The sequence below is a fragment of the Aulonocara stuartgranti genome, assembly GCF_965226115.1.
Source record: "Aulonocara stuartgranti genome assembly, chromosome: 9".
NCBI classification, from domain to species: domain Eukaryota; kingdom Metazoa; phylum Chordata; class Actinopteri; order Cichliformes; family Cichlidae; genus Aulonocara; species Aulonocara stuartgranti.
Window position 1 is genome coordinate 31,006,437 of NC_138960.1, and position 72,089 is coordinate 31,078,525.

The 72,089-nt window shown below is 40.6% G+C and overlaps 3 protein-coding genes and 2 long non-coding RNA genes across 7 annotated transcripts; 3 read left to right on the forward strand and 2 right to left on the reverse strand.

Annotated features, from left to right (window-relative positions):
- The first annotated feature begins 5,031 nt into the window (after positions 1-5,031).
- Positions 5,032-30,349, forward strand: LOC309713708 (uncharacterized protein). Of its 2 annotated transcripts, none has more exons than XM_082545519.1 (4): positions 5,032-5,287; positions 6,706-6,808; positions 8,650-9,246; positions 29,434-30,349. In XM_082545519.1, the coding sequence occupies exons 2-4, from the start codon at positions 6,791-6,793 to the stop codon at positions 30,121-30,123; spliced, it is 1,305 nt and encodes a 434-aa protein (XP_082401645.1). In that variant the 5' UTR covers positions 5,032-5,287; positions 6,706-6,790; the 3' UTR covers positions 30,124-30,349. The 2 variants fall into 2 exon arrangements, with proteins under 2 accessions (XP_082401645.1, XP_082401644.1); XM_082545518.1 differs by having other exon boundaries at positions 5,032-5,276.
- On the reverse strand, positions 15,273-19,295 carry LOC309714254 (uncharacterized protein). Its single transcript, XM_082546553.1, has 2 exons — positions 18,243-19,295; positions 15,273-18,208 (listed from the first exon to the last, which is right to left on the reverse strand). The coding sequence occupies exon 2, from the start codon at positions 17,921-17,923 to the stop codon at positions 17,135-17,137; it is 789 nt and encodes a 262-aa protein (XP_082402679.1). The 5' UTR covers positions 17,924-18,208; positions 18,243-19,295; the 3' UTR covers positions 15,273-17,134.
- Positions 25,141-28,106, forward strand: LOC309714322 (E3 SUMO-protein ligase ZBED1-like). The gene is made up of 2 exons (XM_082546655.1): positions 25,141-27,296; positions 27,495-28,106. Exons 1-2 carry the CDS (start codon positions 26,655-26,657, stop codon positions 27,582-27,584), a joined length of 732 nt encoding a protein of 243 aa, XP_082402781.1. The 5' UTR covers positions 25,141-26,654; the 3' UTR covers positions 27,585-28,106.
- An 11,571-nt stretch (positions 30,350-41,920) lies between the features above and the next one.
- On the reverse strand, positions 41,921-43,907 carry LOC309714802. Of its 2 annotated transcripts, none has more exons than XR_014279031.1 (4): positions 43,518-43,907; positions 42,548-42,682; positions 42,284-42,350; positions 41,921-42,006 (listed from the first exon to the last, which is right to left on the reverse strand). It is a non-coding gene; the product is annotated as an uncharacterized lncRNA (long non-coding RNA). The 2 variants fall into 2 exon arrangements; XR_014279032.1 differs by having other exon boundaries at positions 42,284-42,432.
- Positions 43,908-67,074: 23,167 nt separating this feature from the next.
- On the forward strand, positions 67,075-70,245 carry LOC309713823. Its single transcript, XR_014278696.1, has 3 exons — positions 67,075-67,485; positions 67,638-70,010; positions 70,115-70,245. It is a non-coding gene; the product is annotated as an uncharacterized lncRNA (long non-coding RNA).
- Positions 70,246-72,089: the final 1,844 nt, after the last annotated feature.

Here is a 72,089-nt window from a genome sequence, read left to right on the forward strand (position 1 = left end):
TTGAATATGTCGCCCCCTTAAAAAAAATCCATTATCCACCCGTACATCCTCCCCCTAACCCCCAATTTACAGAGTTGAATTAGTAGGCCATCTCTCCACATTATATCATAAGCCTTTTCTATATCAAAAAACACCGCAACTACACTCTCACTGTTTGTTTGTGCTTTCCAAACTTTATGTTCCAAACATAAAACTGGATCCATAGTATTCCTCCCTCTTCTAAACCCACTTTGAAATTTAGAGATAAATCCTCTAGTTTCCAAATAGTACGTCAATCTTTCAGTTATCATACGCTCCATCACTTTTCAAACGTGCGATTTTAACGCTATAGGTCTAAAATTTCCTGGATTTGTTACATCCTTTCCAGGTTTCCGTATGGGTACCACCCCAGCTTCGCGGCAGTTTCCCACCCTCCCAAACTCTGTTATACAACCCTAACAAAAGTTCTTTAGCTGACTCACTGAGTTGGTTCAACATGGTATAGCATACCTGATCATTTCCTGGCGCTGACAATTTAGACTTCCGCAGAACTCCAACTGACACTGCATGAACAGGTGCCTAAAATAAGCAATCAATACCGCCCAAATCACATGACCCACCATAAACTATCACAAAATACTTTCAATACAAACCTCTTAAACATAACCATCAGAAATCACACAGTTAACAACAGCATGCAATCTGTATATTAAGTTCAGACAGGCCTCTTACAATCATGATCTACAATATTTGGTGGGATTGTTAAAAAGTGAGTGAATCTTTCCGAAATCTTGCTGCCATGTTCTTCTTCTTTGGGTTTGGCAGGCTAGATGCATCACTGGTGTGTTACTGCCATCTACTGTTCATTATTTCCCAAGTCGGTCTTCTTCTGATTAAACAGGCTGGACTCCAGCTAGAAGCACAAAGTCAGCCTCAGATCCCTAAACTGTCTTATATAGACTAGCACTGTGTAGATATTGTAACTGTGTATTTGTTTTAGTGCAGCAGTGCAGGTTCAGAAGTGTGTGCATGTTGAACACAGTTTCTGTGTACCATCTTCTGATGAATGCTCCAAGAAGGATAAGTCATGTCACAAAGCTTTGACCATCTGGAGCTGGTTTCTTCAATAACACAATGACTTCACTGCACTCAAATACAACGGTGCAGCTTTAGGATGTGGTGTAACAGAAGTTTCACATGATTGATGTGCAGCCAAATAATTTGTCGCAACTGTGTCATGTTGTCATGTCAACAAGGACCAAAATGTCTGAGGAGTGTTTTCAGCTTGTTGTTGAATCATGATGACTCAAAGAAGATCTGAAGGCAAAAGAAGATCCAACCTGGTGCTACCAAAGTGTGACTAATAAAGTTGAAAGACCATGTTCTGTATAAAAGTTATTTTCTTAAAAATGTGACATCATCAGCAGAAAGTTTGGCTGTAATTTCTTCAGAGGTTGACGGCTCTGTAGTCGAACACACCAAGTTTATTTGTAACATTTAGATGATAAACTCAAAGTATTTGAGCAGGCGTGAATGACTTCGTGCCTGTCATAGTTTCAGATATACAGTGTTAGATTGGGTTGGGCACCTCTGGTGTTATCATCATCTAATAGCTGAATGTACAATATCAATCCACGTTCATTCAGTTAATGATTTATTCATTAATCTGTATTCACTTTGAATTTCTTTGCTCACATTCAGGACATTGAAAAACACCTTATGTCATAATGCTTTTCAGAAACTCTCAAAGACAACATTACATGGATTATTAGACTCAGTGCTGCTCATTTATTAACTTGATGTTTCATTCCTGCAGCTCCTCTGTTCGGACAGCTCCACTCAGGCTCTGCTGGACACCACCGTGCTCCTGCTGCAAGGCACCCGGTTGCTGGTACGCTTCCCAGTCATGATCATCGGTGGCATTGTGAGCAAAAACCTGGCAACCTCCAGCCACCATCCATCCGTAACATCCCCTGACAGATCCCAACACAGCCCTGATACAAACATAAACATAAAATACATTATATATAATAGTGAATGACACAATCGTATTATAGGTTGGGAGTATGCTTCTGCTGTGAGGCTGCTTCCCCACGTGCTTATTTAATTCACCAATGGACCAGTTACAACCCAGTATACAAAATACACTTTATATGTTATGATATATTCCTCATGTATATTTTAGAGACTGAATTACTTATAATATAGTGAAAATTTGTATGAACTGTTGACATGTGAACAAAGCATATGAAGTTATTCTATTTTATTTGGGAATAGGCAGAACATCCTCTCTTCATTTCTCCCAGCATCTTCAGTTTCTTGTATTTTGGTATTTATCTGTATTATGGTTTATGTTCTGGTTCTTTAGTTATCCTGTTTTGAATTTTAGAATCCTGTGTTTCAGTTTATGGTTTTGTTCTCAGGTTTTGTGTCTTGTGCCCTTGTGTTTAGTGTAGGTTTATTTCAATGTTCAATGTACCTTCCCCACCTCACCCCAGATGTTTGGCTGGTCGATGCCACCAGGCAACGGACATTATGAATTCAACCCTGTTGTTTTAAACACTGGTATGAATGTAAACAACTCCAAAGTTGACAATACAAGTTTTGAAGGAGCAAATTAGAGCCTTGCCAGCAGCTAATGCTCCTTTAATTACAAATGTTTTAATGTATATCAGCTTTTTTGTATTAGGTTTTAATCTTCTTGTCTTCATGTAGCTCAACATATCAGAGTCTCAGATTTGATCTCTTCCAGTAAATAAAAGGAACTGGGTGAATTTTTGGTCCTTTATTTTTAACCCATTGATTTTAGAAATATTTGAATTCAGTCGACTCTGGCTATTGTAAATACAGTTTGTTCGATCCAAAATACTTACTGGGAGACAGAACACCATCGACGTTTTCTATATAATAAGAGATGAATTCATGAAATTGTGTTTTGTTTGATTTTGTTATATCTTCCAGTATTTGTAAAAATAATGTCCATGAAGAATATTATCTGCCTTGTGTATGAGAAACTAAATAAAATATTTGTTTCACCAATTCAAAACTGAACTTTCTACATGTCTCCAAACCTTCTTCAGAGACTGAACATCCGAAAGTTTTAGAGACCTTAGACGTCTATCTTTCCATGTTAACTTGATCTACAATCCTCTATATTCACAATCACAGTATGAGACCCCGTGTCAAGCTCATGTTGTCACAGTCTACGTCTCACTACGTCTGCTGATTTATTTATTTTTTTTTACAAAGAACTGCTGCACATGAAGATAAATCCACAGATACATAAACCAGCAATCATCTTGTGGTGTGTCTGTTGGAGAGAGAGAGTATGTGTGTTTCTTTGTCACTATTGTACTTGATGAGGGTGGGAAGCTGCAATAATGGCCCCCAGGAGCCAGCGGCAGACACAGATGGATCCAGAAGAACCGGGCCATCCAGCACCTCCAACAGTAACAAAGACCTGAGGCTGTGGATGAACACATCAGTGGAATTCAATTGTTAATTAATCAATTGATTATATTCATATCTGTGATTCCCAAAGAGAATAAGGACATAACAGGATGTGGGGAATATAGACCAACGTGAAATTGAAAACTATTGTGCTGATGAAAAGAAGCCTTACATTTGGTTAGTTTGGGGTCAAAACAAATGAAAGAAAAATAATTTTCTTCCAAAAGTTTGTTGGAGAATTCTTATTGTAAAAAGTGACAGTTATATAATCTGTAAAGGAGAATTAATTGGATGAGATTTTTGGAAAGTTCTTATCAAATCAATTAGTTGCCTCCACAAAGCAGGTGCAGACTTATTGTTAAAGAGTTGAATGTGGTTCAAATGGCACCTGACCAAGAAATATGTAAGATCTAATGTTCATAGAGTTTATATAACACCACATGGGCTCGTCCGGGAGTTGAACCCGGGACCTCTCACACCTGAAGTGAGAATCATTCCCGTAGCGCAAAATGCAACACGGGAGAAGAATGTATGAAAGATTGTGTTGAAAGCTGACTGAATGTCCTGCAGCTGTATGAGACGCATTCAGGGAACACTGCTCATTTAGAAATCTGTTTCAAAAGTGTTACAAATGCACACAGTATGATCCACAAGTGCAAACTAAGATTTTAAAAAGTATTCATCTTCAGTGAATGTTGTGTAACTTCTGAGGACTCACAAGCGTGCGCTTCAATCCGAACACAAAAACAAAACAATGTGACCACATGTAAAACTGTTTGACAAATTCCATAAAACATTCACGCTCCAGTGGATGCATCAGAAAGCAACTCGGAATTAGTATCTTGGCCAAGGATATGTGGCTTGCAGACTGGAGCAGCCAGGGATCAAATCACAAAGCTTCTGATCAGAAGGTGACTTGTGCTAAATGTTGAGCAACAGCCACACTGGGATGAGCCATTTTAGACATCCAAGATAAAATGTCACATTGGTTAATTACAGAGTTAGGGATTGTTACATGGAAGACAAAAGAAATGTTCCTGTCTCGTGTGTCTTTGTTATTCAGAGATTTCATGGCTTCATGGTGCTGATGAATGACTTTTTGCACCAACCAGGCCGAGTTTATCTGCAAAGCAACACAAGTTATTGTGAGGTTCATCAATCAACCAGTTAAAGATCTAACCTTATTCAGTGGGAACAAGTATCAATCTATACTTCTCCTATGAAAAACCTTCTAAAGCTGTCTATAATTTTACCTCCAAAGTTCATCAGCAAACAGTTTGAATGCCTGTAATTATCAGGCTGTACTCAAACCCATTAATTAAACCTGAAAACTGTGCTGTGACTCCAAACCCAAGTACCCTCCTGGGAAATTAAGGCTAATCTCACACTTGGATCTGATGATAGAGAAGTGAGTCAGTGTAACCTTTATTAAATCAGGAAAAACAACATGTATGCTGTGGCGGCCTGCAGAAAGCAAAACCTCTTAAAGAAATGGAGCTAATGGTAAGCTGAAGACATCTGATGTTTATGTTAATGAATAAAACACACTGAAACATTTTGTCCTAGTTTTTATTGTTTATTAAAATACTTTTAAATCTCTAGTTTTAGCTCACAAAGAGTGACACTCAATTAGTTTTTTTCTTTCATGAGAAACAATTTAAGCCATAAAAAAGGAATGATGACATTTAGGATATTAACCATCTAGTCCAGCAGGTGGCGGTAATGCACCTTAAAGCTTTAACCGCCAAAGAAAAACCCAAAAGAAGAAGAAGAAGCCACACAGTTCCCGCTTGATTGCGTTTGTGTTTTAGTTTATTGTTCTGGCTCATCTAAAGAGAAGCACTAAGGTAACTTTGATGTGAGTTCAGTCAATCTTGAGTTTAGCTCCTGAGTGAAGTTTTCTGTTGCTCTCCTTGGTCTCTGTTGTCAGTTATTTGTGAACCCTGTGAAAGAAAAAGCCTCTACATCAAGTCAAGCTGCTATAAACTAATTTACAAGAAAATATCAACAAATGCTAATGAAACACAGAGAAGAAAACAGTGGTAATATTAGAAAAAATCTTTAAAATGAGCTAAGCTTCTATTATTTTTTGGTTTGTTACTAAGCGCTAGTTAGCATCTCTGTGGCACCTGCACAGTTTTTGAATGCAGCTAGCTAACCAAGCTAGCTAGCGCCACCCTTCATCCATTTAAGGTAACATAAATTCCAAAAATTCTGACATGTTGGCATTAAAAGCGCTATAATAAAATACATTTATGAGAAATATAAAAATAAATGTATTCCAGGCTAAAACACAGCTGCCTTTTTCTTATCAGGGCAAAGTTGTGTCGGCCCACAGGGCATGTGATTGTAAAAACTGGCCTCATTGTGAGAGGCCTGTTATTAGAATCATTTCAAAGATTATTTGATATATACTGATCAGTATTCAGTGAGTGAGTCTGCTTAACTGTTAGCAAAATAATAATGATAGGCCAGAGATACCAGAGATGCATTTTTAAAACAAATACAGCCTCTGCCCCTAAGAGGGGATCTGTGCTCTAATTTTATCACATTTAGAAGTACTGCTGATTTTTTAAGCTCCATAATTTTTTGGAGGGTGAGATAATTTTCATGTTTGCAAACAAAACTGAAATGGAGGAACAAAGATAAATAGAATAGAATACAATAGAATAGTTTTTGTTATTTTCATTGTACATATTTAACTAAATTGTGGGTGCTCCATACCAACTGTGCTTGGAAAACATTATAAATAGTAAGACAGCTAGAATAAATGACATAGAGGAGGAGTAAATACAAAGAGGAGGAAGGCACACATTAGAGGACAGGTTTCAGAATACTTGAAAGTAGTGCAGTGGACTTGATCCATGTATAGAATCCAAGTGTGAGTGGACTGAGTGATGAGGGTTATTCAGATCATGGCTCAGATTTCTACACCCACTCAGACAGGATAATCTTGTACGGCACACCTGATCATTTCTCACGGCACACGTATGTGCCCCACGGCACAGTGGTTTGGAAACACTGTACTAGTTTTTGCAGCTCCATTGATTGTTTTGTGTTTGTTTTTGGCCAGGACATTCTTTAAACAGGAATTGCTCTCCTGGTACTGGTGTGCCATACTACTAAATTTGGTATCGGTGCTCAAACCTTTTGTGTTTATTTCAACCAAGTTGCCCACCCAGGGAAGCTAAATATTTGTTCTTTGTGTTCTCAAATGAACATATGAGACACTTCAGTGCAGTGTGGAGTCTAACAAAGATCTGTTTTGTGTCCCAGCTGATCAGCAGGAGGAGAAGAGTCTGACGGAGCAGCAAAGGAACAACAGCTACTTGGACTCAGCTCAGCCACTGCAGAGAAAACAATGAGCTCAACACAGAAGGTGACAGAAACTAGTGTTACGAAATACTCCATTAAAAGCTGAAGTACCGATATATGTTTTATGCTAAACTAACTGAACCTTGTGCTAGGGCTGCACGATTTTTTGGCTTAGAATTGAGATCACGATTCTCTCACGATTCTCTTTTCCAGTATAAATATTTATTGCGCTTATTAACTGCACATCAACTTCGTAACAGTTGAGACTGAACATAAAAACAATAAATAAACATAAAAACAACAAATGTCTCACATTTTGTCGTTGCCACAAAATGTTGTACTGCTTGAAATTCCATCTCCACCGTTGCTCGACACTGCGTGTATAGAGCAGGCAGTGCAACAATAGAAAAATTGTTGCGGGACGGCACTGTATAGCGTTTGTCTAGGGTGTTGATCATTTTCCTAAATCCCTCGTTTTGCACAGTGTTGATGGGAGCCATATCTTTGGTCAGGTGATAAGTAATAGCCTCCGTAATTTCTTTGTGCCTGCGGAAGTTCGACGTGTATAGGGAAGCGCTGTATAAGGTTCCCGTTATTGATGTTTGGGTGGTTGACCGGGACGGATTTTCTCCTGTCACTTTCTCGTCATCCCTGACGTGCTCTCCGCTGTTTTTTCCCTGCTAATTTTAGCATCACACGGCACAGCTTCTGTATCACGTGGTATAAGGCTCCGCCCTTGTCATTTGTTGAGCAGGAAGAGTGAGCGCTTGTTTTCATGCAGATTACGTCCCGGATCAAAATGCGGTACAATCGTCGTCGTCGTCTTTTTTTTTTTTTTAAATCGTTGTCATTTGGAAATGAGATCGCACATAAGTATGAATCGAGATCGCGATTTTCTAACGATTAATCGTGCAGCCCTACCTTGTGCTATATTAATGTAATGTAATAATAATGTAATAATACAATGCAGTAAACAGTAAACTTACCTGCTTATCCTGCACTAACCTGCAGAGGATTTTTACAGCAGTCTTTAAATCACACTGAGACAAAATGCACATAAAGAGTTTTGTGTTTGCTGATATTTGTTGAGCTGATAGAAACGCTGCCACATAAAAAATATTTTCTTTGTTGTCTTTGTATTGCTAGATGTTGAAATACCGCGACTGCACCTTATCAGCACCTGCAGTCGTTCAGGTTTTGTGCCAAAAAACAAACACCGGCCCAATTTAACCCCTGACTAAAGCACACAGTTTTGCCTCTTTCATCTCTCATGATTAGTACATGATCATGATTGGATTTCACATGTTACTGTTTAGGTTCAAATCAATTTGATCTTTGATACCTGCAGTGATGAAATAACTCCCCTCAAATGCCTTAAACCAGAAGTAACAAGCCTATTTTGAAAAAGTAAGGAGTAGAAAATACAGATATAATTTTTTTAATGTAGAGAGTAAAAGTAAAAAAAAAAACCCTCAGGTTACAATCAGACTCTGACATCATCCTGCACTGAACCAAGCTAGTAACTGTTACATTTGATTCATTATCATTGAATAAATTAGACAATTACAGAATTATATAATAAGAATCAGCAACAGGAAATATAAAAAAGTACAGACCTGGTAAACATTTATTACTATTCTGAGTGTGTTAGCATTAATATTTGTGTACAAGCAGGAGGGATGGGCATGATTTTAGAGTGTTTACAGTCATTAATTATCTTTAAGACCAGGTTGGATGTAATGTGTTACTACTACCAGTAGGTGGGGATAAGAGACCTTTAAGGTGTTTGGTGCCACATTCCACCTTCAGGATTAAAACTAGTGTTAATGGAGGGAGTTTGAAGCTTCAGTTTGTTTAATGACTGCATTTCACTCACTGCCTCTGTTTGTATCTCTGTCACTGCAGGACCAACGTGGACCGAGAAGTCAGCGCTCTCAGGAGGCCGACAAACCTCACAGAAGAAAGAGAGAGAAAAAATACACCTGTAACGAGTGTGGGAATGGTTTTACTTTGAAGTTTAAACTAAAACAACATCAGCTCATCCACACTGGAGAGAGACCGTTCAGCTGTGACTTGTGTGGAAAGTCGTTTTCCTGGAAGAAAGCCCTAAAAACACACCAAATCGTCCACAGTGGAGTTAAAGCGTACAGCTGTGATCAGTGCGGCAAAGCTTTTACTCAAAAGATCAGCTTACAGAGACATCTAGTTACCCACTCTGGAGTTAAGGCATACAGCTGTGACTTCTGTGGAAAAACCTTCAGCCAGCTACGGAGCCGAAATATACACCTACGCATTCACTCCGGAGAAGATGTGTACTGGTGTGATCAGTGTGGCAAATACTTTACAACAGACACACACTTACAAAGCCACATGTTTACCCACACTGAGGAGAGACCTTATCAATGTGACCTGTGTGAGAAGACTTTTAAAACTCCACAGTACCTGAGAAAACACCAACAGATCCACACCAGAAAGAGACTCTACAAGTGCAGTTACTGTGAGGTATGTATTTTTATTTTATTCTTGTAAGTTCAGTCTGACTGTTTGGAACAAGCCTGCTCATTAAATTGTGTTAGCATGTTAGCACTGCTACTGCACCGAAGAGTAGCTCTGAGCCATTATTCAGAGTTTCATTTCACTTATGATTTTTGTTTACACGATCATGAAAAACTAAAAATGCTGAAAATTGATATGTTGCTGTTATTTAATCTTCAGGCAGCTTCGTGGTATATCATGGTGTTATTTCTGTATAAATGGCCTTTGGTTTACAGCAGCTCATTCCTCTGTCAGGTGTAAATGGAATAAAATAAAACATAAATTAAGTACAAAACCAAACCATTCAGTAATCTTCTGATATGGTTAACAAAGTTGTATCGTTACGTAATGTTTCGTAGTATTGTAGCTGTAGTATTATTGCTTTCATATAGCTTTAGTACTTTTAGTGTTAAAATAGCCATTTAATGTTATAATTGCAGTGTCATTGGGGGTAATAGTGTTTTTTTGTGTCCCAGTCAGCTGAGTGTTATAACTGCACAATTACAGTGTTTTTAATGCAGTATTAAATTAGTATTATTGCAGTGTTACAGTAGTTTAGCACTATGTTCCATCTTGGGACCCCCTCTGTTTAACATTTACATGCTCCCACTGGCACAGATTATAAAGAACAACAAAATAAACTACCACAGCTATGCAGATGACACACAAATATATATCACAATGTCACCAGGAGACTGAGGCCCTGTACAGGCTCTTGGTAAATGCATTGAGGAAATTAATGACTGGTTGTGCCACAATTTTCTCCAACTAAACAAAAACAAAATTGAAGTAATAGTCTTTGGCGCCAAAGAAAAACGATTACAGGTCACCAGAGAACTTCAATCTATACATCTAAAAACCACAAACCAGGCGAGAAATTTGGGTGTAGTGATGGATGCAGACCTAAACTTAGAAAAACACATTAAGACAATAACAAAATCAGCTTACTATCACCTCAAGAATATTTCAAGGATAAAAGATCTGATGTCTCAACAGGACCTGGAAAAACTAGTCCATGCATTCATCTTTAGTAGGCTTAATTACTGTAACAGCATCTTTACAGATCTATCTAAAAAATCAGTCAGACAACTACAGCTCATTCAGAACTCTGCTGCTCGAGTCCTCACTAAGACCAAAAAAGTGGACCACATCAGTCCAGCTCTGAGGTCTTTACACTGGCTGCCTGTCCGTCAGAGGATAGACTTTAAAGTTCTGATGCTGGCCTATAAAGCTCTGAATGGTTTAGGACCAAAATACATCAATGACCTCCTAACCCAGTATGAACCTTCCAGATCCCTCAGGTCATCTGGATCCGGTCTTTTATCAGTTCCCAGAGTCAGAACCAGACACGGAGAAGCTGCATTCAGCTTTTATGCTCCTTATATCTGGAACAAACTCCCAGAAAGCCTCAGATCAGCTGAGACACTCAGTTTATTTAAATCCAGGTTGAAGACTCACCTATTCTCAGCTGCATTTGAATAAAGCACCAAATCCACACTTTTAAGCTTAAATTTCAAAACTTACACTAACTACTGATCTTATCTATTTCTGATTTTATCTGTTTTGATTTTATATACTGTTTTGTTTGTTTTTTAATTAGTTAAGCTTAAATTTTAAAACTTACATTAACTACTGATTTTATCTACTGTTCTGATTTTATCTGTTTTGATTTTATATACTGTTTTGTTTGTTTGTTTGTTTGTTAAGTGGGATTAGAGCTCTGGGTAGCTCCCCAGCTGGGTCTAGACTGGGTCTAGAGAGTATTTTAAATTCAGGGAATTTAAAATAGAAAGTAGCTCGTCCACAGAAGGACTGGTAGCTCCCCTTACGATAAGTGTCGAACAGGTCGCGCGAACAGGTGTGAAATGTGTGTGTTTAGTTAGTTTGTTTGTTTGCTTGTTTTAATCAATTTTAAATCATGCTTTTTATTTGTTTTTGTTTCTAATGTCTCTGTAAAGCACTTTGAATCACCTTGTTGTTGAATTGTGCTATACAAATAAATTTGCCTTGCCTATGTGGGTACTAGGGGTGGGGAAAAAAAATCGATACTGCGTAGTATCACGATATTTTGTTTGCTAATAATGTTCGGAGCCGGTAGCTGGCGCAAAAAGATATTTCTTGGCCAGGAGGCTCAGTGCTGGAAAAGCAACTTCATGTTCCCACCATTTGAGAGGGTCAGCATCACTCTCTACACAAACTGACAACAGGTAGCTAGAAAATTCGATTGCTTCCCTTTTTGTGAAACCAGTGTTGGTGGCTGTGCTGTGCTGGAAGAAGCTTGCCAGTGATCTCTTTTTTTAGCTGTGTGTCCTACTGCTGCTTCTTCTCGGTCTGCAGACTCAGGCACGGCTGGATCAGTCAGCTCAGACAAACACGTACCCTGATAGCTGAGCAGAGACTCTGCCTCCAAGATGAGTTTATGTTTTAGTGCATTAATCTTCTCACTAGGGATGTATTTCGCCCTGAACCGTGGATCCACAAAAGAAGCCATGTCCAACAGGTCACTGGTGGATGGATCTGCATATTTATTGTTGAGGTAATCCACAATGCGGGTCTTGATGGATTTACACAGCTCACTATCCTCCTCTCCAGGTGCCAGGAGACTAGTGTTAAACAGGTGTAGCACAGGTCTGACATAGGACAAGGTCACATACTTCTCTCCTGAAAGTGCATCAGTGAAGTCCTGACAGGGTTTGAGAGCTTTCTGAACTGCATCCAGGACCTCTATGCCCTGCCAAGTAGGGACTAGAGGTCTGGTTTTCATGTCGACAGAGAGGACTTTAGAAAGTGCTCTTTGCTGCTCCAGAACTCTCTCTATCATGAGAAGCCTTGATCCCCAGCGAGTTGTTGCCTCTGTGAGTAGCTGGTGACTTGGAAGACCCACCTGTATTTGCACTTCAGCCAGCTCTCTTCTCTTCCTCCAGCTGTAGGAGAAGCTGCTGACGACTTTCTTACACAGAGAAATAGCCCGGGTAATGTGAGCATCATCCATAGCATGTCCTGTGACACACAAAATACAAACTTTTAAAATCACTTTAATTGTTATGTTAAGATGCAAATCACTCAAAGGCAAATTAACATCCATCTCAGTTGTATAAAATGTGATGCATAAGACTTAACAATATTTGCAAAATGTGTCGTGTATTGTATAACCTAGAAATGGTTCTAGTTAAACTATCTTGGTAAAATCACCAGATCACCAAATGATTAGAACATGTATTTTTTTTTTTTTTTTTTTAAACACCTTTTAATCTCACTATGTATTTAAAAATGTATCCCTGTCTTGTCTCAGCTGTGGTCCTCATTTAGTGTCACAACTCAATCTAATACAAAGACAAATACACCCCAATACGTTTATTGGATTTAATAGGGATAGTTTATTTATTTATTCAACTAACTTTCGATTTCTAAGTGATAGATGTATATGCTGGCTATGACTTATAAAAATATTTGTCTTGTGGTCCATAGGCATGTTTAGCTCTACAAGAGACTCTATACACTTTTCATTTATTAGCGTTTTTTTTTTTCAAATCAACAAATTCAGTATTGCACTTACCAATGGCCAGATGAAGCCTGTGACCAAAACACTGGATCCTCGGCCACTTGTTCAGTTGAACCGCCTTGACAATATTAGCCCCGTTGTCAGCTGTTATAGCAACCAGTCCTGTCGGGTTGAGCTTCCAGGTTTTGAGCACATCCTGCAGGGCTTCAGCTATATGCTCTCCGGTGTGGTCTTGAGGAAAGTAGCTGGTCTGGAGACAGGCAGTTTTCAGTTCCCAGTCTTCCATGAAATCTATAGTCACACTCATATATGGCTCGCACGTCCTGCTGGACCACATGTCGGTTGTCAGTGCGAAGTGAGACACTTTGGTGAGCTGGGCAGCGAGACTCTGTCTAACTTCAGTATACATTTTTGGCAGTGCTTCTCTGGTGAAGTATTTCCGGCTAGGTAACTGGTATCTTCGGTCAAGAGTTTTTAGCAGCTGTATAAAGCCCTCTTGTTCCACATTTGAGATGGGGACCATGTCTTTAGCAATATGATAGGCCACTGCTTTAGTAATTTCCCCCCACAGCACGAGTATATGAGTGTTGTAAGGTGGTCTGTTTCACGGCAGGAACCTCGGAAGACGAAAGGTTTTTAAGCAAATCTGAGACCAGAAGTTTAGGTCTAAGTTAACTGATAAATCCGCTTCCCATTTTGCAATAGGAAGTGATATTGATTCATCTGTTTTAGAAAGCATTCAGTATATTTTGGATAGTAATTTGGGGGGTTTAAGAGTAAGAAATTGAACCACACTTGGTGGTGTTTGTAGTTCAACTTGACCCGGTTTAAATTTCTTTTTTACTATGGATTTAATTTGTTGATATTCTAAAAATCTTTTCTTGTTGATCCCATATTGTGTAACTAGTCCGTCAAATGAAATAAATTCTGTTCCTTCTAGTATATGTTCTAAATATTTGATTCCTTTATCACTCCAATCTGAAAAGTTTATCATATTATTGTTTTGTAATATGTCAGGGTTGTTCCAGATAGGTGTACGTTTGCATGGGATTAATGAAGACGCCGTCAATTTTAGAAACTCCCACCATGCTGTCAGAGAAGAGCTGATGTTGATGCTTTTAAAGCATTCATGTCGTTGGATGTTTGAGCTGATAAATGGTAGGTCTGAGATCTCTAGATTATTGCAGAGTGCTTGTTCTACATCTAGCCAAGGTTCATCTAAGAGGGTGTGTTTTAGCCATCCTGAGATAAACTGAAGCCTGTTGGCTAAGAAGTAGTGCTGAAAGTTAGGCAGTTCTAGTCCTCCTTTATCCTTGGTCTTTTGTAGTGTTTTTAAGCTTATACGTGGGGGTTTATTTTTCCAAAGGAATTTGGACATACATGAATCTAAAGATCTGAACCAATCTTGTGGCGGTTTAGTTGGGATCATTGAGAATAAATAATTTATTTTTGGTAAGACCATCATTTTTATAGCGGCAACCCTTCCCATGAGTGATATGGGTAGACATTTCCATCTAGCCAGATCATCTTCTACCTTCTTTAAAAGTGGGATATGGTTTAATTTAGTTAGATCTGCAAGCTTGGGAGAAACATTAATACCTAAATATTTTATATTTCCCGATTGCAGTGGTGTAGAAGAGGAATTATGGAAGGAGCAATTAATCGGTAGGACTGTAGATTTTGACCAGTTAATTGAGTAATCTGATATTCTTGCAAAAGAGTTTATCAATTCAATCACCCCAGAGATATTGGTTTGTGAATTTTGGAGAAAGAGTAACACATCATCCGCATAAAGGCTGATTTTATGTTCCACGTTCTTGCATTTTATGCCCTTAATTACTGAATTCTGTCTAATTGCTGCTGCTAGTGGTTCAATAAAAATTGCAAATAGTGAAGGGGAGAGTGGGCATCCCTGCCTGGTGCCCCTCAAGAGACAGAAGCTGGAGGATGTCTGGTCATTTGTTCTAACACAAGCTGTTGGGGAATTATATAATATTTTTAACCAGTTTATGAAAGAGGATCCAAAACCAAATTTGTGTAAAGTTGCAAATAGAAATTTCCAGTTAACTCTGTCAAATGCTTTTTCTGCGTCTAAAGAGAATATTGTAGTTTCTAGGTTTTTACTGTATGAGTAGTCTATCAAATTAAGTAATCTACGTGTATTTGTTGATGAGTGCCTACCTTTTATGAAACCAGTTTGGTCAGGATGAATTAAGAGGGGGGTTATTTTCTCCAGTCTCTTTGAGAGAGCTTTGCAGATTATTTTAAGGTCTACATTTATAAGGGATATTGGACGATAGCTTGAGGGATATACAGGGTCTTTGCCTGGTTTTAGCAGGAGATTAATGTTTGCAGAATTCATATTTGATGGAAGTCTGCCCTTTTCTTTAATTTCCAACAACGTTCTGTAGAAAACTGGTGCTAGAATCGACCAGAATTCTTTGTAGAATTCTGCAGGAAAGCCATCTGGTGAATCCAGTGCCATTGCTTGAGTGTCCAATAATTTTGGAAGAGTTATGTTGTCCAAAAACTGATCAATTTCTTTTTTAGATGGGTTTATTTGTGGTGAATACAACGTTTTATAGAAATCCCTGAAAATGTTGTTTATTTGTATCGGATCATATATTGTGTTCCCAGATGAATCTTGAACAGCACATATAGTTGTTTTTTCTTTATTTATTTTTAGCTGGTTTGCTAGAAATTGAAGTTTTTTTTATCAATTATCTCATTTAATTCTAGTTTTGTTTTGCGTATTTTGTTCAATGTTTCCTGATCTTGGTGGGACGCGTAGGCTTCTTCTAGTGATTTGATGTTTTTTTCTAATTCCTGAATATTTTTGTTTTCTTTTTTCTTTTTATGTGATGAGAAAGAAATTATTTTACCTCTCATCACAGCTTTCCCTGCTTCCCATAGAACAGAAGCTGATGTTTCGGGAGTGTCATTATAGTTCAAATATGAAGTCCACTCTTTTTTAAAATATTTAATAAAGTCTTCATCTTTAAGTAGTGATATATTAAATCTCCAGTTTTTTCTTGGCGTAGTATTATTCTTGTGCATTAGTGTTAAAGATACAGGACCATGATCGCTGACAGATATAGGATGAATCTCAGTGTCTGAAATGTCGTTCAGCAGTGAGCTGCTGACCAAAAAATAATCCAGACGAGAGTAGGAGTGATGGACATGTGAGAAAAAAGTATATTCCTTACTGGTGGGGTGAAGGGAGCGCCATGCATCGCAAAGACCAAAGTCGCTCATATACTGTTTGATTATATTTGTGGACTGCCAATTACGCTGAGTTCCCGCTGTATTGAGCCTATCCATGTCTTCATTTAGTCCAAGGTTGAGGTCACCTCCAAGAACAAGTGTGCCATCTAAGTGTTCAGAGAGTGTACTGAAAAAACCGTGAAAGAATGAGGGATCATCAACATTTGGACCATATACACTTGCAATACATAGCTTTTTATCACGTATAGATAGTTTAATGATTAAGAATCTGCCCTCTGGATCTATAACTGTATCGAGTACTGTGAAATTAATATTTTTATGTATTAAAATTGCTGCTCCCCTTTGTCTAGAATTATAACAAGCTGAGAACACATTAGGAAACTCAGGTGTTTTAAGTTCATTCGAACCTCTAAGAGGTCTGTGGGTCTCTTGTAATAGGACAACATCTGCCTGTAGTTTTTTGAGTTGGTTAAATATTTTTAACCTCTTTTCTCTGGAGCCAGCTCCATTTATATTCCATGTAATGAACCTCAGTGTACCCATAGATGTTTGTGTATAACTAGGGATGTATGCTGTGTGCGTTGCTTAGACAGGTGGAGAGAATACGTCACTTGTTCATAAATAAAGAGAAGGAGAGAGAGAAAAAATGTGTGGCGAGATGCTCCCTGAGACTGACTTTGTGTATGCATAGTTACTAATATGAGTAGGCTTGGCTTAAGTGTGTGTGTATCTTATATGACTGTGTGCGCTGTCTGACTGATGTAAATGTGCTGCCGTTGAGTGCATGGTGCGTATGTGTCGAAATAAAGGATGTTTGTGGATGAGTGTCGAAGCAGGTGATCGAGGCAGTGAAAGGAATAAAGAAAGAAACCAAGGACAGGGGTGAGCAGCATAAAACCAAGAGGGGGAAAAGAGAGGAGGAAAAAAAAAAAAAAACGAGAAGAAAAAAAAAACAGAAACAAAACGTAAACATTCCAATTAAATCACTGACGGAGAGTGACGGTGTTAATTCTGCTATGAAATCACACTTTAAGATGCGATTTGATACTGGTAAGTTAAACAGATGTTAATGCAAGTTAGTGTGAGTGGATAGGGAAATGGTGTAGCTGATTCTTATCTGGTGTGAGGTTAATACAGCCACGGAGTGATGTTGGGGTCGCGGTGGAGCTGTCCGTCCACGTACAGCCGGTCCACAGCGATGACAGCGCGGGAGCCCTTCTGGATGAAGCCGCGTCGGATTGGGAAGAGGACCCTGCGTCGTTCCAAGATCTCTTTGGGGAACTGGTCGTTCACGCTGAAGTCCGTTCCTTTTAATTCCCTGCCGCGGCTTTTCACATGTTGCTTTTGTTTGAAGTGGCCGAATTTGGCCACGATAGGACGTGGTCTCCCGGCCGTAGCCCGAATGGGGCCGAGGCGATGTACCCGATCGAAGACGATGTTCTTCACAGTGTCCTCCGGCAGCTTCAGGTGGGTTTTGATGAAGCTTTTTACCGTGGTCTCCGCGTCCTCTCCAGCGGCTTCTGGAATACCAGAAAATACCAGATTATCACGCATGCTACGAGCTTGTAGATCGATAACTGTTTCTTTTATTTTTTTATTTTCTCTATTGAGCTGGGTAACATTATCTGTGAGACATTTCACCGACTCCCTTAGCGTGGCATTTTCAGCAGCAAGCGTTTCCACCTGCTGCTGGCTGTACTCCAGGGATTCTCGCAAGCATTTAAATTCTCGGTGAAGAATCTCCACCAAGGACAGCCTTGCGTCGAAACTGGACAATCGCTTGTCGATTGACTCCAATATGTCGGCAATATCTTTGCCGGCTGGCGATGTTGAGCCGGGGGAATCTGCCGGGCGTTGTCTTTTCGACGACGGCGTCTCAGCTTTGGCCGGGGAAGCTGCACACGGGGTCTTCTTCATCACGAGATCCTGAAAGCACTGATCGATGTAATCTTGGAGAGTCTCTAAACTCTCCTCGTTGTTCTCCAGGGTGTTGGAGATTATTTAGACAAATAGTGTTAGTTATAAGACAATTGATAAGTGTATTTGGTAATGCTGAAGCTTAAATGAATTTGTTCAAATCTAAACTACCATTTGCTTTAATTTTCCGCCAAAATCTCCGGCGTCTGACGTCAGTTACAACATGAGTCGCTTACCTTGTCCGTCACTTCCGTCACTTACTCACCTGCTCCGTCACTTACTCACCTATCCTCCTTACTCACCTATCCTCCTTACTCACCTATCCTCCTTACTCACCCCTGGCATCGTTGCCCACCTCTCAATTTTAAATACACGTAGACATTGAGGGCTAGCAGGAGGGACCATGCGCTTACCTGCTGCTCTCTGGCAGGTAGCTCCAAGCCCTCCTGGGTTTTAAATGCACCTTAGAACACACATGCATCAACATTACAATGAGCGGGTGGAGGGAGGTTCGGAGTCTTCTCTCACCCCCGTTCTCTGCGACCTGCTGGAGCAGGGGGGCTAGGACTAGGAGGAGGAGTTGGCCGTCCGACTGCGGTCTGGAGTGTGGAGCCTTCCTGCTGCTGCGGAGTCGGGGCGGTCTGCCTCCCCCCACCGCAGGGAAAAGGGAAACACCACCTGGGTCTGGGTGCAGTTCCCCCCTCCAGGGGCGGGGGCACCTAGACCCGGTTTGTAGAGTACGCTTGGGGAGTGTGATCGTGTGTACAACGTCTCTTTATGTCTGTCTGCACGTTGGTTGAGTGTGGAGTAAGTGCATATGAGAGCATGAGGGTGGGAATGGATGTTTGTATCTGTGTGTGCCTGTATGTCTGTGTCTATATGTCAGGTTGGGTGTCAGGCGCCACCTCTCTGGGGACATCTCAGGCCCTCCAAGGTTTGGAGGCCTATCTCCCCCTACCACCACTTCCCCTGCCAGTGGCGGACCCCCTCAGACATCGGTGCGTTGGTGGTTCTTTGTGTCCGGGGATGGGCGTCCAGGTACACACCGGCTCACTCCTTGGCGGCCGCTTATCGGGGCCTGGAGCCTGGGGCTCGCTCGGGCCACTTCGGAGGTGGGGTGCCCCCGGCCTCTCGGCCTGGGGCTCGGTCACTCAGGCACAGCTGGCTGCCGGCGGAGCTCACGGGCGCGTCACTGCAACTCCCCCTGGCTTCTGCTCCGCGGCTGCTGAGTGAGCCCTCATCTGGGACTCTCCTCAGCTCTTTCCGGGACAATGGCGCAGCTGCCCCTCTGTTGGTCTTCCTTGGTCTCTTGTGTTCTGGGGGCCTCTGGATGTCTGGAGTTTTGATCTCCTCCACACCTGCTTCACGCCCTGGAGGACGGGGCTGTGGCCCCCCCACACCCTCTAGCAGATTATTACATGAAGGAACCTTTTAAAAAAACAAAAAACAAGCGCGTCCATGCTCACAGGTGTACACACGGGTGATCACACCCACAAACTACACCCTTTTTGGCTCCTACCTCAAAGCACACTGTGTTCTGTTGATCTTATGTGCTGCACAATAATGTTTAACATTTAGTATTTACTGTCATATTCCCATATATCATTGTGATGTTGTTTATTCTATTACTCTTGTTCTCTTCTGCTTGCTTTCTTTTTTCTTTCTCAGCAGGTGATCCAGGTGATTGATATATGCATTTTTTTTCTCTGCCCGTTCTGTTGGTTTTTGTCTTTTGCCCTTCTCCCCCGTCCCTCTTCTCAGCTGTTTCTCTTTCCCTCTTTCTTTCTCCCCTTCTTTCCCCCAGTCAAGTCTGTCCCGTATTCATTAAGTGAAAATAAAATAAACAATAAAAGGTGAATCAAATGGACCATTACGGCAAGGCTGGGATGGTCAGTTTGGTAAAGTAAATCCGTTGGGCATCTTCCTTTGCCTTTAGACAACAATTCTGATGGCAAAAGAGCCAAACGGGACAGGCCAACAAAAAAAAAAAAAAAAAGGAACCTCGGAAGACTTTGCGGTCTGGGCTACAGCACGCAATTTCACACACTCTTCATACTGCACTTTATGGCGCAGTTGTAAATGGTGGAAAAGATTAGTGGTGCTCGAACCTTTCGTTGCGACGCTTTTTCGACATTCTCTACAGAATACATTACAGGGAGTGCAGAATTATTAGGCAAGTTGTATTTTTGAGGAATAATTTTATTATTGAACAACAACCATGTTCTCAATGAACCCAAAAAAACTCATTAATATCAAAGCTGAATGTTTTTGGAAGAAGTTTTTAGTTTGTTTGTAGTTTTAGCTACTTTAGGGGGATATCTGTGTGTGCAGGTGACTATTACTGTGCATAATTATTAGGCAACTTAACAAAAAACAAATGTGTAAAATGTAAGAACATAGAACATAAAATCAGTCTATGCGGATGATGTGTTGCTTTTTCTGCAAAACACACAAACCAACCTCTCTGAGGTAATTACTCTAATAAACTGGTTTTCAAGAGTTTCAGATTATTCAATTAACTGACCAAAATCTACAGTTCTCCCCATTAACTGCTCCTTCCATAATTCTTCCTCTGCCCCACTACAATCCGGAAATATTAAATATTTAGGTATTAATGTTTCTCCTAAGCTTTCAGACTTAACTAAATTAAACCACATCCCACTTCTAAAGAAAGTAGAAGGCAATCTGACTAGATGGAAATCTTTACCCATATCACCCATGGGAAGGGTCGCCACTATAAAAATGATGATCTTGCCAAAAATAAATTACTTGTTTTTGATGATCTCTAACAAACCATCACAAGATTGGTTCAGATCTCTGGATTCATATATTTCCAAATTCCTTTGGAAAGATAAACCCCCGCGTATCAGCTTAAAAACGCTACAAAGAACCAAGGATAGAGGACGATTAGATCTGCCTAATTTTCACCAATACTTCTTAGCCAACAGGCTTCAGTTCATCTCAGAATGGTTAAAACATACCTTCTTAGATGAGTCCTGGCTAGATGTTGAACAGGCACTATGCAAGGATCTAGAGATTTCAGACCTACCATTTATTAGCTCAAACATCAAAAGACATGAATGCTTTAAAAGTATCAACATCAGCTTTTCTCTGACAGCATGGTGGGAGTTTCTAAAAATAACGGAGTCTTCATTAATCCCATGCAAACGTACACCTATCTGGAATAACCCTGACATATTACAAAACAATAATATGATTAATTTCCCAGAATGGAGTTGTAAAGGAATTAAATACTTAGAACATATATTAGAGGGAACAGAATTTATTCCATTTGACAGACTAGTTGCACAATATGGGATCAACAAGAAAAGATTTTTAGAATATCAACAAATTAAATCCATAGTAAAAAAGAAATTTAACCTCAGTCAAGTTGAATTACAAACACCACCAAGTGCGGCACATTTCCTTACTCTTAAATCCCCCAAATTATTATCTAATATATACAGAACACTTTCTAAATTAGATGAATCAATATCCCTTCCTATTGCAAAGTGGGAAGCAGATTTATCAGTCAGCTTAGACCAAAACTTCTGGTCTCAGGTATGCTTAAAAACCTTTAAATTGATTAAAAATCCCAGTCTGCAATTAATACAATACAAAATACTACATAGAGTGCACTATACAGGTCATCGGATGTTCAAGATGGGCTTTACATCTTCCAACAACTGCTCACACTGTCAAGGCAATACACCAGACAATTACTACATTCACGCTCTTTGGTTCTGTCCACCAGTGCAGAAGTTTGGGCACGAGATATGTGAAGACTTATCAAAGTGTCTGAAATGTAAAATTCCAACCTCCCCTTTAGTATGCTTGTTGGGAAAACTGGATGAGGTCACTACAGAAACTAATACAGTCCACATGGTTTTTACTGCCCTATGCATCGCCAAGAAAACGGTCCTCATGAACTGGAAAAATAAAAATAATCTTAATTCTAGCCAATATAGAAACCTTCTAATAGATCACATTAGTCTCGATATAGCCTCTGCCACCACATTAGATCAATCCCTCTGGGCTCCTTTGATCGGCTCCATCACCTAGCGGGGGTAGGGGGTCGTGGTTTGGTCCCGCCTTAGCTACTGTGGTTGATATGGAGTTGGGACGGGCTTAGGGTGCCTGGAGGACCCCTAGAGACGTTATCCCTGGAGGGCTTAACCCGGGGGTTGTGTTCATAACCTGGTTAGTGGCTCTGGTCACTCTTAGAGGTTGTTCTCCTCGTGGCTGCGTGCAGCGGGGCTGGAGGATGGTCTGTACTGGTGGACGTAGGTTACTGGCCTGGTGGCCTGGCTGCCCTTGAGTGGATCCGGGGCAGGCGTGGGGGTTTGGGGTTCGGGGGTGCTTCGCCTCCGTGCTGGGGCTCTGGCTGGGCCTTGGGGGCTTCGGTCCTCGTCGGTGTGTCACCGAGGTTGTGAGCGGGTGGGTGCACGGGGGCTCAGCCCTGACGCAGGGGGCCTCTTGTGCATTGGCCTAACTGGGGGGCTCTTCAACTGGCGGGGAGGTTGTTCCGTTGCAGGTGGGGGAGAGACATAGGAGAGGTGGAGAATAAACTTAACCTGGGTGTCTGTTGTCTTGTGTAGTCTGGGAGACGATTGAATGTTGGGGTGCGTACAGTTTCCTCTGCGGTGGGGTAGGGTGGGCTGCCCCGGGTCCTGTGGGGCTTGGCAGTGCTACTGTAGGCCCGGTCTGGATGGACCTGGGCTCCCTTGCCTTGGTGGGTACCAGAGGACGGGGGTGCCTACTGGGGTCAGCGGGGGAGCTGGCCCTAGGGAGGGGCATCCTCCCCTCCCTCCTTTTCCTCCCCATCCCCGGCTACCTCCCTCTTCCCGCTCCACCACACTCACCCACACAGGTAGGGCCTTGGGGTGCGGGTGTGTCACGAGGGTGCAGGGGAGACATTCCGCCCCCCCCCCTGTCCCCTTCTGGCCACCTGTGCCTCAATTTTATCTCACAACTTAGACATCCACATTACTTACACTCTCATAACACACACATATATATAGGGCCTTGAGGGTGGGCACGTTAACGGCGTCCAGTGGACGGTCTGTGTACTCAAACCTACCTCTGGCGCTGGTGCCCACCTCTCAATTTTAAATCCATGTAGACATTGAGGGTTCTCGGGAGGGGCCGTGCTAACTCTAGCAGCAGCACCATGCTCTCCCTTGTTTTAAATGCACTTTAGAACAACACGCAGCAACACTACACATGAGCGGGAGGAGGGAGGTATGGGGTCTTCACACACCCCCGTTCTCTGCTAGTCATCGGGGCGGGGGGGCTGGGAGGAGATGTTGGCTGTCCGATTGGCCTCCCTGCTGCTGCGGAGCCTGGGACGGTCTGCTTGCCTCCACCCCGGGGGGAAGGGTAACATCTCTTGGGTCTGGGTTCCTTACGTTGGGTGAGTGCTGAGTGTTTGTATATGTGTGCATGAGGGTGGGAATGCATGTTTGTGTCTGTGTGTGCTTGTTTGTCTGTGTCTATATGTCAGGTCGGGTCTTAGACTCCACCTCTCTGGGAACTCCCAGGCCCTCCAAGGCCTATCTCCCCTCACCACACTCCCTGCCGGTGACTGATGCCCTCAGGGGTCGGTGCATTGGTGGTTCTTGGTGTCCGGGGCTGGGCACTCAAGTATGTCCTGGCTCACTCCCGGTGGCTACCTGGCGGGGCCTGGCGCCTGTTGCTCGGTCAGGCCTCCTCCGGGGTGCGGGGGGCCCTCGGGCCTCCGGCCTCTGGGCCTGCAGCTCGGTTCACTCTGGCACAGCTGGCTGCCGGCAGAGCCGGCGGGCACGCCGGTGCAGCCCCCTCTAGCTTCTGCTTGGTGGCTACTGGGTGACGCCTCGTCTGGGGATCCTCAGCCCTTCCCATGAGGGTGGCACAGATGCCCCTCCGGTGGTCCTCCTTGGGCTCTCGCACTCTGAGGCCTCTGGATGTCTGGGGCCTGGATCTCCTCCATGCCTGCTTCATGCCCTGGGGGACGGGGCTATGGCTCGCTACATCATCTTGCAGACCATTACATGTGGAAACCATTTGAATACAAGCGCGCTGATCCACACAGGTATGCACACGGATGTTCACTGCTCGTAGACTTAAATTACACCTTTCTTGGCTGCTACTTCAAAGCACATTGTGCGCTGTCTGTCCTGCGTGCTGCACAACAACATTGAATATTTAGTATTTACTGCTGTTTACACTTAGCTAGATTAATGCGATGGTGTTGTGTTTAGTATGTTGCTTTGGTTTTTTTTTTTTTTTTTTTTGCTTGTTTTCTATTCTTCTTCTCTCAACAGGTGATCCAGGAGATTTTTTTTCCTCCCCCCCTTTCTCACTGTCCCTCTCCCCTTCCGTTTTTCTTTTCCTTCCTCTTTCTCTCTCCCTTTCCTATCCCTCACTCATGTCTCTCCCGTCTGTAACATCTGAAAATAAAATATAATAAATAATAAAAACAAAGGTCGATCAAATGGACCAATACGGCAATGCCACGATGATCCATTTGGCAAAGTAAATCCATTGGGTATCCTTGTTGGTCTTCAGACAACAATTCTGATGGCTAAAGAACCAAATGGGACAGGCAAAAAACAAAACAAAACAAAACAAAAAAACAAAAACAAAAACAAAAATATACCCATTTCAATTATTTATTTTTACCAGTGAAACCAATATAACAACTCCACATTCACAAATATACATTTCTGACATTCAAAAACAAAACAAAAACAAATCAGCGACCAATATAGCCACCTTTCTTTGCAAGGACACCCAAAAGCCTGCCATCCATGGATTCTGTCAGTGTTTTGATCTGTTCACCATCAACATTGCGTGCAGCAGCAACCACAGCCTCCCAGACACTGTTCAGAGAGGTGTACTGTTTTCCCTCCTTGTAAATCTCACATTTGATGATGGACCAGTACTCCACCTCCACCTTGCTGGCATCTGAGTCGGACTGGAGCTCTCTTCCCTTTACCAATCCAGCCACGGGCCCATCCATCTGGCCCATCAAGACTCACTCTCATTTCATCAGTCCATAAAACCTTAGAAAAATCAGTCTTGAGATATTTCTTGGCCCAGTCTTGACGTTTCAGCTTGTGTGTCTTGTTCAGTGGTGGTCGTCTTTCAGCCTTTCTTACCTTGGCCATGTCTCTGAGTATTGCACACCTTGTGCTTTTGGGCACTCCAGTGATGTTGCAGCTCTGAAATATGGCCAAACTGGTGGCAAGTGGCATCTTGGCAGCTGCACGCTTGACTTTTCTCAGTTCATGGGCAGTTATTTTGCACCTTGGTTTTTCCACACGCTTCTTGCGACCCTGTTGACTATTTTGAATGAAACGCTTGATTGTTCGATGATCACGCTTCAGAAGCTTTGCAATTTTGAGACTGCTGCATCCCTCTGCAAGATATCTCACTATTTTTAACTTTTCTGAGCCTGTCAAGTCCTTCTTTTGACCCGTTTTGCCAAAGGAAAGGAAGTTGCCTAATAATTATGCACACCTGATATAGGGTGTTGATGTCATTAGACCACACCCCTTCTCATTACAGAGATGCACATCACCTAATATGCTTAATTGGTAGTAGGCTTTCGAGCCTATACAGCTTGGAGTAAGACAACATGCATGAAGAGGATGATGTGGACAAAATACTCATTTGCCTAATAATTCTGCACTCCCTGTATTCTGCTGCTCATCTGACACTTTGAACCCGAACCATCTCCAAATAATTGAGCCATTGGATTTCTTTTTTCCGACGAGCTCCTCTTCGCTAGCTCCTGTGTCCATCTTGTTGCCAACTGGAGGTGTAGCGATGGGGGAGGGGGTTTGTGTTCAGTGAGGGTGAGAGGCGGGGCAAACAAACCCAGACGAGAGAGAGGCAAAATAGCGGCTCCACAAGTGTAATTATAACCAACATAGACTATATCGATATAAACGATATTGTCACAGCTTATGTCTTGTATAATATATCGATATTTAAAAAAAAAAAATCGATATATCGCCCAGCACTAACAAGGATGGAACAAATGAGATGGATATGACACACAGGATTTGCAAGGTGTGTCGTATGAAAATAAAGCTCTGGGAATACTACGAACATGAGGGCCGATCTTACACGGCGCCATCCAAAAATAGCATTAACCGCGGACGGGAAAGCTAGCTTTGAATCAGCTCCACTGAAAAATCAACCAACGCTGGACACTCTTAGCTTAGCAAAGCTATCTCCCAATTCAGAGCGAGCTAAGAAAAGAACACAATCTATCACGTATTTCATCTGCAAAGACCTGCGTCCTTACAACATTGTGGAAAACGAGGGCTTTTCTTACATGATCAAGACGCTGGAACCCAGGTATGTGATACCATCACGACGTTTTTTCATGGACACAGCCGTACCCAATCTCTACATAGATGTGAAGCGTAAAGTTGAGGAAAGTTTGAGCACAGCAGAAAGGGTTGCATTAACTTGCGACGCATGGACCTCGCGGGCTGTGGATTCATATGTGACTATAACAGCTCATTATCTCACAGCGGACTGGCAACTGCTGTCTTACGTTCTCCAAACTCGAACATTACATGAAAGTCACACCGGAGCGAACATTGCAAATCTCCTGCAAAATGCAGCACAGGAATGGGGGATTGCCGACAAAAATCTGGTGGTTGTCACCGACAATGCTTCTAATATGACAATTGCCACTCAGCTAGCGGGATACCTGAATGTGAAGTGATTCGCCCATATGCTCAACCAGGCATCACAACGAGCCTTAAACCTGCCTGCAGTAGCCAGGGTCTTGGGGAGAGTGCGGCGCATAACTGGGTTTTTCAATAGAAGCACAGTGGCAAACCACGCTCTGGAGCAAAAACAGAAAATATTACAGCTCCCGACTCACAAGCTCAAGCCTGACGTCTGCACAAGATGGAACAGTGCTTATGACATGCTCCAGCGTTTCCTTGAACAACAACCTGCGATTTGTGCAGTGCTGCTGTCTCCTGAAGTCAGAAAGAGTAGCACAGATATCTTTACTCTAAATGAGACGGATATTGGGAACACTGAAGAAATTGTCCGGGCCTTGAAGTCAATGCAAGTCACGACTACTGTGATGTCTGAGGAAAAGAATCCTACTCTGTCTCTCGTAGCACCGCTGCTAGCACAGCTGTTGCACGACACCCAAGACAACATTGGTGACACAGCGCTGGTCAGAAACATCAAGCAAAGTATCAGTCAAGATCTTAAGAAGAGATATGCCAGCACAGTCGAGAGGAACACCCTCTACACAGCATCAGCTCTCGACCCACGCTTTAAAACCCTGCCGTTCCTGTCACTGGAGGAAAGACAGGAAACCTATGCAAGAGTGGTTGCTGAGGCTATAACCCTTCAGGTAAGCAAACATTCTGGTGTTATAATTTAAATAACTTACGTACAATATTAGTAGATCTGTGATATTTTTGTCATATTGGTAATATTCTATTTAACAATTAAATACATTAATTATAATTTGCTAACATATTACTGCATACTAAAAGATATGAAATATTTATTTTCTCCCTCTCTCTGTATGTGTGTGGGTTTTCTACAGGAAGAAAAGAGGCAGCAGCCCATGAACATCATGAGAAACCTGACGAGACTGAACAAAATCCCAGACCCCCTCTCATACCAGCCAAGATGAGGAAGTTTTGTGGGTTAACAGACTTGCTTGGTCAGACTTATGGTGATGTTGGAGCCCCACCAAAATCATTATCTGCCACAGCTGAGGAGGAGGTGAAAAGATACCAGGAGGTCATGTCACTTGCACTCACAGAAGACCCACTAAGCTGGTGGAAATCCCATGAGGAAGTCTATCCTTTCCTGGCCACGCTGGCAAAAAGATACCTTTGTATCCCAGGTACTAGTGTCTCGGCTGAAAGAGTCTTCTCAACCGCTGGAGACATCATCACAGCAAAACGGAGCACTCTGACTTCAGAGCATGTTGATCAGCTCCTTTTTCTGAGCAAGAATGCTGACATTGCTTCACTGTCCAAATGTGTTTAACTTTTTAGGGCAGCAACAAACAGGACAGTTTACTTATTTTAATTTAAGAAATGTTTTATTTTATTTAAATTTAAAACTTTTTTATTTAATGTAAAATTATATTTTGTTTTAAGCTATAATTGTACCAGATATTTACGTTCAGTTAAGTTAGTTACTAGACTGTTATACAAACCGTTCACTTTGTCAGCAATAAAACTGACTGACATGAAAGACTGAGTGTGAGACTTTATTATTAGATAAAATGAATATTGATAAAGTTTATCTTTATGGACAAAATCTGCAGTAGAAAAAAATATGTGATAAATCACAAAATATCGTATTGCAATACCCAGAATATTGCAAAAATATATATTAAAAAAAAATCGCAATAATATCGTATCGTGAGTTAAGTATTGTGATAATATCGTATCGTGGGGTTTATGGTGATTCCCACCTCTAGTGGGTACCCTAAAAACATTAGTGTGGTAGTACTTAAGTGTAAGTGTTGCACACTTGGACAAATGACACTTCCAGGCGTGCATGAGTTCAGAATCGTTCTCTTTACTTGCTCTTTTGCAACTGCAAATACAAAACACAAGCACTTCAGTTCAGCGTAGCTGCGCTCTGCAGGCTATCTGTGCAGTAGAACACACGCGACCATTTTACATATAACTACTGAACACGTGTTAACAAAGTACTCATTTACTCAGTATTTTCCCACCAATGTTCATATTACAATATTCTGCACACTCGTATGCTCCTCCAACTAGTATTGTTGCGCATGGAGACTACCCTCTCGATCCCCTCATTTGCGATGTGACATCCCGTTTAACACCAGTTCAGGTACATCATGTAAATCACAAACTCTGACATTAGCGGTGTGTTCCATTAATGACAGTACCATACTCTAATACATTTCTCATACGTCAACATCATTCCGTTTATCAACACATAACTTGTGCTCACCTGCAAATACAAAACACAAGCACTTCAGTTCAGCGTAGCTGCGCTCTGCAGGCTATCTGTGCAGTAGAACACACAGGACCCCAAGGCTGCCCGATTCAGTGCCTGCGTGAGCCCGAAGCTGCCCGTTTCAGTGCCTGCGTGAGCACCACCCGTGGGAATCATCATTGATCAGAGTATCCTAGCTATATTGCCAGTTATCACAGTATGTGTCAGAAATAGTAATACAGAACTGAACGCATAACATAACAATGATAAGAATGCATGAGATTATGGAGGGGGGGCAATATCTATTACAATACTTCCATCTGTGCCCACCCATTACATGAGTCCCACATAAGTCAGATGTTACTATAATATTAAAGAAGTATTACTGTAGTATTATGGTGGTAGTATTGTAGTTATCGTAGCCCAGTAAACTGAGTGTGTTAATTGAAACAATTAAAATATAACTGGACGTCTGCAGAGATGCTCTTTATTTCAGGCGACGTTCAGGATAAAAGTGTTGAAGGACTGACTTACACTGTCTTTGTGTCTTTGTTTAGAAGCAGAGCGACACAGATGGATCCACTTCTCAACCTTGTCATCGCTGTGGTGGTGGGAAAGACTTTCATTGTGACATCTGTGGAAAAACTTTCAGTCAGCAAGCCGGCCTAAAAATACATCAACGTAAACACACTGGAGACAAACTGAAATACTGCAAAGAATGTGGGAGAAGCTTCCCCACATCAGGTGACTTAAAACGACACAAACTCTTTCACAGTGGTGTCAAAAAGCACCTCTGTGATCAGTGTGGGTCATCCTTCACCACTGCAGGTCACCTTAAAACACACAAACGAGTCCACACAGGAGAGAAACCATACATGTGCAGACACTGTGACAAAAGCTTCTCACGTTCAGATAATTGTAACGAGCATGAACGTACACATATGGAAGGAAACTACAGCTGTGAGCAGTGTGACAAGAGCTTCAAAAATCTCAGTTCATACTCTGCACACAAACGATCCCACGTTACTAATAAACTGTTTCACTGTTACCAATGTGCCAAAACATTCACTTCATTATCTGCTCTGTGCAAACATCAGCGGGATCACGCAGGGCTGAAATCGTTCCCATCACAGGATCAGAGTGAATCTGAAGAGAGAGAAACATCCTCTTCTGGTTTCAGAGTCCAACTTAAAACCCTGGAGATCAGGCTCCACAGAGTTCAGATAGACTCTGCTGTAAAGATCTAATGAGGCAGCTATGAATGAAAATGTTCCCGTAGTTCCATTTGAATCTTTGTAAACTGTTCTTCTGTGGTGTTTGTGTTCAGTGGTTACCTTTTTTTTCAGTGATTTCCGTTTTCTTTCTCAAAAGTTCAATGAAAAATCAGTTCCCTGTTCTTAAGTTTTTATTGAATTTATTTTGTTAAATAAAGTTAAATGAAGTTAAAAAATGTTAAATAAAGGAATAATTTAATGACAAAGATTTTGAGCCATGATGTCATTTCCTGTATTTCAGAGTAAAGACTGAAGTGACAAATGGAAACATGTTTACAGTCAGAGTCTGATGATCTGTTTTCAGTGGCACAGATGGAGGTTTATCAGAGGAGGAGACTTGGCTGTTCTCTACTCACACTGAACAGGGTTCCTGCAGCTTATGAAAAATCTGTCCTGAAAAATAAGATCTTTAAAATCTTTTATCTTTTATCAAACTTGCTGTAGGTATGAAAACTTCTGATTTTCTGTTTAAGCTGTCAAAAAGATTCATTTTGGAGAATAATCTTTTAAAGTTGTGGTTTCACTTGCTCAATTTATCAGCGTTTCCTGATACAAGGCAGGATGGATCCATGCTTTTGTTGTTTAAGACAAATTCTGGCACTAAAATCTGAGTGTTGCAGAAATTGAGACCCATCAGACCAGGCAGCATTTTTCAATCTTCTATCGTCCACTTTAGTTCAAAAATCATTTCATTTTCTATAAGAATGTCATTAAAAACCTGTGAGAGTGCTGTTTCAGTGGAATGTAAATGTTTAAAACTAGATTAAAAAACCTCCATAATACCATTAGTATCAAAATTGTATTGAATTGGGTAAATACTATGTTCTGGGAGTTTTGAGATCGGTCTACAATTTGAGCAAACTGAGGGTTCAAGGAAAGTTTTTTGTAATAAAGGATGTACAATTGCAGGTTTAAAACCATCGCGAACCACACTGGAAGTCATACTGCTATTTATAACGGCAAGGACTGAGGTTCCAATCGAGGGAAAAACCTCTTTAAAGAGCCATGCAGGGATAACATCCAGGGCTCGCAAAATTTTAAAATCCCTGGTAGCCCTTCGGGCAGGCACTCTTTAGTTTTTGGTAGCCCGAAATAAATTTGAGTAGCCCGAATAAAAAAAGATTGTTTTTATTGTATAATATTGTAAAGGAAACAAAACATCAATCAAAAAATTGTTAAAACACAAATTACAACAACTGTGTAAACATTACAATCAACTCAAATATCTGGTTCTAATTAAACAGAATTTTCTGTGAACTTGTTAGAACTGTGTAGAACATGAATTAGTCTGTGTCAGATCCTGAATCTGAAATTTCCACTGAAGTCTCGGATGAGAAAATGCCACTCGACGTTGAGGGCATAGCATCTCCTTCATCAGCTTTCTCTTCGTGTGCATTGCCCTCCATTTCACTGCTCTTTGTTCTTGTCGGGGTTTTATGATCCAGGTGTCTTGAACCTTTTCCAGAAAACATCCAGAAACGAATCGACTTGTCAGGGCAAAAAGATTCAACTGTTTCCCCATTAATGGAGAGTTGCATGCAGTCATTCAGTGTTTCAGGGTGTAGAGAGGTACGATGTGTTGTCTTCACTCGGTTCATGCAAGAAAATCCTCTCTCACAGATGGCTGTCGATGGACTAAGTGTCAACATTAATTTCACCAGCAACAAGATATGAGAGAGGTTTTCTGGATTCTCAGAGAGGAGATCTCTGTACAAGCAATCTACTTTGCAAACAGGCAAAATGTGTGACAAGATAATCCACCTCTTCATCCCCATAATTTGCTAGTTCTTCTCTGGGGTAGGGAAGAGTGGAAGGGTCAAAAACCTTGAAACAAGAGAGAGGCTTTTCATGGAGATTTTTAAATCTGTTGTCCATGTACTTGACTGTGTTGTCAATAATCTTCTGGATCTCTGCACCAAAGGTGTCTTTGTCTGTTCCCTCACCTCTTCTAGCAGGTCACTGACTTTTTGTTAGCTGAGTTCCACAGTAGCAAATGCTACCATCCTGGTTCGCTGTGAACTTTGTGTCCAAGGTTTTCTGATATTCGCCTGGTTTTGTTTTTGGGCTGAGTAAGCGTGATGTTGTGCTCTCAACTAACTGATTTGTTCGTGTGATGTTTAGGTTATCATGCTGAAAATCAGTAGAGCACTTGGATAAGATGGTACTGTAGTCCAACATGAAATGCAGGAAGCGAACAAATTTCTCAGTCTTCATCTCCTGCACCACCCCCTTAGCCTTGGCTGCATCCTCGGCTTTGACATCACTTCCTTCTGCCATGTTCTCCATATGAACAACAGTGGGAGTGTAATTTTTTTCCACAGCCTTTAGACATCTCAGCCGGCTTAGAAGCCACCGTGTGCTCTTCAGCCCACTGAAATGTGCCAGCCTCTCATTTAGCAGTTCACTTATTTCTGTCAGCTCTCTTCGCTTCTTTGGGGAATAGTAGTACATCTTAACCCTTGTGTGGTGTTCGTATTTTTGTTACTCAGCCAGTGTTCATGGGTCTGGTGGACCCGCTAGAGTTTTGGCTTTCCAAATTAACACTATCAAACAATTTTATGTTAAATTACTCAACAGATGTTTACTTCATCCCAATTACAAGACATATGAACAGCAAACATGGTTAATTTTTTCCCTTTACCTTTGTTAGATCACATTTATGAATTAATGTGCTTCTCGTTTTTCTTTTATATAAAATGTTATAAATAAATCAGTTATAATCAAGTGGAGTGAGTGGAAAGACACAACACATTTACACGTGAAAAAATAATTAATTGTTTAATTTTTCTTTTGAAAAAAACTGAACACGGGTCTCACAGACCCGAACACCATACAAGGGTTAAAGATGGTTTTCAGTGTATCTTCAAATTTCACCAGGTACTCACAGCCTTTCACGCTATCCAGCACGGCTAGCTCTAGTTTGTGTGCCACACAGTGGATTGTTATGATGTGGGGTATCCTCTGTTTCAGTCTCCCAGCTACTCCTGTTTTCTCACCCATCATCACTGCAGCACCATCAAAATTTGCACAAACTACTTTCTTTTTCCATGTGTCCTCTCTGATACCCATGGTGTTCACTGCTTCATCAATAGCCTCTAAAATACCTGCAGGATTTGCACTCTTGACTGGCTGACATTTGATCATGTATGTGGCTATGTCACCATTATCCCTCACATACCTGACGTGAACCAACTCCTGTTCTATTATACCAGTGTCTGTACTGCCATCTGCAAGAATGGATAAGAACCTGCTTTCTTGAATTTCCTTTTCAATCTGGTCTCTTGAAGTTTGTGCTATTGTTCCAATAAACTCTCTGCAAGCATGGTCATTGAGGTAAGTGGAACCAAGATCTAGGCCATTTGCTTTCTGAAGTTTGCAAAGACGGCGCAAATCCGATATTTTCAAATCCGATCTGGGTCACTTTCGTATGTGGTACTGAATCCGATACATATCCTATGTTTTAGAAAGCGACTGCTGTTTGAACGGTCAGGTCGCATTAAATCCGTCTTTTACGTCACCGACACAAGACAGACGCCAATTATCAGTGCCAGAGAAGCGCCCGAGAAGACATCGCGAACGCTTCCTGGCCATCCCGTGTAGATGTCAGTGAAACTGTTGGGAAGACAACGTTGGAGAAATGTGAACATTTTATTTGTACTGTATAATCTGCAGATTCTGACAGAAATCTGCAACTATCCTTTGAAGCACCGCTCCTCTCTTAAACAGCAATAAGGATAATTATTAGGTTATTTACATTATTATGTAAATAACAAAATAACTTAAAGCAAAAATTGAGAAATGTAAAGTCCGAAGTCTTTATATTAACAGCCATCTGTCAAACAATACTGTTTGCTCTGGGTCTAAGCAGAGCGTGTTGTGTGTGAAGTCTTCTTTTGCGCATGCGGGCCGCTTTGAGCGTTCACACTAGAGCACGTTTGCTGTCGCATTTTATTTGTAGTGTGAACACGAAGACAAAAAAATCGTATTTGATCAAAAAATCGGAATTGAGCATTAAGACCTGCAGTGTGAAAGTAGCCTTTGTCTTGTGTGTCTAGTTGAATTTATTCTAGTGACTCTCAAGAAGATTTAGATTAGATTAGATTAGATAGAACTTTATTAATCCCTCGGGTGGGTTCCTCTGGGAAATTCGATTTCCAAAAAAGCACAGCACCGACAGAAGTTACAGAGTTACAGAATATTTTATATATATATATATATATATATATATATATATATATATATATATATATACACACACACACACACACACACACACATATATATATATATAAATACAGAGACAATATAAATAAAATATACGAAGGGGATAAATAGAATAAATAGGAATAAAAATAAAAATACAAGTGAATTGCACATTTCAAGTATTGAGTCTATTGCACCGTTGACTATTTACAAAAGTATTGCACAAAAGGTATTGCACAGTGAGGTGAAGAGGCACTACAGCTTAGTTGTTCCCCCCTCCTTTGTCCTCCTGTTTCCCCTCCCTCTCCCCTCCAGAGAGGAGTTAAACAGTCTGATGGCGTGTGGGACAAAGGAGTTTTTAAGTCTGTTAGTTCTTGTCTTTGGGAGAAGCAACCTGTCACTGAACAGACTCTTCTGGTTGTTAATGGCCGTGTGCAGAGGATGCCCAGCATTGTTCATAATGTCCATCAGTTTCTTTAATGTCCTTTTCTCTGCCACTGTCACCAGAGTGTCCAGCTTCATGCCGACCACAGAGCTAGCCCTCCTGATCAGTTTCTCCAGCCTGGATGAGTCCCTCTTTGCTGTGCTGCTCCCCCAGCACACCACAGCATAGAAAAGTACTCCAGCAACCACCGACTGGTAAAACATCCTCAGGAGCTTCCTGCAGATGTTAAAAGACCTCAGCCTCCTGAGGAAGTACAGTCGGCTTTGGGCTTTTTTATACAGGTGCTCTGTGTTGCATGACCAGTCCAGTTTATTGTCCACCCACAGCCCGAGGTACTTGTACTTGTTGACCACCTCCACCTCCTCCCCCTCTATCTGAACCGGCAGTGGACCTTCTCTGGACCTCCCGAAGTCCACAACCAGTTCCTTAGTCTTTGAGGTGTTGAGTTGCAGGTGGTTTGTGTGACTCCATGCGACAAAGTTCCTCACCAGACTTCTGTACTCCTCTTCCTGATCATCCCAGATACACCCCATGATGGCTGTGTCGTCTGCAAACTTCTGAATATTGGCATAATTCAGAGTTGTAGCAGAAGTCAGAGGTGTACAGGGTGAAGAGAAGAGGGGACAGCACAGTTCCCTGTGGTGCTCCTGTGCTGCTGACCACAGTGTCAGACGTGATGTCCTTCAGCCTGACGTACTGTGGTCTGTCGGTGAGGTAGTCGGAGATCCAAGCCACCAGGCAGGGGTCCACCTCCATCCTGTTCAGTTTTTCTTGAAGCATACAGGGCCGGATGGTATTAAAGGCACTGGAAAAGTCAAGAAACAGGATCCTGACCGTGCCTTTTCCCCCATCCAGGTGTGAGTGGGCTCTGTGTAGGAGGTACAGGATGGCATCCTCCACTCCGACACCCGCCTTGTATGCAAACTGTAGTGGGTCCTGGGCATGTTGTACCTGTGGTCGGAGGAGGTTGAGGAAGAGCCGCTCTAGAGTCTTCATAAGATGTGACGTCAGTGCCACCGGTCGGAAGTCATTCAGCTCATTGGGCCGGTTCTTTTTGGGGACCGGGACGATGCAGGACGTCTTCCATAGGGTGGGCACTCTCCCCAGTCGCAGTGATGGACATGTTTTTCATGTTCATCCAGCTATTTATTGTCTTCAAACCAGCAGACAAAGGCTTTGGAATAAGAAGTCGGGGAAGAAATTTAGGCCATGAGTAGTAATACGTTGCTACCTGTCCAATATGGCGGCCAACCAAACCGGTTTGACAGATTTCGTGCGTGTGCGCATGTGCGTTCAGGTGTGCTCGGGGGTATGTGTGTTCATGTGTGGAAACACACAGGGTGTCAGAGGGGCTATATGAGTTCATGTGTTTTTAACTGGGTTTTAATTAACCCTTTAAGACCTACCATAGAACCAAGTCCGCCAGAGCTTATATTATATTTTACAGCCTTCAGCTGTAGTGCCATTTTTGGGAGCATTTCAAGTTGATATACATCAATACAACCATTATAGCCTAAACTTTAATAATATGTATGCATTAAGTGCATAGTAATTGCATAAATTGCAAAAAAGTGCAATAAACTACAACGAAATATAAAATCGTTTTTGTCTTTTTAACATATATTTCTAGTTAGAGAAATTTAAGAGGCTTATCCCTCAAAACTGTAAATACAAAAAAGTTGCACAAAACAGTTTCCCACCACAGGAAATTTATTTTAAGTGTCTTCATAGTTTTATTTTTGAAATACACCAATTTTTATATACTGCAGGAAAAACAAAATATAAATATTATAATCCAAATTTGCAAAAAAACAGCATATGCATCAAAATAAACTATTTCCAGCAGTGCAATATGAGTCCTGAGCATCCCAGAAACGACACGGAAAGTCATAAAGTCAAAGATAACTTTTAAAGACACAAGTATAGGCTCATGAGGCCTTGATGGTAAAAAACTACATTTCCGCGAAAATGACGTCACTTCCGGTTTCGGGCAGGTCATGGCGGACATGCGATAGTTCGCGCTGATGGACGTAGGAAGTGTTACAAACAGCTGATCGGATCGGCAAAGCGTGTTTCTGGAATATTATGTTTTTGTTGCTGCAAGTGCTTTTTATGCAGTTTTTGCAAAGCTTTATGTGGAAGGAAACTGACTTAGGACAAGCTGATGGCATAAGATGTAAGTACAACTCCTTCGGTTTCATATGCAAAAACAATTTTTTCGCTAGCTTACGTGGTTGCAGTGCTACCGGGATTTAAAAATAGTTACGCAAAACGGAGCGTGCCCGCTCTGACTGGTTTTAAAGGGTTAAAAGGTTATTCAAAATGTGCCAGAGCTCCTAATTTAAGTCGACTAAAGCGCTTACATTTATGAAAGTGCTGAATGAATATATATGAAAAAGTGTCATGAGTTAAGAGCAAAACTAGAAAAGTGCTACATAAATGCCAGTCCATTTCACTTCACTCAGGAAAAATCACAATCTGTAAAACTCTTTTCTGGCCATTATCCAATGTCACATCTCAGGACTAGAATGAAGCCTGTGGCACACCTTGTGACACTGGAGGAGAAGAGAGCAGCGGCGGGGTGGAGCACCAGCTTTAAACTCATGCACAAGAGAAATGTCAAATAAAACAGGTTTGTGATGAGAGAATACTGAGAGAACACTGAGACAACACCCAGCCACAAAGTGAACTCACTTAGTTAAAGATAACAGGGGAGCACATGCACCTAACCAGCAGGACATTTCTTCCTTCTAAGTTAAATGAACAGATGGATGGAAGTTAAAAGTTCAGTTTTCTATTTTGATGAGCACCGTTTTTTTAAAAAAAGTGTTGTTTTCATATTCTTTCTTTGAAAATCTATAAAGTTCCTGTTCATTTTCATTAAAATGACTTTTACATAATTGTTACCATTTTATTTAAGATCCTCTAATGCTTATACTACACTGTACACGTCAACAAAAAGCTTAACATTGAAGGTCATTTTCTTCCCACTACTTACGACGGCTTGGACCAATAATGTATTTCAATATGTTGCACACTGATCTCTTGCACAAAATCACTAACACACACCACAAATCCCACCAGTGATTCACTTCCTTATAAACCATTGAGTCAAGGACTAAAGCAGTGACGTACTGAATTAAACTTCAGACGTACCAAGCCCCGACACAGTATTTCTGCAGCACAGTGATGCGGTCTTCAGCTTCAAACGGACCATCATTAACTGCTGTTGCTCACAGAATTGTACAGTTTGAGACAATTACATCACGTCCAATCAAAATTACAGTTCTGCACTTTTAACACTGTCATCTTTGCACTGATATTACAGGAAAAGTCTTAGAAGTAATGCAAATATTAGTTAAACAGGAGCCAAAATGTAGTTTAATTGCATTCTGTTTTGTTTGCTAAAAAATCCATAATTTATTTTAATAAATCACATTTTTAAGCTCCTGTATAACTTAATTCCAGCAGGTAATGGTATGGGATGAGATTCACTTTTATTAGCTGAATCAATTTTGGTTCCTATATCATCATCATTTGATAATAAATAAAAACCGTTCAAGGGATTAAAGAAAAATATTTTTCCATGTTATTTATCATCAGTTTACTAGCGATTGAATTTTACAAAGGCCCAAATATTGTATGTTTATTATATTCAATTGTAGTTAAACCAAGTCTTCAGAGATTATTCTCACAGCAGAGCACTTTATGGTTTGATGATGAATCCAAAGAACAGAAGAAGTCTAAGTGGAGGCAAATTCTTGTATGTTTTTGGTCTGTTATGTTTACAAATGTTAAATCACTAGTAAAGGGAGACCACACCATTGTTCATGTTTAAACAAATTTATTCATCACATTTATTCATGAGACAGACATAAAATTGTGTCACACAGAGAAAAATACAGGTTCAAAGCACCACAACGTTAGCCTGATATCAGACAGAATTATCACATGATGTTAAACAGAAGCTGTGACTGGGCAATGATAATGAAGCAGTTCATTTCAAAGTTGTAGATTCGAGCTGCTCTTCATACTTTTGGCCAATACAAGCTTCAACACTCCAGAAAGCTTCATTTGGCCATCACTAACAGCAGTACTTGTAGTCTGGAGTACAAGTAGACTAGACTAGAGTGCAATCAAATACACCTGCCTTCAGTGAACCCAGCCCAATCACAGCCACTGGCTCACAGCAGTTGTGAAACAAACCCACTCACACATCAGTGGCCATTTCCCACAGTAAATGTGGAGGTGAGTTAATATGCAGATGATACCAGGCTACCATCTTACACAGCTGATTACAAATTTATAAACGACCTCTTGCAGCCTCACTTTGATATCACTGGTATAAAGAAACTGAAATCCTGCCGCCCAATACTACAAACAGGTCATTATCTGTGAGATTACACTTTTTCTTCAGACATCAGTGGTTAAAATGATAAATTGCAAACAAAGATGAATATTCAGAAAGATAAGGTGGAAGGTTTTAGGAGAGCTCATTTATTTGACCACTTTCTAAATGTTTTTTTTTTTTTTAAGTTTTCTAAACAATGAATCAATGAATGCGGATCAATGAGGGAAAAATGATTTTTTCAGTCCTGTGCATTCTTGCCTACACCAACTCTAGGCCTTAAAATCCACTCAGCAGTTTACCCTGGTATAATTGGCTTTTCTACAGTGAGTCATGGCACCACAGATGAGCTGAGCCATGTGGACCATATAGACTTGTGGAGTTCTGGTGGCAGCCTTGAAGGAAGTCTCCCCATGGCAGAGCTCACTGCATGGGTGGGGAGTGCTCTCAATAAGGAGACGAGGAACAACATCTTTGAGGCTGCTGAAGCTGTTTCCAGCTCTGTCACAGAGGAACAGTTTTGCTGTCCCACAGAACCAGAATGTCAAAAGCACTGTGTGAGAGAATGAAGAAAAGACCCAGGTGGTCAAAGGAAGGACCCGGGGGCTGTTCTCAGACAGCCAGTTAAAAACCTCTTGTCCATCACTTTAACCAAAAACGTTACCATGACCCACGGGAGATGACAGAGGTGACAGGACTGACCTACAAACAGGTGAGTGTTTTTCAAGGTTACTAGAACATGAGAAACTGAATTCATTTTGAATTTTGGGTCTATTGTACTCATTAAATATTTTCTGTTTTCTTCCATCTTTAGGTGAAGACTTGGTTCAAAACAGAAGGAGAAAGTTTAGGAGGAGTCCAGATTCTCAGCATCTCAATCAGGGCGTCCCACTTCATGCCAGTATCTCCAATTATTAAACAGAACTGTTTTTAATTCAGTCATTATCTTGGGAATTAATTGCATTTGGTGAAATGTATTGACTATAATTACACAAGAACTGACTCTGCATCTTTCAGTGATTCAGTTTCAGGGAGTACACCCAACACCTGGAGGTAAACTCAATCACAAATGGTGCAAATTATCAGGGCCCCTATCATCATCCTGTGGGCAAGGTTGTGCCTGGACCTCAATGGACCCTCCACAAAAAAAAACAAACAAAAAAAACCAAAAAAAAAAAAAAAAACCCCACACCAGATGTTTGGCTGGTCGATGCCACTGGACAACTGATATGAATTCAACCCTGTTGTTTTAAACACTGGTATGAATGTAAACAAATTCGGGCTTCACAATACAAGTTTTGAAGGAGCAAGTGGAGAGCCTTGCCAGCTGCTAATGCTCCTTTAATTACAGACACTAATGTATATCAGCTTTTTTGTATTAAATTTTACTATTTCTGCTTTTATAGCTCAACATAGCAGAGTCTCAGATTTGATCTCTTTTAGTAAATAGAAGTCAGGGTAAATTTTAGGTCCTTTATTTTTAATCCATTAGATTTTAGAAATATTTGAATTCAGTCGGCTCTGGCTATTGTAAATACATTTTAGTCTATCCAAAACACAAACTGGAAAATCAGAGAGAGCACCATCACAGGTTTTTTTATATAACATTAAGAGATGAAAATGTGTTGTTTCATTTTCCAATAATTGTAGAAATAATGTAGATGATGATTGCAACACCAGTGTCTTCAGCACCGCATTGAATGTAAACAACCCCGGACTTCACAGTGCAAGTTTCTACACAAAGTGGAGAGCCTTGCTAACAGCATAGAGATGGCTGTAGCTGCTGTTACTGCCCCCTTTTATTTGTGAATTCTCATTCTGGAGCCTCAAGATGAGGATTTTTGCTATACTGGTCTCAAAAACAACATGGCAGAAATATGATGTGTGGAGGTCTGATTGTGAACCCACATGCTGGTGGTTTTCAGAGAAATTTAAAGCACTTCCACATCTGTGTTTTTCCAACATGGAAGCTAGCTGGCACTGGCAGCATATAAGGTTTGCTGTGGATTTTATCTGACAGCCATTTTAAATGTTCTGTTCATGTTTCTTGACATGACAGAGGCTGTATTTGAAAGACTTTGTGCACACATGTCTTAATTACACCTGTTAATATTTTTATGCTAAACATGTTTTAAGGCTGGAGGTTAGTCCAGGGTTTTTAATAAATATTTAAAGCCAATGATCTAGACCTGCATCTTTTCTGCTGTAAATATTGACTTTGTTAAATGAAGCACTGCCTGTTTCTTGACTGCCACCTTTTCTAGTCCCAAATATTATTGAAATGCATGAATTTGTTGAAACTCAGAAATCTGGTGCAGTGTCTACACCTGCCAACTACAAAGAAGCATGAAGCCTGTCATGAAGTCAAGCTTCTTGTTCAAAGCCTTTACGTGCTTCCTCCAGGACACTGATATGGTTAGCAGATGTAGTTCAGAGGAAAGAAAAGAATTCCTACAAGGTCAGTAGATCTGTAACACAGTCTGGATTTCTTTAGGATGGAAACGTTACTTTTCAGAGACAGAGCTCAGCAAAAACTACAAAAGTGGGTTGTCCATACCAAAATAATCTAGATGGATAAACTGCACCAAAGGCAAGAGGAGAAAATATTGACACAGTACTGTGCAATATTTAACTTCTACAACTTCAGCTACACCAACACAAGGGAGGAAGTGGCCTTTCTCTACCCCCCCACCCTCTTTAACTGACCCAGTGTTTGGATACAAACAGGAAGCTCCATCACTGAAAAAGGTGTTCAGGTAAGGCAGGACCTGCTCCTGTCGAGCCACAGTGCTGAAATTTCTCTACATCATGTGCTGGTTTTCCTAAACTTCCTCCTTCAGTTCTGACAACAAGTCTTCGCCTAAACAAAAAAAACAAAACAAAAAAAAAACAACAAGAGAAAAAGGAGGGATGATTATAACTATATGGTCCACATGGGTCAGAATATTTACCGTTATGCTTTGGCACAAGTCACTTTAGAACATTGAATGATACCAAAAAAGTAATTAATGGCTAAATTGCTCACTCTTATACAGAATAGCATCACACAAACACTCTGCACGTTGGCTGCATTCCTACAATTTGCCACCAGATTTCACTTGAACATTGCGCATTGGGCAACAATGCTGAGTACATACCTGTTGAGATTCTGATTGATGAAAGCCATCAGAGTCTTCCAGTCTGCCATTTTTGCAGCTTCACAGACTGGAACACAAAACTGGTTTAAGTATCTCTGCTGGAGCAGGTGGTTTGTTGCAGAGGTTTCGAAGCATCTGTTTAAACCATCCTGTTTTGCAGCATTAACAACCACACTGATGTCAGGCTCAGTGCGAGTTGAAGACATGATAACCAGTCATGTGTTCATAAACTGCATTAGGATGTACCTGTTCCACTTCACCCACCTGAACCCAGGAGAGTAGGCACTGGCAAATCTCTTCTCCTGACCAGAGTCTGTGGCTGTAGAGCAGGGGTAGGGAATCTTAGTCCTCCAGAGCCGGTGTCCTGCAGGTTTTAGATCTCATCCTGGTTCACCACACCTGAATCAAATGATTAGGTCATTACCAGCCTCTGGAGAACTTCAAGACATGTTGAGCAGCTAATTTAGCCATTTATTTCAGCCTTGTTGGATCAAGGACACATCTAAAATCTGCAGGAAACCAGCTCTTGAGGCCTGGAGTTCCCTACCCCTACTGTAGAGCATCTCTTTGTCAGATGCCGTGGCGAGAGACAAAGAAACTGACAACGAGTAGTAGATTTTAAGACGAAAGCCGTTTATCAATTCAACTGAGAGAAAAGGACCAAAATCAAACTGTTAACTAACCAACATCCACCTTTAATTCAAGACAGTGTAATGTTCCAAGAGTTTCTGCCACATTCATGTAGGGAGAGCTGAAGCTCTTTTAAAGGCATGTAGGTCAATCTCAACACCTTCTTGACCAAACCATTGACTGCTGAGGGCCTTTTTAACTGAGGCCAGACTGAGTGCAATGTGCAAGATCTTCATCTGAGTGGATCTATACCAGATTGATGTTGAAATGTGCCAAAGAGATTTAAACAGATGCTCTACACCCAACCATCTGATTCATGCTTCCCAACAGCTTAAACCAGTTTCTTCAAACTGGACTGAAGTGGACTCCCTGTTCAATTGTGGAGGGAGAAAGCAGTGTCAAGATTTCAGTACAAACACCATCATCGGTGCCCACGCACATTCAACTCTCAGCAATCAGCAGCAAACAATCCTGCAGACCAACAGCCCCAAACAGGCTATGCATGCCAAATCTTTTCAATTAACAGGGCAGCTTATTGTGCACATCCACCAGTAAATGAAGCTTCTAACTTCACTTCAGCAATTATTTAACCGTCAGGGCCTACCTCCGTGTCTGGATCCACATCTGCTGACTTTAATCCTCTCCATCCTTGATGCCATGCTCCATGTAGAGATTCTTCCATAGATGGATTTTTGTTGGCAAATTTAAGCAACTTCAGGATCAAATGAAAAGTTGCTGAGAAGGTGAGACTGGACCTGAATACTTTTGTGACGCCTTCCACAAAAACAGTGATTCACTGAGACAGAAAAGAACTTTAAATCTTTAACAATAACAGAAGAAAACTAAGGGAAACAAACTAAAGCGAAGCACGCAAGTAGAGCTGGGCGATAGAACGATAACGATATGTATCGCGATATAACTTTTACTCGATAGAGAAATTAAGCTATCGCGATAGACCTCGCCGCTCTTGTCCTCTTAAAATTAAAAAAAAAAAAAAAAAAGGTCAGCCAATCCAAATTCAGTAGCGCAGAGCCGAACCAATCACAGCCGCAGTGTCACGTCGCGTGACTTGTTACATACAGCACAAGTGCCAAGCCGCACGTGTGTTTGTTTGGGAAGCAGCCAGCGGGTAATGGAGCCAGCGCGTAATGGAGGAAATGAGTGTGCCGACTAGAAAAATCAACCGAGCGTGACCGAAGAGAAAACAGATGATGGTTCCAATGCCGGAGAGATTGTCGAACGGAAGAGCCACAGAAGCTCCGTAGTGTGAAGGTATTTCGGCTATTTCAAGTCTGACAAAAACAGAGTAGCGTGCACTGTAAATGTGCCGAAAGCAAGTCTGGAAAGACAATAAACTGGTGCATGCGTCACACTGTGCACCACGTTATTGTTTCGGTGAAATGAATTTCTACAATACTGTTAATTGTACTCTCTGCAGTGTTTAAATGCTTACATATACACACAGTTACTGTCCCTCCACACATACGACTCTGTTCTGCTTCTATACCCCAGCTTTGTTTACTTTTTCCCACCGAGGCTTCTAGACTTCTGATTGGCCAACATTTCTGCACGGTTAGGAATCTAGCGCCACCTGCTGCTTTGGCATGTTCATAGCAGCGTTTTCCTTCATTTCTGCCTTTATGTGTGGACGGGATTATTTTTTAAAACGAAAACGGAAAATCTCCGTTTTCAAAAATACCCGTGTACGCGTGGACGTAGCCTCAGTCTCTGACTGGAAGCGCTAATTCGTCATTCGGCTTTTGTCAGACTAAAGTAACTGTTAAAACTGTTTGAAAAGCTAAGCTATACAACAAGGACAGATTGAGAATTTCCTTTTAGTTCTCAGTTTATTTGATATTGACAAAAGTTAGTCAGTTTTGTCTGTTCTTCTGTAAAACAAACTAAGATTTATTTTTAGAATTAATATTTTGTTTCTAAGTGGAATTGACAATTTAGTCTGTTTCGTTTGTTCTATTTTGAAACTTAAACGCTTTAGCGGCTGCCTTTTGTGTAGTTTGCAATATTTGCCTTTATTTATCTGAAAAAGTCTCATGTTCCTTAAGTACATCTACCCTGTTGAACTTATTATGGGAAATAAATATTTAAATAAAAACAAGCTGCTGATTATTTCACATTTTACTTGTGAGCAACGGCACATTTAAATCTTACAAATATAGTTATTTGGCTTATATCGTGATAGATATCGTTATCGCCTGAAATGAAAAAAACATATCGTGATATGAAAAAATCTCATATCGCCCAGCTCTACACGCAAGAGAACCAAAAACTCAGCAATCCTCTCTGCTCCAACTGACACTGCATGAACAGGTGCCTAAAATAAGCAATCAATACCGCCCAAATCACATGACCCACCATAAACTATCACAAAATACTTTCAATACAAACCTCTTAAACATAACCATCAGAAATCACACAGTTAACAACAGCATGAAATCTGTATATTACAGGCCTCTTACAATCATAATCTACAAGATTTGATGGGATTGTTAAAAAGTGAGTGAATCTTTCAGAAATCTTGCTGCCATGTTCTTCTTCTTTGGGTTTGGCAGGCGAGATGCATCACTGGTGTGTTACTGCCATCTACTGTTCATTATTTCCCAAGTCAGTCTTCTTCTGATTAAAAAGGCTGGACTCAAGCTAGAAGCACAAAGTCAGCCTCAGATCCCTCCATTGTCTTATATAGACTAGCACTGTGTAGATATTGTAACTGTCTTTGTTTTAGTGCAGCAGTGCAGGTTCAGAAGTGTGTGCACGTTGAACACAGTTTCTCCAGCTGATCCAAGCTCTCTGAAAAACTTTCTTCATTGATGGAAATACTTTTTGCACTCAGGATTTTTCTGACTGTATTGGTGCTGCCATAGTCACATTTGCCATCTTGGTGTTTTCCTGTGAGAGCCAGCCCACTCATGAATCCATGGCAGCCAGGTCTCAGTCTGATAAATATAAGTGAGTCTCATCTTTTGCCAATAAACAACATTCAAAGTGCGACCTTGAGAGAACATTTAGGGCCTTTAGAATCCCTGAAGGAGAATGATAGACTGCTTTGAATTGAAAGAAGACAACAGAAACTACAATTACTACTTTTACAACTGAGGTGTGCAGAAGAGCATCTTTGAATGCACATCAGCAAGATGCAGCAGAAGACCACACCAAGTACCACTCATGTCAGCTAAATACAGGAAACTCGAGCTACAGGTCAAAAAAACTTGGAAAGTTGGACAACAGAAGATTGGAGAGATGTTTTCTGGTGTGATGAGTTTCAATTTCTGATGTAACATTTGAAAGGTCAGAACTGACTGTGTGCCATCTTCTGCTGAATGCTTCAAGAAGGATAAGTCATGTCACAAAGCTCTGACCATCTGGAGCTGGTTTCTTCAACATCACAAGGACTTCTATGGGCTCAAATTGTGGTCATAAATATTTTGTACTTGTAAATCAATTTTGTATGTTTAAAATGAATTTGTGTGTGCCAAGTACAAAACTGGTTTACAAGTACAAAATATTTATGACCACAATTTGAGCCCATAGACTTCACTGAACTCAAATACAATGGTGCAGCTTTAGGATGTGGTGTAACAGAAGTTTCACATGATTGATGTGCAGCCATCTAATTTGCAGCAACTGTGCCATGTTGTCATGTCAACAAGGATGAAAATGTCTGAGGAGTGTTTTAAGCTTGTTGTTGAATGTAAATCATGACTCAAAGAAGATCTGAAGGCAAAAGAAGATCCAACCTGGTGCTACCAAAGTGTGACTAATAAAGTTGCCATGTTCTTTATAACATTTCTTGAAAATGTGACATCATCAGCAGGAATCTTCTGGCTGTAATTTCTTCAGAGGTTGACGGCACTGTAATCGAACACACCAAGTTTGTTTGTAACATTTAGATGATAAACTCAAAGTATTTGAGCAGGCATGAATGACTTCGTGCCTGTCATAGTTTCAGATATACAGTGTTAGATTGGGTTGGGCACCTCTGGTGTTATCATCATCTAATAGCTGAATGTACAATATCAATCCACGTTCATTCAGTTAATGATTTATTCATTAATCTGTATTCACTTTGAATTTCTTTGCTCACATTCAGAAAATTAAAAAACACCTCATGGCATAATGCTTTTCAGAAACTCTCAAAGGCAACATTACATGGATTATTAGACTCAGTGCTGCTCATTTATTGACTTGATGTTTCATTCCCGCAGCTCCTCTGTTCTGACAGCTCCACTCAGGCTCTGCTGGACACCACCGTGCTCCTGCTGCAAGGCGCCTGGTTGCTGGTACGCTTCCCAGTCATGATCATGGGTGGGATTGTGAGCAAGAACCTGGCAACCTCCAGCCACCATGCCCCATCCGTAACATCCCCTGACAGATCCCAACACAGCCCTGATACAAACATGCATGTCCATCAGCAGCATCCTACACTTTAATTGAGCTGACTTCAGGTGTTCAGTAAGGGGAAGATTTAATAACATTGCATGTTTCATTTCAAGACTTCAGTTTCATAGGGCAGACAGTAGAAAAGGTGACAATAAAATGCTTTTTGGAGGCTTTACTCCAAACATCAGACTTGTGAATAATTAAAAGCAAACCCAACATTTAGAGTCTTAGGAAGATAATCACAGAGGCAGAAACCTTTCAATGTATCATTTCGGGTTTTTTAAGATGAAGTATTCAAAGCTAGGGCTTTGAGCTAGGGATGTTATTTGAGGTATTCCTGGGAAAATCTTTGATCCAGGTCCAGATTCTTTAGATGAACTTTAGTGTTTAGTCATACTTCCAGCCTCCTTTATTGACGTTGCCTGGTGGCATTGACCAGCCAAACATCCGGGGCGAGGTGGGGAAGGTCCATTGAGGTCCAGCTGCAAAATGGTCCACAGCATGATGATAATATGCACCATTTGTGATTGAGTTTACCTCCAGGTGCTGGGTATACAACTCCCTGAGTGGGGGCTGTCCCTCTCCCTGAAATTGAACCACAGATTCACTGTCAGTAAAACCAGAATACTTCTTTTAAATTATTGACATTACATTTCATTAAATACAATCAATTCCCCAGATAATGACAGAGTCACAAACAGGGCTTTTCAATAATTGGAGATACTTACATGAAGTGGGACGCCCTGATTCACATGCTGAGGATGTGACCTCCTCCTAAACTTACTCCGTCTGTTTTGAAACCAAGTTTTTACCTAAAGATAGAAGAAAACAGAAAACATTTCATGAGTACAATGGACCCGAAATTCAATTTCTTAGATTCTAACAAGTTGAAAAACACTCACCTGTTTGTAGGTCAGTCCTGTCATCTCTGCCAGCTGTTTCATCTCTCTTGGCTCATAGTAATGTTTCGCATTAAAGTGTTAGACAAGAATAATCAACTGTCTCTCTGTGAACACCACCCGGGCCTTTCCTTTAGGTTTCTCTGGAGCAGTGCTGGGATGGTGCAGAGTGGCAGTGATGTTGCCATCCTGGCTTCTTGGGACAGCAAAATCTTGTTTCTGCTCTGAGACTGAACTGGAAACAGCCTCAGAGGTATCAGTAGTTTTGTTGATCATCTCCATTTGTAGAGCACTCTCCGCCCATGTAGCGAGTTCTTCCAAGGAAAGACTCCCTTCAGGGCCGCTGACATATCTCCACAAGTCTGTGAGGGTAAAGACACAATAGGACAAGTAAGCACAAGTCTATATGGTCCACATGGGTCAGTTACTGATATGTTTTGGCACGACTGACTTTCTAATAGAAATAATAAACAAAAGTTAAATTGATAAGTCTTAAATCCCAAAAGGTCTCAGACTGAAGAAGTCACTCATTTGAGTGACAAAACATTTCTTCCATTGAAAACATTACATCCAGGTGAACTGAATCAACCTTTACGGATTTACTTACCTGATGACTGAGCATGCATCAACACAATGCTGAAGCTGTTTCCAGCTCCGTCATGGAGGAGGAACTGGTTTTTGCTTCCCCAAGAAACCAGGAGGGCAGCAACACTGTAACAAGTACTACGTGTGTGAAGGAAGAAAAGGCCAAGGTGCTCAAAGGAAGGACCCGAGGGCTGTTCTCAGACAGCCAGTTAAAAACTCTTGACCATCACTTTAATCAGAAAATTTACCCTGACCCACAAGAGATGACAGAGTTGGCAGAGCTGACAGGACTGACCTACAAACAGGTGAGTGTTTTTCAAGGTTACTAGAACACAAGGAACTGAATTCGTTTTGAATGTTGGGTCTATTGTACTCATTAAATTTCTTCTGCTTCCCTCCATCTTTAGGTGAAGACTTGGTTTCAAAACCGAAGAAGAAAGTTTAGGAAGATTCCAGATTCTCATCATCTCAATCAGGGCGTCCCGCTTCATGTAAGTATCTCCAATTATTAAACAGAACTGTTTTTAATTCAGTCACTATCTGGGGAATTCATTTAATTAGATGAAGCGTATTGATTATAATTTAAAACAAGAACTCTGTATTGTGGTTTTACTGACTGTGCATCTGTCTGTGATTCAGTTTCAGGGAGCATCCTCACTCAGCGAACAACTGGACATCAGCTTCATGAGAAAGGGTGCAAATAATCAGGCCCACTATCCTGATGCTGTGGGCAATGTTGTCTCTGGACCTCAATGGACCCTCCACAACTCACCCCAGATGTTTGGCTGGTCGATGCCACCAGGCAACGGACATTATGATTGCAACACCGGTGTCTTAAGCACTGCATGGAATATGAACGACCCTGGACTTCACAGTGCAAGTTTTTGCAGAGAAAGCGGAGAGCCTTGCTAACAGCTAAAGATGGCTGTAGTTACTGTTACATCTCTCTTTCATTTCTCAACTATCATTCTGAAGCCTTAAGATGAGCATTTCTGATATACTGGACGCTAATGTTATTTTTTTTATGTTTTCATTTTAATGTAAAGTTATTTAAAAGTTAACACAGAGGCAGGTTTGATAAAACTCAGTGAACTTCTTCGTCATTTACACTTTTACAAAACCAGGAAAAATTAGCTTGGTCATAGTTGGTGGGGTAGATTAAGGCTTGTGTGAGTGATTGATAAAGTCCACTTTTTATATGGTGTAACTGTTGTAAAGTCAACATGAATCTGTAATGATTTTTCTTCCAATAAATGAGGACTTTGCTAAAACAAAATACTTTCTCCATGCGTCATTTTTATTGAGTCTCAAACATATTTGGTGTTAAAAAGTGTAATGAAATCTCATGTTTGGTTTCTTGTCACAGGTGGGTGTGTGCTTTCTCCTTCACACATCAGCAGAGGTGGAGAGCCTTACAACAGTTAATGTTCAATATCACAGATATTGTAAATAGTAGCTAGTATCAATGACTGAGCTGACAGGATATCAGGATTCTGAGCTGTTCTGTTTTCTGTACTTTTAGTAAATGGTAGGTATGGGGTGAACATTAGGCCCTTTATCTTAAAACCCATTGATTTTAGAAATATTAGAATTCAATAGAATCTGTGGCTTCTGTAAATACCTTGATGCGTGCTCAATCATCCAGGTAAGGAAATCCCAAAAAGTTGATTCTGTTCATCTGGACCTAACGTTTTCAGTAGGACAAACTGGTGTATATCATGATTTTTATGGGTATTTGTCACTGGTGAGTTGAGAACAGTTTTGCTTGTTCTGCTTTCATGTCAACTAGATCTGTGTTAGATGATTTTGATTTAACTTCCTGCTCTGGTTGTTTCAGACAAGAAACCAGTTTGATCTTTTGCACCAATGATTAATTTGCTTTCTGTTATCAGGAGATTTGTGCAAATAGTTTATAATTTCAAATGTATCAGAGCAAATACAGCTGCTCTTTAAATATATTTTAAACAAAATGTGTATTATTAGTATTGAAACCTGATATTTATTAAATGTTTTAAAATAAGCCAAATTGTACCAATATTACATACAAATAATGACTTAGACCTCTAATTTAGATCTTTGTAATCATGTGGAGAACATTACTGAGTTTATAAGATAGCAAAAGGTAGTTTCCCCCTTCTTTGAAAAGCACCTCTAAATGTGTGAAAAGTGAAATTAAAACACCCACATAAGCCAAGGTCAACAAAAGCAAGGCTAACGATCCACATCAACACATCTGGCCTCCTCTGGCTCATTCAGAATTCGAGACGAATTCGAGACGCACCCAGTTCACCCAGTGACCACTAAACATACGCTAATGTGTCTTTTAGAGTTCCTGTATCACACCCTGCTACCTCTGATTAATTATCAAGTCAATGCAGACAGTTGGCACCAGGGCCATGAGAGATAAGTGAGGGTAAAGGTGTTTGTATTGACATGTCTTAATTCGAAGTAACTGCAAAGACACAGAAGTCATATTGTTTGCAGACGATACAAAGTTATTGTGGAAGTAACATGGAACAACTTCTGAATGAACTAGAAAATCAATTTAAGAAATTGAAGAGTTTTTCTGCAATCATATTTCACTGGATATGAGCAAAACAAAACTCATACTATGTTGGAGTCGTAGAAATTCTATCATTAATAAACTGATGATAAATAACAGACTTACGATCGTAAATAAAACTGCTTCAACAGAACCACCAAACCCACTTTTTAGCCTTTTCATTAAATACTCTTAAATTTAAAGACTTGGTTGACCTCAGACCGCTACACACAATTTATAAAGCAACAAACAAATCTTTGTCCCACAACATTTAGAACTTGATCAGGATAAAAAAAGAGAACGAAAGAAATAACATGTAATGTATGTCTGTATGTCTGACAGCATATCAGGTTTCTGTGAGTTTTTAGTAAAAAAAAAGAAATCGTTCTTCTCTTCATGTAGCTCAATCTAGTCCTATAGAATTAACCCAAAACTGATTCAGCCAATAAAAGTCCCACACCTTTACCTGCTGGAACTAACTTACATAGGAGTATAAAAAATGTGACTTTTTAAACTTCTTATCTATTTTTCATCAAACAAAACAGAACTGTACAGTTTCTGACTCAGGAGTATTGTTCTTAAGTCACTCTAATGATGCTACTGGAGTTAAATACAACTCTGGTTTACAATGTGTAGAATAATAAAATTCTAACTGCACTTTCTTTTTTTCAGACCTGAGAAACAGTATTTTAAAGAAATGTAAATGATGCCAGTTGGTAGAAACTGCCTGACTGCTTTGTAAAGTAACTCACAAAAGAAGAAGCTCAACCCCCCACATTCCTGCCCACACCCACAAACCTCCTTAAAAGCCCAGAATTGCTCTTAAGTCAGTCTTAGGACACATAGCACCTTCCTGCCTGGTTTGGAGCTCTTTCAGCAGATATACTTTCTCCAGCTTTCCTGTTTTAATCACTGGGATTTCAAAGATGGAAGATTATGGGATGCACTTTTCTCCAGGTATGTACTCAGCATTGTTGTCTAGTGAGCTAATGTGAACAGAGTTGGCTAACCTCGAAGACATCTTTGAGCAAAAATACCCTTTCACTCTGTGTTGTAAGTCCTGATGGCAGAAGTCACCATTTCTCCCTCCACAGCTAAACAGAGAGTCCACTTCAGGACCATCTGGGCTTTGAGTCACTTTTTAAACTTTCTAATTGGCAACATCTGGTGGCACATTTTAATAATTCAGCAAGTAAAATCAAGTGACATTGTGTGTGGGAAATTGATTAAGGCTCATCAGTTGATCCCTTTTGTATTATTTTCTGTTAAAAAACTCAACTGTGCCAAAACATATCAGTAGCCACGGTGACCCATGTGGACCATATATATTTGTGCTTACTTAGCCTCTGTCTTTCTGTCCTCATAGACTTGTGGATTTCTGGCAGCAGCCTGCAAGGGAGTCTTCCCTTGGAAGAACTTGCAGCATGGGCTGAGGCAGCTCTCGCTAAGGAGATGAGCAACAACATGTCTGAGGCTGCTGAAGCTGTTTCCAGCTCCGTCACGGAGGAGGAACTGGTTTTTGCTTCCCCAAGAAACCAGGAGGGCAGCAACACTGTCACAAGTACTATGTGTGTGATGGAAGAAAAGGCCAAGGTGCTCAAAGGAAGGACCCGAGGGCTGTTCTCAGACAGCCAGTTAAAAACTCTTGACCATCACTTTAATCAGAAAATTTACCCTGACCCACAAGAGATGACAGAGTTGTCAGAGCTGACAGGACTGACCTACAAACAGGTGAGTGTTTTTCAAGGTTACTAGAACATAAGGAACTGAATTCGTTTTGAATGTTGGGTCTATTGTACTCATTAAATTTCTTCTGCTTCCCTCCATCTTTAGGTGAAGACTTGGTTTCAAAACCGAAGAAGAAAGTTTAGGAAGATTCCAGATTCTCAGCATCTCAATCAGGGCGTCCCGCTTCATGTAAGTATCTCCAATTATTAAACAGAACTGTTTTTAATTCAGTCACTATCTGGGGAATTCATTTAATTAGATGAAGCGTATTGATTATAATTTAAAACAAGAACTCTGTAATGTGGTTTTACTGACTGTGCATCTGTCTGTGATTCAGTTTCAGGGAGCATCCTCACTCAGCGAACAACTGGACATCAGCTTCATGAGAAAGGGTGCAAATAATCAGGCCCACTATCCTGATGCTGTGGGCAATGTTGTCTCTGGACCTCAATGGACCCTCCACAACTCACCCCAGATGTTTGGCTGGTCGATGCCACCAGGCAACGGACATTATGATTGCAACACTGGTGTCTTAAGCACTGCATGGAATATGAACGACCCTGGACTTCACAGTGCAAGTTTTTACAGAGAAAGCGGAGAGCCTTGCTAACAGCTAAAGATGGCTGTAGCTACTGTTACATCTCTCTTTCATTTCTCAACTATCATTCTGAAGCCTTAAGATGAGCATTTCTGATATACTGGACGCTAATGTTATTTTTTTTATGTTTTCATTTTAATGTAAAGTTATTTAAAAGTTAACACAGAGGCAGGTTTGATAAAACTCAGTGAACTTCTTCGTCATTTACACTTTTACAAAACAAGGAAAAATTAGCTTGGTCATAGTTGGTGGGGTAGATTAAGGCTTGTGTGAGTGATTGATAAAGTCCACTTTTTATATGGTGTAACTGTTGTAAAGTCAACATGAATCTGTAATGATTTTTCTTCCAATAAATGAGGACTTTGCTAAAACAAAATACTTTCTCCATGCGTCATTTTTATTGAGTCTCAAACATATTTGGTGTTAAAAAGTGTAATGAAATCTCATGTTTGGTTTCTTGTCACAGGTGGGTGTGTGCTTTCTCCTTCACACATCAGCCAAGGTGGAGAGCCTTACAACAGTTAATGTTCAATATCACAGATATTGTAAATAGTAGCTAGTATCAATGACTGAGCTGACAGGATATCAGGATTCTGATCTGTTCTGTTTTCTGTACTTTTAGTAAATGGTAGGTATGGGGTGAACATTAGGCCCTTTATCTTAAAACCCATTGATTTTAGAAATATTAGAATTCAATAGAATCTGTGGCTTCTGTAAATACCTTGATGCGTGCTCAATCATCCAGGTAAGGAAATCCCAAAAAGTTGATTCTGTTCATCTGGACCTAACGTTTTCAGTAGGACAAACTGGTGTATATCATGATTTTTATGGGTATTTCTCACTGGTGAGTTGAGAACAGTTTTGCTTGTTCTGCTTTCATGTCAACTAGATCTGTGTTAGATGATTTTGATTTAACTTCCTGCTCTGGTTGTTTCAGAAAAGGCAACCAAGTTGATCTTTGCACCGATGATTAATTTACTTTCTATTATCAGAAAATTTGTAAACATAGTTTATAATTTCAAATGTATCAGAGCAAATACAGCTCAGTTTTAAATATGTTTTGCATGGAATCTGCATTATTTCAGTGAGTATTGAAACCTGATATGTATAAAAATGTTTTAAAATAAGCCAAATTATACCAATATTACATACAAACAATGACTTACACCTCTAATTTAGATCTTTGTGATCATGTAGAGAACATTACTGAGTTTATAAGGTAGCAAATGGTAGTTTCACCTCTACATTGTAAAACAATAGCAAGGCTAATGAGCCACACCAACGCCCATCATAAACCCCATAGACACATGCATCTGGCCCCCTCTGGCTTATTCAGAATTAGAGACACACCCAGTTCACCCAGTGACCACTAAACATACGCTAATGTGTCTTTTAGAGTTCCTGTATCACACCCTGCTACCTCTGATTAATTATCAAGTCAATGCAGACAGATGGCACCAGGGCCATGAGAGATAAGTGAGGGTAAAGGTGTTTGTATTGACATGTCTTAATTTGAAGTAACTGCAAAGACACAGAAGTCATATTGTTTGCAGACGATACAAAGTTATTGTGGAAGTAACTTGGAACAACTTCTGAATGAACTAGAAAACCAATTTAAGAAATTGAAGACTTTTTCTATAGTCGGTTAACACTGAATCTGAGCAAAACAAAACTCATACTATTTGGAAGACGTACAAATTTTGTCATTAATAAACTGATGATAAATAACAGACTTAGAATCATAAAAAAACCCCACTTCAAATGAACCACCAAATCCACTTTTTAGCCTTTTTATTAAATACACCTAAATGTAAAGACTTGGTTGACCTCAGAACTCTACACATAATTTATAAAGAAACACACAAATCTTTGACACATGACATTTAGAACTTGGTCAGAACAAGACCTGAAAGGAATCTTTATGTTCAGCAAGCTGGTAGTAAGGACTAATGTAACATATCAAGTCTTTGACGTTGATGAATTGATGTAGTTTAAAAAGTCATGAAAGAGAACATCATCAGAGTTTTGGATATAACATTAAGAGATGAATTCATGAAATTGTGTTTTGTTTAATTTTGTTGTTCCAATAGTTGTAAAAAATAATGTACATGAAGAATATTATCTGCCTTGTGTTTGAGAAACTGTGAATAAAATATTAGTTTCACCCATTCAAAACTTTCTACATGTCTCCAAACCTTCTGTCAGAGACTGAACATCCAAATGTTTTAGAGACTTTAGACCTCTATCTTTCCATGTTAACTTGAGCTACAATCCTCTATATTCACAATTAAAGTATGAGACAGTCAATCTAAAGAATCTGGAGCTTCAAAATAGACCTCAAAGATTTTCCCAGGAATACCTCAAATAACAACCCTACCTCAGACTTTGAATACTTAGTTTTAAGAAACCTGAGATGATACAGTGCAAGCTCCTTGCAAGCTCCTTTGAATACAGTGGAAAGTTTCTGCCTCTGTGATTATCTCCCTTAGACTCTAAATGTTGAGGCACCTGTTCATGCAGTGTCAGTTGGAGCAGAGAGGATTGATGTGTGGCTTTTTGTTTTGGGGTTGTTGAGTTTTTGGTTCTCTTGCGTGCTTTGCTTTAGATTTGTTTCTCTTAGTTTTCTTTTATTTATAAAGATTTAAGTTTCTTTCTGTCTCAGTGAGTCACTGTTTTTGGAGAAGGCGGCACACAAGTATTCAGGCTCACTCTCAGCTCCTCAGCAGCCTTTTCATTCTGAAGTTTCTGAAATTTGCCAACAAAAATCCATCTATGGAAGAATCTCTACATGGAGCATGGCATTAAGGATGGAGAGGATTAAAGTCAGCAGACATGGATCCAGACACGGAGGTAGGCCCTTACTGTTAAATGATTGAAATGACATTAGAAGCTTCATTTACTGGTGGATATGCACAATAAGCTGCCCTGTTGTTAACTGAAAGGATTTGGTATGCACGGCCTGTTTGGGGCTGTTTGTCTGCATGAGGATTCTTTGCTGTTGAATGTGCGTGGTTGTACTGAAATCTTGACACTGCTTTCTCCCACCACAGTTGAACAGGGAGTCCAGTTTGAAGAAACTGGTTTAAGCTGTTAGGAAGCATGAAGCAGATGGTTGGGTGTAGAGCATCTGTTCAAATCTCTTTGGCACATTTCAACATCAGTCTGGTATGGATCAGGCCACATGAAGATCTTGCACATTGCACTCACTCTGACCTCAGTTAAAAAGGCCCTCAGCAGTCACTGGTTTGGTCAAGAATGTGTTGAGATTGACCAACAGGTCTTTAAAAGAGAGCTTCAGCTCTCCCTGCAAGGACCTGGTAGAAATTCTTAAAGCATTACACTGATGTCTCTTTCCATTGATGATTTTTTTTTTTTTGTGATTTTTGTTGTTAGCACATCTAACTATGTGAAGAACAAAGTATTAAGAATATTTTAATAATTTACATTTGGGATGTCATCTTTTTATGTTCCCTTCATTTTTGTTATTTATTTTATTTTATTTTATTTTTGAGCAGTCTATATTCACATTGGTTTTTTGGGAGGGTTGTTTTCTTAAAGCCTACTTTCTTTGTCAATTTCTTTCTTTCAGTCCACAGCATCTCACAAGTAAGGCACACACCCACATCAAGAGCTGCTCTACAGTCACAGACTCTGGTCAGGAGAAGAGATTTTCCAGTGCCTAATCTCCTGGGTTCAGTGGGTGAAGTGGAACAGGTACATCCTAATGCAGTTTATGAACACATGACTGGTTATCATGTCTTCAACTCTCACTGAGCCTGACATCAATGTGGTTGTTGATGCTGCAAAACAGGATGGTTTAAACAGATGCTTCGAATCCTCAGCGACAAACCACCTGCTCCAGCAGAGATACTTAAACCAGTTTTGTGTTCCAGTCTGTGAAGCTGCAAAAATGGCAGACTGGAAGACTCTGATGGCTTTCATCAATTTGAATCTCTCAGAATCTCAACAGGTATGTACTCAGCATTGTTGCCCAGTGAGCAATGTTCAAGTGAAATCTGGTGGCAAATTGTAGGAATGCAGCCAACGTGCAGAGTGTTTGTGTGATGCTATTCTGTATAAGAGTGAGCAATTTAGCCATTATTTAATTACTGTTTTGGTATAATTTTCTGTTCTAAAGTGACTTGTGCCAAAGCATAACAGTAAATATGCTGGCCCATGTGGACCATATAGTTATAATCATTCCTTTTTTCAGTTGAAGACTTGTTGTCAGAACTGAAGGAGGAAGTTTAGGAAAACCAGCACATGATGCAGATAAATTTCAGCACTGTGGCTCGACAGGAGCAGGTCCTGCCTTACCTGAACACCTTTGTCAGTGATGGTGAAGGCCACTTCTTCCCATGTGTTGGTGTAGCTGAAGCTGTAGAAGTTAAATATTGCACAGTACTGTGTCAATATTTTCTACTATTGTTTGGTGCAGTTTATCCATCTAGATTATTTTGGTATGGACAACCCACTTTTGTAGTTTTCTCTGAGCTCTGTGTCTCTGAAAAGTAACGTTTCCATCCTAAAGAAATCCAGACTGTGTTACAGATCTACTGACCTTGTAGGAATTCTTTTCTTTCCTCTGAACTACATCTGCTAACCATATCAGTGTCCTGGAGGAAGCACGTAAAGGCTTTGAACAAGAAGCTTGACTTCATGACAGGCTTCATGCTTCTTTGTAGTTGGCAGGTGTAGACACTGCACCAGATTTCTGAGTTTTAACAAATTTATGCATTTCAACAATACTTTCGACTGACTTCAGCTGTTGTTAGAATGTATTTAATATTGATTTCTAGTATCATCTGATGTTTGCTGGAGCCACAGCTGTAAAAGCTGCTGGTCATGATATTGGTTTGGTTAGTTGGTGAGAGGGAAACATGAAGATGAAACCAGGAGATGTCCTTACTGAATCACCAGAGCTGAACAGGTGATGGAGAAACAGGTTTACCTTTTAGGTGACATGAATGAGTTGAACAGAAGTTCTGAACTGTTTCTGAGAGACAAATAACACCAGCTGACAGCTGGTAACTGTGCAGGGGCGGGTCTAGCAAAGTTTTGCGAGGGGGGCCAGGTAGGGCATTAACAGGGAAAGGGGGGCACAAAGAAATACTTATTCTCATTTAAAATGTCTAGCTTTTAAAAAAAAATAATTATCTGAATCTTACAACAAACGATTGATGGATTGATGCATATATACATCAGAAAAGTGCACATCACTGTCACAACAGCATTTGTTTTCATTCAAAGGCTTTATGATTTTTTTTTCCTATAATGGTGGGCCGGTCGATTAATTTTTTTTTTAAAATTTTATTTATTTAATTTTTTTGTCCCAGTCCAGCCGCGTATGTTGTTCATCTGCAGTCTGGTGTTACCTACATCTTCCTATTCGGAAGGCAGAATTTTCGAGTTCTGAGTACAATTGAAAGCACCATGAGTGCAGTTTTCGTGTTGGATGTAAAAAGCGCACATGACACTGTGACGTAGGCTAGAATCATGGCAGCGGTCAATGACGGTCCAGGCGTGGGATTTCTCTCGTGTAAATATACAGATTATTTTTATCCTTTCTATTGGTAGGTGGCACGGTGCACTTGTGGCAAGTAAGCAAGCTAGAAGACTGCCAATCTTGCTTGGTATCCAGTTACGGAAGCAACACATTAACAAGAGAATTCTGAGTAAAACCAAAAATTACTTTTCCTAGTAACTAGTTACTTTGAAAGTAACGAGTAACTTGAAGTAACTGAGTTACTTTTGATAGAAGTAACTAGTAATGTAACTAAGTTAATAATTTAAAGTAACTTACCCAACACTGGTCAAGAAACATGAAAGGAACATTTAAATTGGCCGTCAGATAAAATTTACATTAAACCTGATATGCTGCCAGTGCCAGCTAGTTTCCATGTTAGAAAAATACAGTTGACGCAGAAGTCCTTTAAATTTCTCTGAAAACCACCAGCATGTGGTTTCACAATCAGACCTCCACGCATCATATTTCTGCCATGTTGTTTTTGAAACCAGTATTTCAAAAATCCTCATCTTGAGGCTCCAGAATGACCATTGACCAATAAATGGGGGCTGTAACAGTAGCTACAACCAACTTTATGCTGTCTAGGCTAGAACCTGATACTATCATCTCAATCATCGTTATTAGAAAGCATCATTTAGAACATCTGGTAACAAATTTATCTTTTTAACCACCAATGTCTCAAGAACAGAAAGTGTAATCTCCCAGATACAGTGCGGCAAAAAAGTATTTAGTCAGCCATCGATTGTGCAAGTCCCCCCACCTAAAATGATGACAGAGGTCAGTAATTTGCACCAGAGGTACACTTCAACTGTGAGAGACAGAATGTGAAAAAAAAAAATCCATGAATCCACATGGTAGGATTTGTAAAGAATTTATTCGTAAATCAGGGTGGAAAATAAGTATTTGGTCAATAACAAAAATACAACTCAATACTTTGTAACATAACCTTTGTTGGCAATAACAGAGGTCAAACGTTTACTATAGGTCTTTACCAGGTTTGCACACACAGTAGCTGGTATTTTGGCCCATTCCTCCATGCAGATCTTCTCGAGAGCAGTGATGTTTTGGGGCTGTCGCCGAGCAACACGGACTTTCAACTCCCGCCACAGATTTTCTATGGGGTTGAGGTCTGGAGACTGGCTAGGCCACTCCAGGACTTTCAAATGCTTCTTACGGAGCCACTCCTTTGTTGCCCGGGTGGTGTGTTTTGGATCATTGTCATGTTGGAAGACCCAGCCTCGTTTCATCTTCAAAGTTCTCACTGATGGAAGGAGGTTTTGGCTCAAAATCTCACGATACATGGCCCCATTCATTCTGTCCTTAACACGGATCAGTCGTCCTGTCCCCTTAGCAGGAAAAACAGCCCCATAGCATGATGTTTCCACCCCCATGCTTCACAGTAGGTATGGTGTTCTTGGGATGCAACTCAGTATTCTTCTTCCTCCAAACACGACGAGTTGAGTTTATACCAAAAAGTTCTACTTTGGTTTCATCTGACCACATGACATTCTCCCAATCCTCTGCTGTATCATCCATGTGCTCTCTGGCAAACTTCAGACAGGCCTGGACATGCACTGGCTTCAGCAGCGGAACACGTCTGGCACTGCGGGATTTGATTCCCTGCCGTTGTAGTGTGTTACTGATGGTGACCTTTGTTACTTTGGTCCCAGCTCTCTGCAGGTCATTCACCAGGTCCCCCCGTGTGGTTCTGGGATCTTTGCTCACCGTTCTCATGATCATTTTGACCCCACGGGATGAGATCTTGCGTGGAGCCCCAGATCGAGGGAGATTATCAGTGGTCTTGTATGTCTTCCATTTTCTGATGATTGCTCCCACAGTTGATTTTTTCAACTTAGCAAAAAAGCTATAGGTATATTACTACTGCTACATTTGTTACAAGTATCATTACTGCTAAAGGAGGCTGAGGAGTAACTAAACATCTGACACAATAAGCAGGAAAGTGCAGGAGGGACAGATGAAGTAGCCATGGTGCTAACAAGTCAGCTACGAGCTAAGCTAAGCTAGCGAAACAGTACAGACACAGTGAGTGAATACTTTGGCTATAAATTAGGTAGTGAGTACATAGAAAGTGTGCTTCGGATGAAGCACATGAAGATTATACTGTGAAAAAGAATGTATTTAAAAGTTTTTTTATTAAATTGCTAATTGCAGATAAGCTACTCAGAAACACCACTGTGTTTGAGCAGGAACAGGAAGTGATACTCTACCATAGAGCGAGCAAACACCAAGTGACAGTAATCCGATTACTTTTTTTCAAGTAATGAGTAAAGTAAGGGATTACTATTGCAAAAAAGGCCATTAGATTACTGTTACTTTCCCATAAGCACGCTGCGTTACTGTGTTACTAAACCATGATTTTGTTTGCGAGAGTGTCTCATGACAATGACGTAAGCAAGTGCTACGTTCGTGGCAACAGCTGTGTGCAGATAACAATGGATAATATAACTAGTGTGGGAGAGAGTATGAGCGTGCAACGTTTAAAGCGCGGAAGTACTGACCTTACTTTGAGTTTGATTCCGTAAAAAGCGGCAAAAACATTAGCGTATGTTGTTCACTGCGTGGGAAGAAAACTTCTTTTTACAGTGAAAAAGCCAGTGCCATCCATGAGTTTTCAGCCTCAATGTTTTCTTTTACTTTCACTGAGTCTCATAACATAATGAACTATAATATTTGAGTACATGCATTTTTAGAAGTCATGGAATCTTGTTTAGCCTGTCATCACAGGTGGGTGATGACAAGCTACAGGGAAAAACATAATGAGGTGACACAGAGGATGACGTGTGGAGAATGGAGAGCAGAGAGCCACAGAGGTTTATCAAATTAAACAGACAGAGTGACAACAAAAAGAGGCAAACACACACTATAAATACACACCAGGCAATGAGGAAATGACACGCGGGGTGGACACAGCTGAAACTAATGGGCATAACGAGACACAGACCTTCAATGTAAAACCGGAAACTGTTTTGAGACACAAACTCAGAGATACAAAGAGAACACCGGGAGAGGACACAGGTAGGGATATCAGAAACACTAAATACAAGAACCAAAACCCAAGGAACTAAGAAAACAAGAATGAACCCAAAACACAAGACAATACTAATACTGAACACAAAACACTGGGTCTAACGACCCAGGACCACGACAATTTTTGTTTAAACTCATGTAATTCAAATAATCTGTCAGACTTAGTCTCTTTCAGTAAATGAAAGACACAAGGTGAATTTTAGGCCTTTTATCTTAAAAACTGTGGATTTTAGAAATATTAGAATTTTGTAAAATCTGTGGATACTGTAAATATATTTTTTACATTTAAAAAAAATACTTTCTGGGTGTTACGTCCCTCTGTAGCCTCTAATCTACTCAGTGTGTTCAGGTGGTGCTAATTGGCCACACCTAGTCAGGTGTGGATAAAAGCATACCTGAGGCAAGCTTCCCAGGGAGCTCACTTGTCTTTGCTTTGTATGCCATTTTAAGATAAAACCTCTTCTCACCCATACTCTGGTGTTCATCTCCTTTTGTATGTTGCGGCTTTTGAGGCGGGTCGTAACATAAGTGGCGGCTCGTCCAGGATATTTGGACATTTTAGTGGAGATTGAATATCAGTTTTTTTGTATTGCTTTTAAGTGGGTGAGTGAAGGTGCTCACTGTGATTGAGTAACGTCCCTTTAGTCAGTGTGTTTCAGCTGGGTGGCTGTGCTGCCCTTCCATCAAAGCACTTGTTTTGCTTTATTGTTTTAGTTTATTGTGTTTGGTGGCTATCCTGGGTGGGGGGTACGCTTCAGAGTTTGGTAGGAGACTATATCTCTGGTCTGCTGCCTGCTCTCGAGTTCGCCTTTAAAGTTGCCTCGAGCCTGGTACACCACTGAAGACTAGGGTAGGTAAAGTTAGGGTTTTGTTGTTTTTAGTGTTTTAGGCTAGTAAATCAGTTGCACCAAACTTGGTAGGAGGTTTGAGACCATTCATGATTATGGTCTTGTGGCTGAGGCAGGTAGACCATTTTGAAGTTGGCATTGTGTGTACACCATGTGTGTGCATATGTCAGTGTTGATGGATGCTAATGAGATCCTTGTGAGTTGAGTGTTTTGTGCTGTGACTTTTAGTGTTGTGGGGAATATGTATATTTTGTTGGATCCCTTGTGAGTGTTGTTGGCCAGGTGATGGCAATAACACTGTGGGGTGCTGAGCCACCCTTGATGTGATCATTGTGTGGCCATAGCTCTCCATTTTGTGGTTGGTCACTAGTGTGCTTGATTTTCTGAACTTTTTGGATTAAAGTAACTTGTTGTGGTATAACGCCACTTGTGACTGTTTGTGTGGTGGAGACAACAGTTCACTTGTGATTATTTGTTGCTACTTTTGGTTTTGTGTTGTAGCAGATCAGGTAATCATTTTGGGTTTGTGACTGTTGTGCTCCTTTGTGTTGGTCACATGTTACTTTTTGTGTGTTCAGTGTGGCAACTTCAAATCCTCATGCTTAGGGATGCAAACTATAATGTGAACACTGTGCTTCTGTTATTCCAGGTTTGTGGGTCAAGGACCTGAAGGCTTCAGAGGGGCTTTTAATAAATTTAGGGGTCCTAGAGGAACCCTTTTAAGGGAGGAGGTCTTACGTCCCTTTGCAGCTTCTAATCTGCTCAGTGTTCAGCTGGTGCTAATTGGCCACACCTAGTCAGGTATGGATAAAAGCATACCTGAGGCAAGCTTCCCAGGGAGCTCACTTGTCTTTGCCTTGTCTTTTAGCCAACCTGCTATTCCATTTTAAGATAAAACCTCTTCTCACCCATACTCTGGTATTCATCTCCTTTTTTATGTTGCAACTTTTGAGCCAAGTGTAACACTGGGAAATGAGAGAGAACACCATGTTTTAGAATATGATGTGTCTTGTGCATGAGAAGCTGGAAATAAAACACAAATCTACCACCTGCAAAACTGAACTTTCCATGTGCCTCAAAATCTGACAGACTGAACATCCAAATATTTTACCGACTTTAGACGTCTATCTTTCTATGTTCTGCCACAATAGTCTATAGTATAGTCATAGTATGAAGTGGTTGATCTAAAGAATCTTGAGAAAATGGTTCTGCAGTCTGAAACAATCAGTCCTAACTCATCATGATGTAAGCACATGTCTTCAGAGGTGGACGGCACTGTAGCTGAAGTTTTGCTGTAACATTTAGATGATAAACTCGAAATATTTGAGCATGACTTCCTTTCTGTCATAGTTTCAGATATACTGTGTTAGACTGGGTTGGCCATCTCTGGCATATTATCATCATCTAATTCCTAAATAAACAATATCAATCCACATTCACTCAGTTAATAATGTATTCATTAATCTGTTTTCAGTTTGAATTTGTTTGTTTAGATTCAGGAGATTTAAAATGTTCTTAACTCTTATCTTTTACACATATTATTCTATTATGCTTTTATGTATTTCTCTTGTCTCTCCTTTGGTACTTTGCCATGCCTTCATCTCTCTCTATTACTTACATTTGACTCTCCTATGTTAAGCACTTTGGTATACCACTGGTTTTTAAATGGGCAATATAAATAAAGTTTGCTGTTGTTGAAAAACACAACGTTGCAGGGCACGTGGTTGCTGGTGGGCTTCCCAGTCATGATCATCATTGGCTTTGTGAGCAAGCAAAGGAACAAAAATCAAAATAAGATCTTAACTTCCAAGTAGTGATGGGATTTCCGGCTCTTTTTAGAGATCCGGCTCTTTCGGTTCGGCTCACTAAAAAGAGCCGGCTCTTTCGACTCCGAACCGGCTCTTCAGGTTGTTTTGTTGCTTTAATTAATTTATTATTAACAATAATATAAAATTATGCACAAAAGGAATTACTAACGTAAAAAAAAGTGGTTTTATTTATATATGTTTATATATAAATATATGCGGTGGCCCCTAGAGACAAAACACGTACAAACTCCAAAACACATTTCTAGCATGAACTGAACTTCCAAAGCAGAGCTACTAGATCACTTAAATTACACAATTGAAAGCATGTGTGTATTGTTTGTGTATTTATACACAGGCACTCATATATATATTCAAATAATTTTAAAAAAAGTTCATTTACCTGTTATTACCACACACCAAATCCGGTCGTTGGTACTTGCTGGCTTGTGTAGCCACAAGATAACAAAGGCTCAACACTGCGCCCAGCATCCTGGAGCACTTCTGTTGTCTTTTGTACGTGTTTTGAGTTTTTATGTGCTTCTGAGTTTTTATGTGCTTCTGAGTTTTTACGTGTTTTGGAGTTTGTACGTGTTTTTACGTGTTTTGGAGTTTGTACATGCTTCAGAGTTCGTACGTGATTTGAAGTTTGTATGTGCTTTGTCTCTAGGGGCCACCGTAAATATACTTTTATTTATTCACTCCACATAAAATGTAATAAATAAATCATATAATACAAAAATAAACTATTCACATTTCAAGTTTTAACTATTTAAATTTTCAGCTTTTTCCTTTCACAAATTTAAAGTGAAAAGAACACAAAACACTGCAAACCACAACACAATTAAATATAAATTATAATATGAAAACTAAAAGAACATGCATATTCTCTGTCATATGGACCTGCATGAATAAACTTTCTCAATCCTTTATCATCTGCAACCGAAAATAGTTGTGGATGATTACTATACCTTTCTAATGTTGTTGTCCCTGCCTCTCTTTCTCTCTCTCTGGCTCTGTTCCTGTGCTACTGAGTGTAACTACCGCCCCTCCCCCCTCTGCCCAGCGTAAAGCACAAGGCTCGCGTGCAGAGTGAAGCGGAAAAAAAGTGCGAGAGAGAGGCTGAGAGAAAGGGGGGGGAAAAAAAAAAAAAAAAACCCACGTGACGGCTCGCGATAAGGAGCCGGCTCGCGTCGTTCACGTCAAAGAGTCGGCTCTAAGAGCCATTTCGTTCGCGAACGACCCATCACTACTTCCAAGGTAGAGGTCCCTGAAATGGACCCTGCTTCACCTCGAGAGCCAACTTCCTCATCAGTCTATGAAGGAGGCTCTCGATGGCTTAGGCCTCACCGTAGAGAGCATTCTTTTATTTATGTATTGTGCACCATAAACCGAATAAAGTAGACTTAAGTAAAACAGTGTGGGTAAACCTCAGTTTCCTGAGGGAGAAGGTGCCATCCTCCTGAAGGCTCTGAATTTTTCTTTGCAGCCAGGATCTCGCTTCTTGTTCAGCACTGCGCTCGTTGGTTCTCTGCCCACCTTGCTCCAGGTTAGCTGCTTCAGTTCCAGAGCGGTTTCTGGTGATTGAACGACTTTCACAGCATTACCTCTACTAGACATGTCTTCAGTGGCTTCAGCTGCCATGTTCTAAATTTTTGTTTTATCAGTATATTTCACCTTAAGCCGAGCTGGGAAGGGAATCTGCTGCTCTTTCAGAATCTTGGGCACATCTGTGTATTCTCTTCGTTTATTTAGAATCTGGGTGGGGGGGCATAGTCATGATTCAAACTGGGAGCTTCCAGCCTCCATGCTGCATCTGTAACATTCCCTGACAGATTGCAATACAACCCTGGTACAAACTTACATGGCCATCAGCAGCATCCTACACTTTAGTTGAGCTGACTTCAGGTGTTTAGTAAGGGGAAGATTTAATAACATTGCATGTTTTATTTCAAGACTCTGTAGTCACAGAGCAGAGAGTAGAAAAGCTGACAATAACTTATTTTTCTTTAGGCTTTACTCTCAACATCAGACTTGGGACCAATAAAAGTAAACCCAAAATTTAGAATCTTAGGAAGATGAGATAATATCAGTAACCATGATGACAAATGTGGAGCATACTGACTTGCGCTTACTTGCCCTCTGTCTTTCTACCTCACACACTTGTGGATTTCTGGCAGCATCCTTGAAGGGAGTCTTCCTTTGGAAGAACTTGCTGCTTGGGCTGAGGAAGCTCTTGCTAAGAAGATGAAGAACAACATCTTTGAGACTGCTAAAGCAGTTTCCTGCTCTGTCATAGAGGAGGAACAGAGTTTTGCTGTCCAGAGAAACCAGAATGGGAAACACACTGCAACAAGTGCTAGGTGTGAGAATGAAGCAAAGGCCAAGGTGCTCAAAGGAAGGACCGGGGGGCTGTTCTCAGACAGCCAGATAAAAACTCTTGTCCACTGACCTACAAACAGGTGAATCTTTTTCGAAGTTACTAGAACATTAGAAACTGAATTCATTTTGAATTTTGGGTACATTGTACTCATTAAATTTATTCCGTGTTCAGTCCAGATTCTTAGCATCTCAATCAGGGCGTCCCGCTTCATGTAAGTATCTCCAATTATTAAACGGAACTGTTTTCAATTCAGTCATTACCTGGGTAATTAATTTCATTTGATGAAATGTATTGATTATAATTTCAAAGAAGAAATCTATTGTGGTTTTACTGACTGTGTATCTGTCTGTGATTCTGTTTCAGGGAGCGTCCTCACTCAGCGAGCAACTGGACATCAACTTCATGAGAAAGGGTGCAAATAATCAGGCCCACTATCCTGATGCTGTGGGCAATGTTGTGCCTGAACCTCAATGGATCCTCCACAACTCACCTCACCTGTTTGGCTGGTCGATGCCACCAGGCAACGGACATTATGATTGCAACACCAGTGTCTTCAGCACTGCATGAAATGTGAACAACCCTGGACTTCACAGTGCAAGTTTTTACAGAGAAAGCAGAGAGCCTTGCTAACAGTTAATGCTCCTTTATTACTAGATATTCTAAATGATGCCTTCTAGCAATGATGATTGAGCTCGTAGCATCAAGTTTTAGCCTCAACAGCATAAAGATGACTGTAGCTACTGTTACGTAGGGATGGGTATCGTTTAGTGCCAAACCGGTACTTTTGAAACTGTGCCGGTGCTTAAATGGTGCTCGAAACAGTGCTTAAAGAATGGAGAACACAAACTTTGTCCAAAAACCTCATGTTTAGCATTTCTTTTTGTAAAAAGATAACAATGTTAGCATTTTCTACAGCTATTGGCAGGGCTCTAGACTAACTTTTTGCCATGGGCACACCAGTGTGCCTAACTTGAACAATTTACGCACACCGGCACAAAAGTTAGGCACACTCAAATTTTTCAACCGCATCGCTTAACACCGCAGTGCTACATGTGCACTTTTTTGGGGGGGAATTGCAGTCCATACAGACAACATTCATTTCTAAATTATTAACTAACTGTACTGCATGCTGCTGAAAGGCAGTGGGGAGAGGGGACATTTGGGCAGTGCATTTATTGCAACATATAATGTGTTTTCTGGATACTGTGCTTTTTCAGCATTCAAAGATTGATGGCACCGTGTCAGAGCACTGGCTATGAATTTCAGACGGATCAGGCCTTATATTAACAAAAAAGTTATCAATAGTTGTTTTCATCTTTTCTTATTACCCACAGCTACATCCACTTCTGTCGGGCCTACGCTGCTCACTAGGGCTGGGTATCATCACTGATATAATCCATTCGATTCCGGTTCTCAAAGTCCTGATTTGGTTCAATTTAGCCTCAGGCAGTCAGAAATATTATAATTCTGATCATTTATCAGTACTGATATATGTGAGACTGCATCAGAATTGTGAACATCACAGCAGATGCCTGTTGTTAGCTGTCCTAAAAAGCAGACTGCTCAGCCTTGGATTGTCAGAACATGCAATAGCGTGGTTCTCAAATTATCTGAATAATAGAACCCAGTGCATTAAACTTGAAGGTCTTTGTTCTAAATTTGTTGCTGTCCACAAGGGGTTGCCACAGGGCTCAGTTTTGGGTCCCCTTCTGTTCCTTTTATATATCAATGACTTGGGTCAAAATGTCTCAGACACAAATTTGCATTTTTATGCTGACGACACAGTTATTTACTGTTATGGATCATCTCTTGCTCAGGCCATTGAAACCCTACAGAAAGCCTTTGTTGCTTTCCAGCATTCACTTATTCAGCTAAAATTAGTTCTCAATGCTGACAAGACTAAGCTAATGTTGTTTTCTAAGTCAAAGAAGGTCCCGGAGCCTATTCCAGTGGTGTCCACCCTTGAAGGAAATGTCATAGAGATAGTTCATGAATATAAATACCTTGGTGTCTGGATTGATGACTCCTTCACCTTTAAACCACATATAGAGAGACTTGTAAAGAAACTGAGACTTAAACTTCGTTTTTTCTTCCGTAATAAACAGTGTTTTTCTTTTGCAGTAAAAAAACGTCTTGTCACTGCAACCTTTTTATCTGTGTTAGATTATGGTGACATTCTGTATATGAACTCTTCTTCATGTCTTCTAATATTGGACACGATGTATCATGCTTCCTTGAGGTTTATTACCAACTGTAGATATCTGACCCATCACTGTGACTTGTACTTAAGAGTAAAATGGCCTTCTTTGGCCATTAGAAGACAGGGGCATTGGTACACTTTTATTTACAAAGCTATGCTTGGATTGCTGCCTCCTTATATTTGTACTTTGGTCACAAGGACAAATAGTGGTTCTTACTCCTTGCGTTCAAATGATCAGCTGCTGCTGTCTGTTCCCCTTGTCCGCACAGAGGTGGGTAAGAAAGCCTTTGTCCACTCTGCGCCTTTTTTGTGGAACCTGTTACAGAAAGACTGGAAACTGACTGAACTGTTGTCTTTAAATGTTTTTAAAACTAAACTCAAAGGCCTACAGACTGCCTCAATAATGTGTAATTGTTTTGTGTAATTTTAACTTTGTTTGTTCGTATGTATTTGTTTTGAAATGTGCTGCCTCTTGGCCAGGACTCCCTTGAAAAAGAGGTTTTTGATCTCAACGGGACATTCCTGGTTAAATAAAGGTTAAATAAAAAAAAAAAAAAATTATATTCCCCATGTAATTCATTAATATTTGGGTTGTATTTACTGATATATGTAATTTCTTAATGTTTTTTTGTTGTATCAGGGGAGAGGAATGATGTGGATGAGGCCTTGGTCAACATGGTGATAGAGGATTCCCAGCCCTTCACTATTGTGGAGGACAGTGGGTTTAGGAAGCTTGTTAAAGTTTTGAACCCTAACTATGTTCTCCCCACAAGACAGGTGTGTATCTTAAAATATGAAGCATGTTTCCATTTTGCCTTTATTTCCATATTAAGTACTTTACTTTCATTTGTTTAGGCTTGAAAAGCTATGGTGGACCAAAGATACAAAGAGTCCAAACAAAATGAAAAACTGACTGTGGCCAAGGTTTCTGCAGTTAGTTTGACATCTGATATGTGGACCTCCATTAACACAGAGGCTTACCTAGCCGTCACCTGCCATTTCATTGACTGCATTGCATTCTGTAGTGTTAGGTGTTTAGCACTTCCCTCAAGCTCATACTGCTATCAATTTGTCACAAGTAACAGCATCGCTCATGTCAGAGTGGGGCATTACAGACAAAGTTAGATGTTATGTGACTGATGGAGCAGCAAACATGGGTGCTTGTGCTAAGGAGCTTCGTTTGCGTCACAGTAATTGTGTGGCACATACATGGTCAAAACAGCTCTTGATCAACACACCACGCTGTCTGACATCCAGACTACCTGTAGGAGGATGGTGGGATATTTCAAGAGCAGTACAACTGCTAAGGTTTGTTCCATTATTTCACTACTGCTTTAAGGTGCTGCTGCAGTAACACAGCTTGAATGAATCAATTTTGTTTTGTTGGCTGTTTTTCTAGGAGAGGCTGACAGAGGTGCAGGAGCAAATGGGCCGGCCTGCACTGAAGTTAATTCAAGAGGTGGATACACGTTGGAACAACACATTCCAAATGCTTCAACGTGTTCATGAACTCAGGGAAGCTATTGGAGCATCGTTAGCTGGCCTGCACACTGATATTTGCCAACTATCCTCTGAACAGTATGACCTTATGGCAGAATGGCTTAAAATACTCTCCCCATTTAATGATGCCACCACTGAGCTGTCAGAGGAAAAGCGAGTGTCTGGATCCAAAGTAATTCCACTTCTAACAATGTTGCACCATGCACTACATGAAGAGGAAATGGGAGTTGTCCTAACTCCAGAGAGCTCCACCGTGGTTGAGAATCTAAGGAGACAATTAAAGGAGACGCTCTACACATTGCAGTCAATGAGCATCATGTCACTGGCAACATTGCTGGATCCAAGGTTCAAAAAAATAGGCTTCTTTAGCCTAAATAAAGCAATGGATGCTGAGAAGAGACTTATTTTTGAATGTGCTGCTTTTGTGCAGCACTTGGCTCCCTTATCAGCAGCCTCATCAGCAGCAGCCTCATCATCAAAAGCTTCTCAGCCTGTGACTCAAGGTATATGAGCACATTTCGATTATTATATTGTATTTAGTTACTTACATTCTGTTTGGTAGCAAACTGTGGCATCGTTTGGACACCACTGTTCTGGAGACAAAGACCCCAAATGCTTCTGCTGATGCAACAGCTGAAGTGCAGAAATACCTCCATGAACCAAATATCGGCAGACTGGAGAATCCGCTGGAGTACTGGGCTGGACACAAATTTCTTTATCCAAACTTGTATAAACTTGCTGTGGTTTTTCTTGCAACCCCTGCTTCATCTGTGCCCTGTGAAAGGGTATTTTCAAAAGCAGGAGAAATCCTCTCAAAAAAGAGAAACTGTCTAAAGCCCAGCACTGTGGAAAAGCTGCTATTTTTGAGTAAAAACAAATGATAACTTTTCCCTAGTGTCATGAGCACTGTTATAAAGTCACAAGCACATTCACATCACAAGTCCCTCCCTTTTTGTTTCCATGTACATTCCTGTGTTAAGCTGCCAATGTATTATACACAAACATTAATATGATATTAAATATAACTAATATTTAGAGTTTAGTTAGTGGTGTCATGAACAAAAGTAATTTCTTTATTTATTCAATTTGAAGCGCCACACACTAGTTTGTGTCAT

Coding starts and splice junctions, on each gene's coding strand:
- LOC309713708 (XM_082545519.1), top strand. Junction 9,247..29,433: donor ACAAGTGCAGTTACTGTGAG/GTATGTATTTTT, acceptor GTCTTTGTTTAG/AAGCAGAGCGACACAGATGG.
- LOC309714254 (XM_082546553.1), bottom strand. CDS start 17,923: ATGAAGAAGACCCCGTGTGCAGCTTCCCCGGCCAAAGCTGAGACGCCG.
- LOC309714322 (XM_082546655.1), top strand. CDS start 26,655: ATGCTCAACCAGGCATCACAACGAGCCTTAAACCTGCCTGCAGTAGCC. Junction 27,297..27,494: donor CTGAGGCTATAACCCTTCAG/GTAAGCAAACAT, acceptor GGTTTTCTACAG/GAAGAAAAGAGGCAGCAGCC.